Genomic DNA, 72,089 nt, shown 5'->3' with positions numbered 1-72,089 from the left:
GTGATGCTCGAGTCTATCCCAAAATACAACTCTGGTGCGCCCTCTTGGATTCGCGTCAAGGGTCCCTAAGGTCTGCACTACATGATGTCATCAAAGTATGGACTCTGAGGAGGTCCACAAATCCGGAGTGTGCCATTTGCCTCAGTCAGCTGATCTGGGGTCTCATTTATAAAACTGTGCGTAGGATCCTTACTAAAAGTCTGTACGCACAAAAGCCAAAAATGGCATAAGCCAAAAATATTAAGACTTATAAAATAAAGCAATGTTCCCTTTATAAATCACAGATTATATGTCTTGTCATAACTGCACAGACAGAACTGCATGCTCATCTTTATCACTTCTGATTATAAGACTGAAAATAAACATAAAGGGAATCAGGACAGAAGAGCATGTTTAAAGCAGGACAGGTTGCAACTCACTCATTTGTACCTTTACCACTATCTCCCACATGAAAATAATGTAGTATATTTTAGAGTTTTTATTTTTGTTTTTTTATTTTACCTTTATTTAACCAGGAAAAGACTCATTGAGATTAAAAATCTCTTTTTCAAGAGTGTCCTGGCCAAGGGAGGCAGCAGTACAACCACACATACAGTACATGCAAATACAAAATACACAGAAACACAAAAAATATAAAACAACTGTAACCACAAATCCCTCAGAGTCAACCAGAATCCTAACACATCAAATAAAACATCCACAGCCTGTGGCTGCCTCTAAGTCAAACAACATCCTTTTAAAAACGGCCAGTAAACCAAAGCCCTTTTCACACAGATATTCCGTAAGATACCCGGGACTGGAATTTTCCGGGACTGTTTGACATTTTATTCATTCACACTGACATGATTACCTGGTCCCTGAAAGACACGTGACCTGTTGAAAGTCCCGCCCTCTCTTCTACGCAGCGTCTGAAGTTTGCATATTATTTATTATTTCTCTCTCCAGAAACAACTCGCGTGCATTTTTGTTTATGATAAGACTACACATGATCGCGTGAAGGCACAGTTCTATTCTGGTGAATGATCTCAGCTCCAAAGTGGATATTTGACGAGCTCCCTGATTTCTGCTTTGATACAGTTTTCAGACATTTCTCATCGTGATTGTTTATATGCATTTAAAACCCGCATTTTGAGGAGGTGAACGATATATCTTGTTGGGATGACGCGCGGGTATTTTTGTTATTATAGCTCAAATGAGCACGTGACACGATATTCTTTTATGCAGCTGAATGATCTCCGTTTCAACACAGTAAGTAACGTGCTAACTTACCTGATATCTGCTTCAGTCCAGTTTGCTGCCATTTCTCATCGTGAATGTTGTAAATCCCTCATTTTAAAGAGTTGAACCAACTTCATGTTGCCATGACACGCGCGTCCTCACTACGGCACGTGCTTCATTGTTTATGCTTCTCATTTATCATTTCCTAATAACTGCTTCAATCTAGTTTGCAACATTTCTCGTGGTGAATGTTTATATGCATGTTATCTCTTGTTGTAAGGAGCTGAACCATAACTTGTGTTGTGATGATGATGCGCGCGTCCTCACTTCGACACGCCCATTACGGCATTCTTGCGGCTTCTTGTTCACACAGAGGGTTACCCGCGTATCTTACTAGGTCCTCTTTCCGGCAACGATCCCAGAAGATTAACGGAACGAGTTTTTGTTCACACAGACGCTTGTCTGGCAATTTTACGGGTATTTTCTGGGACCAGAATGGGGTTTTATATAGGTCAGGAGGTATAGGATGGAAGAAGACCTAATATTGCTTGTATATAAAAATATGCCAATGTTGAAGTCTCCGTATTGATAAAGATGACCATCCAACACGATTATACAGTTCACAATGATGAGTGAGGGCCTTCGTACCAGTGATAAACCTTAGAGCTCCATGGTAAACCGTGTCCAATGTATGTAAACTATTAGACGAAGCATGCATGTATAAAACATCCCCATAGTCAAGTACAGACATAAAAGTGGCATTAACCAGCCTCTTTCTAGATTCAAACGAAAGGCAGGATTTAATTCTAAAATAAAACCCTAATTTAAGTTTTAATCTTTTTGCCAGCTGCTGAATGTGAAGGCTAAAAGAAAGAGATTCATCAATTAAAATACCGAGATATCTGTACTTAGAGACAAATTCAATTTTTGTACCCTAAGTGGAGAGGATTGAAGGCACATTTGATTTAGGTTTTGTATTTGTAAAAAGCATGACTTTACTTTTATCTGCATTAAGAACAAGTTTTAGCTCATGAAGATTCTGTTGAAGCATATTGAAAGCAAGTTGTAACTGGGAGAGGGCCTGATCTACGGTGGGTTCTGAGCAATACAGTACTGTGTCATCAGCATAAAAATGAAATTTAACATTAGACACATTGTGGTCAATGTTATTAATATAGAGGATAAATAACAATGGCCCTAGGACTGATCCCTGAGGCACACCTTTTTATATTTTCAGATAGCGAGCAGTGCTACCCTCCGCCTGCACACACTGAGTCCTATCTGTAAGGTAGTTAACAAACCAGCCAATAGTTTGCTCACTGAGCCCAGCCCTATACAGTCTCTGTTTAAGTGTATGGTACTTTGAAAGGTCAATAAAAAGGGCTGCACAATGCTGCTTGTTATCCATTGATTCAATAAAATCATTTATAACTTTAAGAGCTGCCGATGTTGTACTATGCCCTTTTCTAAAACCAGATTGGAAATCAGATAAAACATTATAACAGTTAAAATAAATTCTTTAACTGATCACTGACAAGGGATTCTAAAACCTTGACCAGTACTGACAGTTTAGAGATTGGTCTATAGTTATTTAAAATGGAAGGATCGCCACCTTTTAGAATGGGAACCACAAAGGCTGATTTCCAGATGGGAGGAATCACATTTGTGTTTAAACACAAATTAAAAATATTAGTCAGGGGTACGGCAATAAAATTTCCTGCAAGCTTTAAAAAATAGGGATCCAATTTATCAGGGCCTGCGGATTTTGTTGTGTCCAAATGCTTAAGGGCTTTATTTACGTCTGAAACTGTGATAGAACTAAAACTAAAAGGGTGGCTAAAAGGATTTAGACCAACAGTCTCGACCGTAGAAGAACAATCATGCTGAGTACTGAGTGACTCAAATAAAAATCCTGAAGCAGTGAAATGTTCATTAAAACAATCAAGCATTTTGGCCTTGTCAGTAATTTTTTGAGAGTCAGTTACAATGCTTGAGGGAAGCTCAAGGCCTTTACTGTTTATTGATAATGACTTGACAGTTTTCCAAAATTTTGACGGGTTATTAAGATTATGAGTGGTTTGAGAAAGAAAATAGTCAGCTTTAGCTTTTCTAATTTTAAGGGTACATGCGTTGCGCAGCTGTCTGAAGACCAGCCAGTCAGAATTCTTGTTTGAATTCCTGGCTTTTGCCCATGCCAAATTACGCTCGTGGAGAGTGGTCGCTAAATCTGGTGAAAACCAAGCATTTTTTCGGCCTTTGACTCTATATTTCTTTAGTGGGGCGTGCTTATTAATTATGTTGGTAAACCCCTCATAAAATAGGTTCCAGGCAGGTTCAACGTCTGTACTGATGTTAATTTTTTCCCAGTCAAAATTAGACAGATCATTTAGGGATTCTTCTTCTGAGAAATGCTTCATATTACGCTTGACTATAATGTGTGGTTTAATTTTTTGTTACATTCAGAGTAAACTGTAGTAAAATTTCTAGACTACGAGTGTCCAAAATATGCCCTCGTTCCCTATTCCCTACATTAGTTTGAAGTGGTGAAGTGGTAGCTGCTAGCCGTTCAGTGTATATCTGTTGTACACTCATTATAATCTGAATATAACAAAAACTGAAAATAACAACAAAATGTTTAAAAAGAACACATTCAATGAAAAAAAATCAAAAGTACTTAATTGCCAGTTTTTTAATAATAATTTTAATTTTTACAAAAATGATTATTGATAATGCAATGTACACTACAGACACTAGGTGGTGCTGTTAAAACATTTATCAATGCTTCCACTTCAGTTGAGAAAGGGACATAAATGATAACCTGAAAAACTAATTTCATGTAGAATTTTAAACAAAAGCTTTACACTTAACATTTTATACTTTTCATTAACAATTTTAAGTCCCTTCAAAAGAATGTGAACATAAAGACACAGGTTACATGGGTTACATCTCTAACCACACATAAACCTACATAAAATATATAGCTTAAATGCACAGTAAGTCACTTTGAAAAAAGCATTTGGCAAATGAGTAAATGTAAGTGACATTACAGCAAGGGAAACATTTCCCCCAAAGAAATCAAAAGCTTTAATTTGATTTATTGCAGTCTGGTTTGTTAGGTACTGGTTTAATGTTCTTTGTATTTGCTTGAAAATGATCAGGCAGACATTTGTTTTCGATTTTATCACATGCAAGAATAACATGTTGTGTCTTATTTATGACGCTCTTCACTTTTTTTCTCTCACTGATCTCAATAGTAAAAAAGGAGAGAGGCTTTTTGCTAATACAGAGGTTGCCCTTATAAAGCCTTCCTCCTGAATTACACACAGACAGCACACTTTTGAAATCATTATAAGGGAAGAAAGACTGTTTCGTTCTATTCCAGGTGCTGATTTTTGTAATGAACTTCTGCCATTTTTCTTTGTCCAGATCGCCTGGGATGTCGTTGCGTAGATGATGTTTAAGAAAATTGGTGTAACCCTCCTTCTCTCTCCCTCTGGTGCAGGGCTTAGATAGGGACACATTCATGTCCATCTTACTCAGACAGGTTTGGAGTGTGAGAGTCAAGAACACCATAAACGCAAGTGTAATAAAACCCTGAGGATATGAAGTAAAAAGAAAAAGTACTTCATAATGAGAAAAAAATGGTGAGGAAAGACATTTACAGACCATGGTAGACCCTTTTTAACACACCTACCAGTGCCAGGTGGATTGAACATAATAAAAAAAAAATATCATGCATTACATAAGTCACTGCACATTTTTATGAGATGAAAACATTTTACATTTTGGTGAGTATAAATTTGGACCCAGTGTCCCAACCAGCATTAGGCTACAACAAAGTTCCTCATGTGACACATTTATATAAAATGTAATTATATAGACAAAATCATTGGGAATAGTGTATTACCATATTGTGAGAAGTGCCTGTCCAGAGTCTGATCTGCAGTCTGAGGTCTTCGACGGTCCTTTGCTTAGTAATTTTTGTGAGGTGATTCTGCACTTTTATACCTGGTGGTCTTGCATGACAACGGCTATGATAAATACACAAACAGGATGTGGGTAACCACTTTTGTATTAAGAGTCTTCATCTCTTTTATTTCAATCCATTTGAAATGTTACACTCATGTAATTTTTAGCTATATGTGGCCCAATAGCAACATTGCACAGGTTGATCATTTAATACATAAGAGCTTTCAGATTGTAGCCATGAAGGTTAAAACTCTCTACACACCAGAGGTTAGTTAAACAGTCAGTTAAAGGATCATCTTGTTGTAATCATGATGACTAATATGATTGAAGTTTTGACCCCGTAGTGTGTTCACGGCAACAGGCACTGCATTTTTGAGAGGACTTTGTAACAACAGGACCAAAAAGATATAACCTTTGAGATTTAATTCTGTTTTTTGCCATTTTATAAGCTCATTGATAGAGGTACAAAGATCTGATTTATTCTGTAATATTTCGAGAAATCATTATGAAACGCAGGCAGATCTTTCACAGTCCTTTGCTGGTTCAAATGCAGTTAGATGTGAGAATGAGGTAAACACAGGAAGTGGGGAATTATTTTGCATCTATAAAGTATGTAGTCTTTCATTAAACATAAATCAGAATAGACTTAGATCTTATACAAATATGTACATAGGCAATATTATACAGTAAGCAATATGTTTTACATTATCTTTCTTTAAGCCACGATTTGAAAATTAGCACAGATAATAATTAAACATAATAAATATTAATCATAATAAATAAATAAATATTAAATATTATTATATATTTGTGTATTACACTTCGTTGTGAACAGCTTTTTTATACTGTATTAACTGTCTTTGTTACTTGAATATTTTATATGTGTAGTGCTTTTGTTATGTACTTTTAATTCTGTGATGCAATTTTAATTGTGTAGGACTACAGATGGAAAGTAGCATAATGCTAAATCTGGTGCAACCATCTTTTAATGTAACTGCACATTGTCCTGATAAATAAAATAAACAAACAAACAAAACAAACAAACAACTTCATTTAATTATTTTGTATTAATAAAATGTAAATTTGAAAACAATATGCAATATGTTCATTAAAATAAAGAAATTTGCGCTTTATATTTTTTACTCATTTTTCACCTCTATAGATCCTATAGATAGATCTTGTGCAAAATAAAAGTTGCACACTTTCTCCACATTGCTTTTCTATTGAGGATTTTTTACACCTCTTGGCTGCTTTTTTGGTATGTCTTTAATAAATGTAGTCCACTTCTCAACGTCTGTTGTGTTTGGGGTGTCTTTACGCACATAATGCCTGTTCAATTTGTCTGTCCCTGAGTTATCAGAAGTTGCACATGGTCTGTGATTCCATTCCAGCTTAGCTGAGCACAGATGTAGACTCAAGATAATAATGATTGACATTTTACAACTTGGAAATACACCCTTGACGTATAATGATAAAAGTTTAGACATAAATTAATTACAAGTTGCAACAATGCAAATAGTACTTAAAATGAAACAAAATAACAATATGATGCTGAGCATAGTATTTATTTGTAAAATCTATGTGTTAAGTATTTATATGTCGAATTTGTAAGAATAAACAACTTTAAAATGGTCACAATTAGCCTTAAATCTCTGCCAATCACGTGGCTCCTTCAGTCGATCATTTCAGTTCATTCATGGTTGTAGTAAATGTCATTGGCAACAGAATGTGGGTATGGTGAATGATCAGTGTTGTGGGTAACGCATTACAAGTAACGTGCTTTACGTAATAATATTACTTTTCTGAAGTAACGAGTAAAGTAACGCATTACTTTATAAATGTACATTAATATTTGAGTTACTTTTAAAAAAAAGTACTGAATTAAACTGAACATATTAACGTAGAATTACGCACTCTGTGCGCCTGAGCAGGAACAGTTTGAGTCAGAAACGGAGATGGCAGGCCAGAGATTGACATTTTTGCGATCATAAAAACACCTGCAAGGCCTGAAAGAGATCAAGCTTCAGCCAAGTAAGAAAAAGTAACTTAAAAGGAATGTAAGCATTACTTTCCCTGAAAAGTAACTAAGTAATGCAATTAGTTACTTTTTTGGGGATTACCTTAATATTGTAACGCATTACTTTTAAAAGTAACTTTCTCCAACACTGTAAATGAGACATGGCATCTTTCACTTTCAAGTTTCTCCAACCATGGAAAAAATACAACAAGATCAGACCCTCCGATCCGGGAACCTGAACCATTGGCATTTGGAACTAAGTTCCAGGAGAGATGGCTTCATCATCACCCTTGTCCCGGCCTAGGATTAGGGATCGACCGATATGGATTTTTTTGTGCCGATGCCGATACCGATTTTTTTCCATCAGCTTTAGCCGATGACCGATACAGGCTGCCGATTTTCTTTAGCCGATATTTGGAGCCGATACTGCTTTTTCTCATTCAGTTTATATCATAAAAATTACACAATGATAAAACCAAATGTTACAGCTCTTAATTTAAAAAAGGAACATTTATTGAACTACATTTAACAAATAGTAAGGTGAGGTAGAACAAGTAAGAAAATTCAGTGCTGCTTAAAATACATAAATAAAATAATAATTACACCATTGCACACAGTAGCAACAACCAAGCAGCATAACAAGGGTAACACTTTACTTTATCCAGGAAAGTAACCAACTATTTACAACCTATTTAATGCTTAGGTCTAAGTTTTAGTGGACTTAACTTAACCTCTTGTAGAGCAAATGTCTTTAATAAGAAGACAAGGAAAATGTAAACAGCAATACTGATCAAAAAACAACTTAAAAAGAATTCTGAATAACATGCCAATTGCCCCACTTCTGTACCTCACACACCCTCTTGCCCTATAATAAATGCGAGGGATAGATAGTTTGCCTCAGCTCGCTTAAAACGCATAAAACTGAACAAATACATGAGGATTTGTGTACGGACTTCGGTCAGATAGTAGAGCGCGTGCACGTGGGAGAGGTGCAGTGAGACATGGATAAGAGAGTGCATGTATCTTTGCGCTCCCAGTGAACAGAAATGTTGACAAAACTTACAAAAAAACACTTCTCCGGTCACATAAAAGTCATGTGGGAACTGTTTGGAACTAAGTGCTTTGGGTCATATTTCTTATTTTTTTTTCGCTGACGAAAATTCCGCTAAACTCCGTGTTAACAACCATAAACGTATGCAACCATGAACTGCGCTCTCCACAATGACGAGAAACTATCAGCAATGGATATTAATTTTTAGCCTTTTACTACTACATACATTTATGGAGATGAAAATTAAAAACCCAGCATGTCCAGCTATGATCAGCTGTTCGGCTGATGACCTGCGTTCGCTTGCGGCATTATGATCACGCGTCGCGTCCAAACGTCAGACTGGTGGTCGCTGAATAAAACTCCTATAAATACCACGAAATCACGGAACAACGTCAGCATTATTTAATCCTATGATGTTTGTAACAGCTGCCGTATGCATACGGTTAGCCTAAAGGCTATTTGAAGCTCCCTAAATACAATGGCAAGCAGTTTTATAGGCATTCGCGTTTTCCATTATGACCACCAAACTTTCTTAGCTATGATTGCACGCACATATAGAGCAACGTTCTTACACTTTCAAAGTATATGGCAATATTTCAGTCAAACAGTTAAAAGATGCTTTGAAGTTTAAAGCTTACCAGAGCAGGCTTGGAGCGCTCCGCTCTGCTAGTGGGGGGAGGGGCAATGCACGGGCTGCAGGCAGCCTCCAAGAACACAGAGCTGCCTGTGGGCGCCTGTCTGTAATTAATGCCGGGGAAAAGCTATCGGCGAACGCAAGCCGCGAATCGGCAGATGCCGATACACCTAAAACCGGCTAAAATCGGCCCGATGTCTCGGCCGGCCGATATATCTGTCGATCACTACCTAGGATGGACTTGACCTTTGGTTTGTTATCTCTCCTGGTCTTATAACCTTCAGGTCTTGACTCAGGGCTGTTCTTTTTAATCCAAATGTGGGTGGTGTGACCGTCCTTCAGGTCTCTTGATGTCCACTTGTAGTCTACCTGGAGTAGTACCTTTTTTTTGGAGTATACGGTGGAGGTTGATTGGGGCAGGAGTCGAGGTTGTGGTCTACTTCAACCCATCCAAGTCTTTTAATTTGAATGTGGATTTGCTGTCCCCAGACCACATTGTTTCGATCCAATTTACTTTGGGACCATTTGATCTATCCCATTTGGTCTGGAAACACCAAACCTCATACCCTGAATAGTAAATTAACATTTCCAAATCAGTCTCAGTATTTTCCCATCCATTGAGATGGTGACAGTCCAGACTTTCTGACCGCTGTCCAATTCTCCCTTTACCTAAGTGATTAGGATGATCATTGATGCTTTGGGTCCAGACGAATCATACACAGGATCCTGTCCTCAGGGCCAAAGTTCTAGTGGAATACCTATCTCACTGAAGACTGGAGATATACGAGAAGTTGTGGTTAAAAGTGCATACTTTTTATTTTTCTTGTCAAAAATGACAATCACTTCGCTAGATAAGACCCTTATGCCTCGTTTGGGATCGTTTAAATTCCTTTGAAATTCTGTTGAAACTGCATTAAAACTGTTACGTGTTGGTGTCCATTAAAGTCCATTAAAATGAGAATAATCCTGGAATTTTTTCTTCAAAAAACATAATTTCTTCTCGACTGAACAAAGAAAGACATCAACATTTTGGACGACATGGTGGTTAGTAAATTATCTGATTTTTTTTGAAGAAAATGGACTAATCCTTTAAAATCCCTGTGTCATAGAGCTAAATCATAACGTGTCCTCACTACGGCACGGCCCTTATGGCATTATTTCTGCCTCCTGTTCGCACAAAATGCTACAGGTCCTCTTTACAGGAGCGATCCCAGAACATTTACAGGACGTTTGTGTTCACACAGAGGCCTCTATTCCAATTTTACTGAACTTTTCTGGAACCAGTGCTGTGTGAATGTGAAGATAAACCTTGCAGATAAAATAGCTTAACTACAAAACACAAATTAATCTGAAAAACAGCCTTCCTGGTTTAGGTTTACTATAATATTTTCCATCAGTCCTTCACAGGTCTACATAAATTCAGCTTTTTGTGTGCGCATGCATGTGGTTACAAAAGCAAACAGTTTCCACCCTGAAGCTGTTAACCTCAATGCTAACGTGAAAATTATCACCTGGGTCAGAGTAATGTGGTCCTTAGACTGTGAGAAAGACTGCTTCTGCATAACCAGATACATCTCACAAGGAGAGGAATGACAATCTGACATTTAATATGACCTAGCTGATTTAGCAATTTTATTTCAGCAGAAGAGTGAACAGGTTATAGTATCAGAGTCAGCTTGCTAGGCACTGCAGGTTTGCATATTCAATGAATTTGTCTTGATAAACTGGTGCATAACAATGGCAGTAACGCAAAAAAGGAAATATTCAGAAATGTTACAAAAAATTTTTTTGTTTTAAAGAATAAAGGGACATTTGCTATACATTGGCAGTGCCAAATAATGGTAATGAAGGATGTGACTAAAAACTCAGTGATGTAGGTAAAGTGCACCAACATTGTCTTTGGAAAGTTGAACTTCTTCAGCTGCCGCTGGAAATACAATCTCTAATTTGCTTTTTGAAATCAGAGAGCTGATGTTTAGCTTCCACTTTAGGTCCTGGAAGATGATGGTGTCCAGGAAGCGGAAAAGTCCACAATGTCGACTGGATAGTCACAAATGATGATATGGGCAGGTGGGGCTAGGTTCTTTCTGAGGTCAACCACCATCTCCACTGTTTTTACAGTGTTAAGCACTGCAGATCACCAGATGTTCATCGTCCTCTTCAGAGATGAGCCTAATGAGGGTGGTGTCATCTGCAAGCTTTAGTTTGACATATTGGTGACTGGAGGTGCAGCTGTTTGTGTACAGGGAGAAGAGCAGAAAGAACACAGCCTTGGGGGAGCCAGTATTGATGGAGTCCTGGAGTCAGATACATGTTTTCTTAATCTCAGAAGAAACACAAACATGTTCCTTCACTATTATCCTTATAGATGATAGAGGATATGCTAATTTATTACACTAAAAAGTGATGTCCATTAGAAGTCTGAATGGATGGAGTTACAAGCAGAGTTTAACCTTCTAAGACCTGGTGTTTTTGTTGTTTGCACTATAATACTCAATTCTAGGGTGACCATACGTGCCATTGTTCCCGGACGCATCCTGGCCAGGATTTCGGTGCGTCTTCCAGAAGTCTTATTCGCCATTCAGTTAACAAACATAAAAAATAAAATTTTATTTTCATTCTTACCTTAAAATGTAACGGTTGCTTTTCTGTAATAATAATAATAATCCTTTATGGCGTATGCGGTCGACAAATACAACTTTCGGAAATCCTGGCCAGGACGCGTCCATGAAGAATGGCACGTATGGTCAACCTACTCAATTTTGTGTAACTGGAACCTGTTGTACAGAAATGTGGACAATTACACTGTTTCATTTTCAAAGAAAAATATTTGGTTATATTTATTGGTTCTTCCTACCCCCAAATAGCTGGAAGAAATCTAAAATCCAAGCCAAACTAAAGCTCGGGTCTTATGAGGTTAAGGGTCACAGTTGTTTTTAATGCTTTGGTCTGTCTTGTTTATAATGCAATGTTTAAATAATAGTGTTCATCTCACATTGCTCAGTGGAGTCGAGTGGTTTCCCATCTACTTTCAGTTATCATCTTAGTTTAACAAATTCACCTCATCTGCCAAGTGTGACAAAAAGAACGGGTGGGGGTGAGATGTCAGGTTTAAAACTGAAATAAAAACACTTTATATCACATCAGCTAGGAAGTCTTTAAAAATTGTATTAGTCCATACTGGCTTCTTAAACATTTGGGTTTTCACAATATCCTCCAAACTGTGATATAGTGTTTAAACGAGTCTTTTATTAAAAAATGAAACTTTCATTTTAGCTTTTGGAAACTTGATATTTAGTCTTTTGCTTTCAGCAACAATATCTGTTGTTTTTAACCAGAAACAGGCAAAAAAATACTCTGTAATCCTCATTGACACGTACTTATTATGGCATTATTGCTTGTTAAGTCTTTTCAGCATTCCACTTACAAATGAATCTTGACTATAAAAATATATAAAGTTAAGAGTATGTGCAGGTGGCATTTTTAAACACCCACTTAAATTGTTGAAGCACACACTTTAATAAAACCAATTTTAAGCAGTTATATACGGTATCAAGCAATACACACAAACCAGCACAGTATAACAATAACATTGAACATGTTTATTATCATTTATATACAAAACAAACAAAAGACAACAATCAATGGATTTACAAAAGCATGTTTCAATATCAAGTTGCTACTGGTCGTCTGGAGTTATAAACCTTTTTCCCATTTAGCATAGATGAGCGGGCATGTTTGGTCAGGAGTGCTCCAGTGGTCTGCTTTTCTCCACAGAGATCTCTGTAAAAAAATACATAAATTAAAAAAAATAAGATTTGTACAACGGATCGGATTAAAAATGCATTGTGTAAAAGGATCTCTTGACAGAAATGCAATATAATATGCATAAATATTATCACTGATGTATAAACCCTTACATAATGACCTGTATTATTTTTATTACCGAATGAGCCATTTTGTCTACATATACCACGAGTAGGGCTGGGTATCGATTCAGATGTTTCAGATCGATTCGATTATGATTCACAAGCTATCAAATCGATTCAATTTTCGATTCTGGTTCTCTGGTCTGTTTTTATACTCGATTCAACTCAATGAATATAGATTTAATACAAATACTATATTAATAAAAAAGAACAGTGAACAGCAGTTTACAAGTGGGTAATTAATAAAAAGAAATTAAAAGCCACAACACTATCGTCGTCGTCTTGCAAAATCTAAAATGCTTCCATATCTCTGACTTTTTATGTGAAGGTGGCATCAACGTCGATGAAGCACCTGAAACCGCCATTTTAAGCACTGAATGAATGAAGCCCTAACCACAAGTCCCCTTACAAGGAGACATATCTTACCGGCATGTTTCTACAGTAGCCCTAAACGGACAAACGGTTCTATATAGCGCGTTTTGACACTCGATTGTCTCAGATGATGACATGTTTGTCCTGTGAAGGCTACCATAGCTTTACTATGCATTTCGAGGGAGGGGTGAGGTGGACTGAGCCGTTGGTTGCAATTCACAGTCTCACCACTGGATGCCACTTAAAATGTACACAGTGGTCCTTTAACACAGATTATTTTTCAAAGGATGGGTGAATTTCAGACCTTTTCTTCTTTCTTTAAGCCTTTACATTCCCTTCGAAACATAGGCCATTGATGAATCGCCTCCATCCCCGCCTGTCTTGGGCCATCTTTTCAAGCAGTTGCCACGTCAGCCCCTCCTTTTTAATCTCTTGCTCTGTGCTTCTCCTCCAGGTGTTCTTGGGACGACCTCTTCCTCGTTTGCCTTGTGGGTTCCATGTCAGTGCCTGATTGGTTATTGCTATTTTGTTTCTTCTCATTGTATGCCCAATCCAGATCCACTTTTTCTTCTTTTTATCTGTATTTCTATTGGTTCCTGGTTGGTGAGTTCCCAAAGCTTGATGTTGTTTATTGTGTTTGGCCAGAAGATCCCAAGGATGCGTCTTAGTCAGTGGTTCATGAATGTCTGCAGCTTACTAATGATGGTTGTATTGTTCTTCCATGTTTCTGATCCGTACAACAGTACGGATTTAACATTGGAGTTGAAGATTTTTAGCTTTGTCCTGAGAGAGATATTTTTTGTTTTCCAGATCTTGATTTTGAATTCCCAAAAGTGCTATTACGCCATACAATATAGTTCCTCTTTTAAATCTGCTTAGAAAAGCGCTATGTTTTATTTTGTACCAAACTTGCTATAACTACTCGTCTTAAATAAGAAAAACGTTGATGTGTTTGGTCACTTCTAACTTTATCTCTGTTTGATACCATTGAATGAATGGGGCTAAGCTAAATGCTATCGAAGTGTCGCAGCACGCTCCAACGCTTACGTGCACGCACACAGATGATAGAGGGATGTATCAACAATTCTTAGTTAAGGTAATAACATAGTTTAATATTGAAAATGAGTAAACTATTCCTTTAACCTACTGTAGATTTATCTTAATTCACAAATATAAATATGGATTAATGTGTTTGGGTCGGTTTAAGTTTTCACCTAAAGGAACACAACTACAAGCCTGGTGCAACCAGACTCTCGTACATTCATTTCATTTGTACAGAGAGTCTGGCCACGCTCCATTGCAAAGCGTTGCTTCCGTTAAGGAGGGTCCTCTGTTGAAGTTTAAAACGATTGGATATGCCAGAGTCACTCTGAATCTGCCATAACCAATCGCTAACGTTTGGTCGTGACGTATGTCACTCAGTCTGGCGCACGACCTCAACGTCTGCGTTCTTAGCCACTCCCCGCTGTTCGCTGATTGGACCTGCAGATTTTTGCCGGAGAAAACGAAACTCTACAGAGCAGTCCCAGACGTTCTTCTGAAGCGAAAAAAAAATTAAGCGGAAGAACGTAGGAGGGCGGAGCCAGGCTACACAACTACACCCAAACCCGATTATTTACGCACCATCAATCCCTTGTTTTTGCTTGACACATTTACTCTAGCATGCAGGCCCGGATTGGCCATAGGGAGAACCGGGAGGATTCCCGGTGGGCCGGTCTGTTTTTTTTGGCCACGAGGGCCGGTGTTGTCATGCCACCGGGATGACGCGTATTTGCGGGTGAGAGATGTCCCCGCCGCTTTATGCACAAGTTGATTGTGTCCCGAGTCCCGACCACTTATTGGAAGAATTCTTGCATTAGGGTTCATTGACATCTAAAACGCATGGGAAACGCAGGACGTGCCGCTGTCTTCTGGTTTTCAAAGCGCTTACTTGGACACGAGTTTTGTTTCAGACGCATATTGAGTGCGCTTGCCGGCCGCGCGTCTATTTAAAATAAACTTGAGCCCGTCTTTTGAGTGCGCTTGCCGGCCGCGCGTCTATATTTTAAATAAACTTGAGCGCGTCTTTTGAGTGCGCTTGCCGGCCGCGCGTCTATATTTTAAATAAACTTGAGCGCGTCTTTTGAGTGCGCTTGCCGGTGTTGTGTCGAACTCAGTTCCCCCTATGTTTCCCTTTAGTGTAGTGCTTTTATAGCGTTTTCATCACGTTACATTTAGAAAGATTAAAGATTTGAATTGGTTATACTAAAAAGGCATAATATCATGTATTTTATAATAGAATTTATTAAATATTTCATGCATTTGACAGTTTTCTATTAGGGTATTTCTTTTAAAATATAGCCTGTCTTTTTCTTTTTTTTTTCCTTTACTGGTTGTTTTAAAAATGTAATGTTTGCATACATAATTAAATAAATATTATACATATAATATGATTCATACTGTAAAAATAATTGACTTACCATTAAGAACAATACAGATACATTACAGAAATGCACACATATACATCTCAGTAGCCATTAAAACTTTAAATATATAAATAATAAAACCTATAACGTGATAAAAACGCCATAAAAACACTACACTGAAGGGAAAAATAGGGGGAACATAGGGGGAACAGACTTCGGCACAACACCGGCCGCGCGTCTATTATATTTTAAATAAACTTGAGCGCGTCTTTTGAGTGCGCTTGCCGGCCGCGCGTCTATTATATTTTAAATAAATTGAGCGCGTCTTTTGAGTGCGCTTTCCGGCCGCGCGTCTATTATATTTTAAATAAACTTATGCGAGTCTTTTGAGTGCGCTTGCCGGACGCGCGTCTATTATATTTTAAATAACTTGAGCGCGTCTTTTGAGTGCGCTTGCCGGCCGCGCGTCTATTATATTTTAAATAAACTTGAGCGGGTCTTAATACAAACGGGCTGGCCTCTTAAAGGAAAATAATTTACAAAACGTATTTTTTTATCCAAGTCAGATGAATTCTCTATGAATAGTCTATGAATTATTGCAAGAGGAACAAACATCTATTTGATGCAAAACTCATTAGTTTATTTGAAAAAAGTAGTTTTAAAAAGTATATCCATGATGTTTTCTTTTTTTTACCACAATGTAGGCCTACCTTAGCCTACGTTATTTAGCAATAGACATGATCTAAGTACTAAAATACTTTTTTTCCATTTGTTTCCAATGCATACTTGATAAATCTTGCTTGTGTATTGTATATCGGGGTTTCCAAACGTTATCAACCCAACAGTTAATCTCAAGACTCACCATTTTTTAGAAATAGAAATATAGAGGAAAACACAAACACATTTGTTTCCTTTAGTTTTTGAATAAGTTTACTTTAGTAATATTATGGTCTTATGGTAGGGCTGCATGATTATGGCAAAAATTATAATTGTTTACTGCATTTGCACGGAATATGAAATTATATATTTGAAAAATACAGTGAATTGCAAGGCTGCAGAGAACAGTGCACTACTGCAGACTTATACTAGTACTGAGGGTTTAAAGATATTATTTTAATAGTCAGTCGTGAACTAAAGTGGGCCGGTCTAAGGCATGAAACTCCAGGGCTGAAAATGAGTCCCACTCCGGCCCTGCTAGCATGACACAACAAACAAGTGGTATTAAAAAAAGTTTAAGTGTAAATATGCTTACTGTATATACGGCTCAATATCATCTTGTGTCCATTTCTCTCTCAGGCTAAAGAGACTGTTGAATCGCTCCAATGTGTCCTCGGGCAGATCTTCTACACGTAGCAGTGAGATGGTCTCTGGTTTAGAGCTTTGATCTAACAGCGCTAAACCCTGAATGACACACACAAAAAAGAAAAGACTGTGCTACTATGTGAACATAAACAGATTCCTGACACTTCAAATGTGTACCATCTACTGTACAGTTAATCTAAGAGTAAAATGTCTCGTTTGGCATTGTGCAGATCTTCGGTTTGTATAAAACTGGAGTCCTCACCCTGAGCTGATCCAGTCTAGTGGTCATTCCCTCAGGAACGCTCTGCTGCCAAACCTCCTGGAATTCTGACAGGTTAAACTTCACAGCATTCTGCAGCAGCAGCTGAGCTGTGGCCCTGCATACTTTGTCCTCATCCAATGCGTACATCACCTGACCATCTAAAGAAAATGCACATATAGCTAGTTTAAAAAAAAAATGCATGCATCAAATTTATAAGGCACGGATGATAAAATAAAAATAAACAGACCTTCATTATTGTAGCGTTTTCCATAGCAGTTGAGACAATGTTCTATCATGGCTCTGTTTACAAATAGAAGTATTAATGTTCAGGATATTTAGGGAATTTATACTGCAAGTCACATGACATGACCTTTCATTTTACTCACTTTGGTTCAAGGGGTCCCAGCTCTTCCAAACAGACATTAAGAGAAACTTTGCTGAAGGACCAAGACTCTGAGTCTACCAGCTGGGTCACGTGACCCAGGAGCTTCATCTCATAATCAAAATCCAGAAGCCTCCAAAAACCTATCAACACAAGTCTGAATTTATCAATTCACAATATAAAGCAAGCTGCTGTCTTATTTCTTATGCTGAATATATTATGTGACGTTTAGAGTCAAGATCCAAGCCACACAGTCGATAAAGATACTGTCTCAGCTTACCATCAATCTCACACGCATGAATGACCTTGAGATGTGCCTCAATTTCATCTTTACTTGCTTGGATTCTCTCAAGAAGGTCATCCATAGTGTACTTACAAAAAAGAAAATTGTTAATGAATATCAATAGTCAGTTAACTAGGGGGCACTAGTTAAAAAGAAAAGGTAATGTAGATGACAACAACATACACTGCAATAATACTGTAATGCACTTTATGTGGCTAGGCTAGGCCTTGGCTCTGTGTTCTTTTATGTGGCACCATGTTATATATGGTTGACACGACAATAATACTTCTTGACTTGACAATGAACTCATCAACTCACCATCTGTCCTGGCTCCTCCTCTTGCATACCAACCGGTGGACCATTATATGGATTCTCCATAAGAATTTTTTTCAGTTTCTTTAACTTTGGTCTCTGCCTTCTCAACTCCCAGTAACAATTTGAAAAACCCCAAATCTGAAAAACAAGTTTTTAATGTTAATGCAGGGCTCAACATAAAGGACTGCCCGATGGCCTGGGGCCAGCATGAGAGACGCTCTGGCCAATAAACAGTATTGTCACGATCGAGCCAGTGCTTTGCTAAAGTATATTTCTGCCTGTGGCTTTTTGTCTGTATGTATTCTTATGCACTGTTACCATCGAAACACATTTTAATCTGATCATGAACTTAACTTCTCAGCAATGTCATGAGGTTTCTCCTACCGTATTGGTTGTTGTTAACAATGTTGTGGACGTTTAGATGGCGGAGGTGCCAGCGCCCTCTAATTATGAGGCCAAATCATAGACTGTAAAAAAAGATGGACAACAAAACGCCACTTTCTTCCATTGTACTGAACTGAAAGTAAAAGGCCCAGACGATGGGCGCTGACATGTTACGCAAAAATGTCAGCCAGGGCATGCGCAGAAGCAATCGTCCGCGGAGCCGTGATATCAAACTTCCGCCCAAATGATTGCGTGCCCAATTCAAGCACTCACACTGTACTTTTATCTATCTGTGCCCGGGCATCATTATAATGCGATTGTTTTGGACAAAGCAGGAAGTAAAGTGCTCTTTTAACACTGGAACCCATTGTAATCTTAAGTCTGTGCTTTTTATTTAGAGTAGTTTGGTGCGCCATGACAAACAGCCCTCTCAAGCCTATCATATTGTTTAGTTGACCTGTTGCATGCTGTGCACATCAGAAGGTTTTAACGAAGGCATATAAAGGTGGCTGGTCGCACACTTGACGTCTCTCCTTTTGAAACGCACTCTGGATAAAACCACTCAGTGTGATTTGGATAGTGCGAGTACACCCTAAAAGGGTTGCTGATAATCCCCGTTTTACATTTAAAATTGCCAATTGTCTTAACAAATATTTGACTTTTGAAATATTATTGTAAATATGTGACAATGGAATCTTTTTTTTGCTGGGGCCAGTGAAAATTTTGGCAGGGCAAGTGAAAAACCGGGCCAGTATTATTATTAATAATTGTGTTGAGCCTTGTAATGTTTGCGTTGAGCCTTGTAATGTTAAACCATCACAACATTGATCACCAACAAAAAATTATCTTTAGAATCGAAAAAACAAGTCACCTGGGCGTGTGTGAGTTGAGGAGATGCTAGATTGTCAGTCAGCTGATCTGGAGTTTTACATCCGGGAACGAACAGCAGCAGGTTTGACGTGTCCGCAATTTTTAGGTCATACGTCTTGTCATCACTGCACAGAACTGCATGCTCATCTTTGTCACCTCTGATTATGAGACTGAAAATAAACATAAAAGGGCATCAGGACAGACGAACAAGTATAAAGCAGGACAGGTTGCAACTCACTCATTTGTACATTTCCCACCATCTCCCACATGAAAAAAAATGTTGCACAATTCCTAGACACTTCGGCTGTGTCCGAAATATCACTCTATGCTCTCGTTACCTATTCCCTACATTAGTTTGCTAATATAGTCCACTCAAATCAAATGTCTGAATAAAAAAGAATGAATTCGGACACATTTTTTAACATGGGCAAAAATAGAGATTTTGAAAAATGTGCAATATCTTTTTGGGTGCAATATGTCTGTAAACACTATATATATACACTTCTTTTGCTTATAATGTTTATTATATTATTATGTCTTCTTTTGTTTTTGCTGTTGTAACACTGAAATTTCCCCATTGTGGGACGAATAAAGGAATATCTAATCTAATCTAATTTTATCTAATCTAATCTAAGCGGGGGAAGTGCTGCGGGCGCCATCTTGTGGCGAGACGCGGGAGTTCATTTGGCACGCGCCTGTAGCGGCTAGCAGATATCGGTTATTGCATTTTTGGATTAAACCAACACTATGTAGTTTTTTTACCTTTAAATAATGTCTCTAAAATTATTTCAGTGATAGAACAACTTTTAACTGGACAAATTGTACTGTTGCTGCAACCTGAGCAGCCTCCTAGCTGCTACAAGCACACTCTGAAAGTGGCGGTGGAGGGTAGGAAACACAGCCCCGCTCTCCCTCTGCCTGCAGAAGAGTGTCTGATACCAGGCACTGTTGCGCTTTTCAACCACATGGGGGTGCTGTTAGTCATTTTTACATGGAAACTACATAGTGTTGCTTTAAATAAGTGCACTCGATAATGTCCTCTATAATTTCGGACACCACTACAAATAGCAGTCCCTTCAAACAGTGCACTAACTTGTTGTAGTTAATAAATAACACTATACATGAACAAAGTAATTGTTATAATATGCCTGTAACGTTAGTTAAATTTATAGAGCTTAATGTGTGAGCAATGCAACTACACTAGTGTAACTTATATTACATTTTTACTAAATACTAAAGTATGACGTATGCTGAGACGATTATATGTTGGTAAAGACAGCAAATTGTGTGAATTAATCTTATGATGTATTTGATGTACCTCTTGCCTGCTTCAATGTGTTTGCAGAGTGTGTCGTCCAACTCCATCAGACAGTAATCACCGGACGACACATTTTCTCCAAAACCTAGACAATAAGAGACGGGCTGCAGGTCCTCTTCTTTTACTTTCGCTATCTGCAGTGTGGCCTGAACCTCTTCTAAAGTTCTCATGTTGGCACTGTTTTGATTTAGCCACCTCGATTGGCGATAACGCGAATGTAATGTTGTCAACACTCAACTTTCCCGCAATATTTCCCGGAAGTTACCGTTCCGTTGATTGACAGCAGTAAGAACCAATGAACGTGTTCAGGCCTGCACTGTATGGTACTTCGTTCATTGTCCACTAGATGGCGCCATACTACACACATTTCGTTTACTGATAGTTTCTTTAAAAATATGAGAGTCGTTTAGGCTCACGCATGAGTTTTTTAAAGTGTTGCGTAATGACACGCAAATATAACAATCTTTATTTTACTAAAATATACCAGAAGCACTGCATTTGACATTCAGAACAACACAATACAGTAGACACAGCAGAACTACATACAACATAACACTATTCCACAATGGTCACAGTTACACAAATAGGCGTTTGATTGACATTTCACATTACGTGACATGAAAAGATATTGCAACATTCATAAAATTACAGTTTTGGACAGATTCAAAGTTTTTTTCTGGGAAAACAAGCGTTTTTGCTTTTAAAGTGGAAGGTCTCCAGGTTCCGCCCCTGATGGTGAACTCCCCCAATGAGTGTGTTCAAGTTGGCTTGCACCGCAACATACTTAATAATAACGTGTTAGTACAGTAAACAGTCCACAATGTCATGAATGAATTCATCGATAGGCGTCTGATTTGAATAACCAGCGGTTGTGAAGATTTGTTGTGATTTATTAAAAGGATATATTGCATTTCAACACATGACTGGATGTAGTGTTGACCGAAGGCACTTGATGGAGCACAAAAGACAAGTTATTTCGCGTGGTCTACACGTTCAGTGACATTTCTGCTGTCCCTTTAAACACACAATTTCGGATTATTTTGTAAGCCTCTGCATTTAAGGTAAACATCAGTGTTGTCTTTTGCTGTGACGTGATTTTTTACATTCGTTACATTCATCCAGCTGCACATGTATGTCGAGCTCAACTATTTATTCTGTCATTCATCACTCCTCTCCCAATGTGATCTAAAGAGAGGCGTGTTCGGTACACCCAATACAAACTCAAGCTGCGTTTGTCATACAGTATCATTTCACAAAGAGCCTTTGTGTCTCACATGCATGTATCATTTCATGTTCAGCCCAGCTGTCAGAGATGGACGGCATTGGGAACAGCATGCAGAAGAAAGCTGCCGAGCTGGAGCGCTTGGCCGAAGTCCTCATTACCGGAGAGCAGTTACGTTAGGAGTGGCACAACATGATATAGACCTCAAGCGAGTTGACGCGAAAGGCTAAAATGCAACCGCTAGTTTGTCGCGGCGCTGTAATTCTTGGGTGTCCAGCAGGCCCGGGGTGGGTAATCGGGAGAACCAGGAGAATTCCCGGTGGGCCGCTTCACTTTTGGGCCGGTCGAGTTTTTTTTTTTTTTACATTTGTCACGTTAGTGAGTCTATCTTCTCTTAAATGACACTTCACACGTTTCGCATTGACACTGCAGCGCGCAGCCTCTGCATGGGTTGTACCATGTGAGGGAGTTTTCCCCTCCCCTCCCATAGAGTTGGTTCGGTCCATAGCACGTCCAAAAAACTTTTCTCCGGTAGGCTGGGCCGGCCCTACCGTAACAATACGCGTCTGAGAGGAGGAGGGCGTAAAAAACAGGTTGAAGAAAAAATCCAGTGGAGGATGATGCTGCCAAATGTACCAAACTTACAGATTTATTTTCAAGAGGACAACAACAGGTAACTTAAAGAGAAATAAGCCTAGTAATGATTAGCATTAGCAACGTAATTATTCGGCTAATAAGTTACAGTTGTCAAACTATTTACAAGCCAACATTTTTTTTAGTTAAAATATTAGCCTTTTGTGTATACATGGCGATTCATAGACTTTGCAAATATTATGCAAGCAGCTTCTGAGCAGCAGATAAGCCAATCCCCGCTGAAAACGAGGAGGCAATGAGTAAACAATATGAATTAAAGTTATTTAACCCTCAGGTTGTGTTCAGAACCCTATAACACCTTTTGTGTTCCCAGTCAAAAATGACCAGCCGAAAAAAAGCTTATAAATCACTTGTTATACTATATGGATTCAATATTTTTGTCAAATTGTTTTCTATTTTTATTTGTTTTCTGGTTTTATATTTCTATTTGCATCTGATTAATCATAGCCCTCATAGCATTAGCAATGCTAATAATTTATCAACCTTTTCTTGTGGAATGGACTCCAAAAAGGGCTGGATTATTTTTGACCCATAATGGGTAAATATTGGACAGAACACGCTGGGTTAAAATTGACCCAATGCTGGGTTGTTTTAACCCAACTGTTAGGTTATTATAATCCATGGTTGCATAACAACAATCCAACATTTGGTTATTTTTAACCCAGCGTGTTCTGTCCAATATTTACCCATTATGGGTCAAAAATAACACAGCCTGTTTTAGAGTGTAGAGGAATATTTTTGTTAACTTCTCATCTTAAGTGAAATATTATTTAACTTTTACCTTATTTGTTTAACCATGATATTAATAGAAACTATAGTAAGAGCTGAACTGTTGCTTTATTTATCCAGTTTTAAAAAAGTGCTAATTTGGAATAACACTATGGAAAAAGTGGGCCGGTCTTGGGCCTGAAACTCCCGGGCTGAAAAGTGGCCCCACTCCGGCCCTGGTGTCCAGGTGTTTGAATACTACTGCATTTTTAGTGATTTTCTTCTTATTATGATTTTTAAGAACGGAGCTACGTATTTAACAGAGTAGCGCCATCTACGTTTTAAGAGCGTAATTAGCTTTCACCAGAAATAATTTACGTCATACTTTGTGATACGTTACATAAGGGTACAGTAAAATAAGCATTATAAAACACTTGTGTAATACAATTGTTTGTAGTTATCCGTTTCATTATGCAAATTATTTCCCGTTTATGATGTTAAAAAATGCTGGAAGCTGGAAAATGCTTTGTATAAAATATACTTTAATCACAATTAAAATAAACATTTATTTTAAAGCCAAGGACATTTGCTCCATGCATTTTCTATAAGTAAACTAAAACATTTCAATAGAAATATAAAAGAAAGATTTTAAAAGAAACAACCAAAAGTTGCACAACAAATAATTTAATGGAAATGTATCAATCAAACAATACACTCAGGCCAATGATGATCCTTAATAAAGTAAATAATCCCAGGTAACAACTGTCTGAAACTAATAACACGGCATCATCTGGGTGAGTCATCTTAAACACTCACAAATAAATTAAGATTAAATAGGGATAATTAGTAACATATTTACTTATGTGGCAAGAAGCCGTGTAATAAGTGAGATAATGTACATCCAGCCAGTCTGTATCACAAATCAATCTCTTTAGGATGTTACAAGACAGTCCCTTCGGTCTGCTGCCTGTGCATTATCACAACCATCTGGCTGTACATTATTCCTCACCTATAGCAAGGTTCAAAACAATATTTTACAACAATTTCCTATGATAAATCCCATAGTATATAGTATTACCTGGGATATTTTTATATTTTGGGAATCTTTCATATTCTTTACTCGTGTGGTAGGCAGTAGTGTAATAAGTACAGAAATGTACATCAGCTTTTTGTCCTGATTACCCTGCTTCACAGGGTTTATTTTTGCGATAACAAACATCTGAATATACACTCACCTAAAGGATTATTAGGAACACCATACTAATACTGTGTTTGACCCCCTTTCGCCTTCAAAACTGCCTTAATTCTACATGGCATTGATTCAACAAGGTGCTAAAAGCATTCTTTAGAAATGCTGGCCCATATTGATTGGACAACATCTTGCAGTTGATGGAGATTTGTGGGATGCACATCCAGGGCACGAAGCTCCCGTTCCACCACATCCCAAAGATGCTCTATTGGGTTGAGATCTGGTGACTGTGGGGGCCATTTTAGTTTAGTGATCTCATTGTCATGTTCAAGACACCAATTTGAAACGATTCGAGCTTTGTGACATGGTGCATTATCCTGGTATATTTTCCAGTCTTCAACTGTCCAATTTTGGTGAGCTCGTGCAAATTGTAGCCTCTTTTTCCTATTTGTAGTGTAGATGAGTGATGAGTGGTCTTCTGCTATAGTAGCCCATCCGCCTCAAGGTTGTGCGTGTTGTGGCTTCACAAATGCTTTGCTGCATACCTCGGTTGTAATGAGTGGTTATTTCAGTCAAAGTTGCTCTTCTATCAGCTTGAATCAGTCGGCCCATTATTCTCTGACCTCTAGCATCAACAAGGCATTTACACCCACAGGACTGACGCATACTGGATGTTTATTGGTTGTGTGTGAAAATCCCAGTAACTGAGCAGATTGTGAAATACTCAGACCGGCCCGTCTTGCACCAACAAGCATGCCACGCTCAACATTGCTTAAATCATCTTTCTTTCCCATTCTGACATTCAGTTTGGAGTTCAGGAGATTGTCTTGACCAGGACCACACCCCTAAATGTATTGAAGCAACTGCCATGTGATTGGTTGATTAGACAATTGCATTAATGAGATTTTGAACAGGTGTTCCTAATAATCCTTTAGGTGAGTGTACATTATCAAACAAATGTATTTGTTAGGTACTTTGTTTTTGGGGCACTTAATAGATATAAACCTGTTTGTTTGTGTGGACCTCATGGTTTATTATTATGCAATAAAGCTTTAATAATGTTTAAAGATGTGAACTTGGATGTTTTATGTCACTTTTCCGCTTCAGAGAACTGCTTTGTTTGCAGTAGATAGTTAATGGAGCAAAAAAGTGTTTGGTCGATGCAGCTGATTAATGATTACTAAATCACAGTACAGCAGATGTCCTTGTTTTACAATATTTAGCAACGTTGATTATAACATTTAAAAAAAACTACTACCTTGAAAACCAAACAAATATTGACATATTAGGTTTCTTAAAATTATTTACGTAAAAATTAAACCTTATAAGTTAAAGACAGTGTAGCTACTTTCACACATAAAACATACTAAATTGATGTAAAAAATTCTGGTTTACATTTTCTGCAAAAAGTTCTTGTGTTGTTTTGTTCTTGAAGGTGACTAGTTATTTTATTACAAGAAAGAGAATGTTTAACTCTATCAGCAATCTATCAAACAGGGGTGTAGATTTGTTTTGATGGTTGAAGGGTTGAGGTGTCTAGTACTGTACACATGTGTTTATTATTCATTGTATAACTTTTGGAAGGTTGTTATTTCTGTCTGCTGATTATTGGGGGGGGGGGGGTTTAAGCCCCCCCAAACTACACTCTTGCTGTCAAATAATTTCTTAATTATTAACCGGTTAGATTCAGCATAGAAAATCAAAATGTTTGTCTTCTGCCCATGGGCTTACAACTAAACACCATGGCATAATCTCCTTCACACCGTTTTGATTGCTTATTGTTTTTTATGATTATCATACATTTCTGTACAATTCACCTGTTTCTGTATGAAGTTAGCCAACGTATAAAATATTAATTCTTGTGAGATCAGGCTGCTGGTACAATGCAGAGTAAACCAGTTTTATCTGGCCATTGCAGATATCACTTTTACCTTTACATGCTACAGCTGACTCAGGTTTGTATAATCAGTAATAATCAGACAGAGAGAGAAGTGTTAAGTGTACCTGATGCAGGTAATGGGCCGTTTGGTTGACTTTACCCAGTCTATGTTAAAGGACATAGTTCACCCAAAAATAAAAATCTGTTATTTCCTAATCCTCTTGTTGTTTTAAAGTTTCTTTATTCTGTTGAATGCAAAAGACGATATTTGGATAAATGATGGTATGCATACAATTGACTTTCATAGTATTTGTTTTTCTTACTATAAAAAGTCAATTAGTAGCACCAACTATGTGTTTATCATTTATCCAACACTCTCAGAAATAAAGGTACAAAGTGTCACCAGGACAGAACCTTTTCAAAAAGGTACACCTTTGTACCCCAAAAGTAGGGATCGACCGATATGGATTTTTTAGTGCCGATGCCGATACCGATTTTTGTTTCATCAGCCTTAGCCGATGACCGATACAGGCTGCCGATTTATTGAGCCGATATTTGGAGCCGATACTGCTTTTGCTCACTCAATTTACATCATAAAAATGGCACGATGACACCATATGTCTCAATTTAAAAAATTTTTTTGAACTTAATAAAAAACTATATTTAAAAAATAGTAAAAACGGGTGAGGGTGCTATGAAACCATGAACTGCACTCTCCACAATGACGCGGAACTATCATCAAAGGATACTGATTTCTAGCACTTTACTACTACAAATATATATATAGAGATGAGAAACAAAAACCCGCTTTGTGTAGCTATGATCAGCTGTTAGGCCGAGCTTTCGATGTTGTCATGGAAAGGTTGGTTGTTTTTAGTCACATGACCTGCAATTCCTTGCGGCTTCCAGCACTCTGTCTATAAATAATGCTGGAAAAAATCGGCAAACACAGCAGCCACATATCGGCCGATGCCGATACACATAAAACTCGCAAATATCGGCCGATATATCGGCCGACCGATATATCGGTCTATCACTACCCAAAAGTGCATATTAGTACTTCATAGGTACTTATTGGCAGTTCAAAGATACATATTTGTGCCTAAATGGTACATATTAGGACGTTTTTTAAAGGGTACTGCCTCAGTGACAGCTTTGTATCTTTATTTTTGACAGTGAAAGATCTTCTTTTATATTCAGTAGAATAATAAAATCTCATATGGATTTAGAACATAAGGGTGTGTAAATGATGATATAATTTTCATTTTTGGGTGAACTATTCATTTAGTGTTGGACACTAATAACAGACAGTTTAGTCCTCTTTATGAGCCTATTTGAATGAGAAGCCACCAGGCCTAGCTGACATTTCGTTCAGGCTTTTGTAAACTAATGCAGTGCTACAAGTCTCACATTGCTTTGTTGTTTAGTGACAGAAAGTGCTAAAGTGCACTTTAATGGTGTGACCCACTGGCTCCATACTGCCTAAAGTCACGGTCAGTCATGTGAGTCTAGTTTAACACCACATACCAGTGTGTCAACCGCTATATTACTGCTTGTTGCTGATAATCCACTTTGAGATGTATAGCCATGAGTGTTCGGACCAGATATGATGGAGACTTCTGCTGGCAGTTTTGGGGAGGGGGTAATTTTGCCAGAGCATGCTGTGTACTTTCAATGTTTTGTACTGTAGTTTTTGTGTTGCTGTTGTTGTTGTTTTTGCTTGGGTATTAACAGCTAAGAGATTTCTAGTAAAGTTTTACAGTGAGAAAGGAATATAAGAAACCAAGTTTGACCCAATTGATCAAATGTCTTGAATGTAAAATTGAGGATTACGTGTAGGGTGCAGCAAAACTACTGCATAATATCAAATGAAGACATTGTGAAGAGTACAAGATGTTTACAATTCAGTAATGGCAATAATTTACATTTACATTTAGTCGTTTAGCAGACGCTTTTATCCAAAGCGACTTACAAATGAGGTAATCAATACAAGCAGTTAGAACTAGGGCTGTTAAAAGATTAATCGTGATTAATCGCATACAAAATAAAAGTTTGTTTTGCATAATATATGTGTGCACTGTGTAATAATTTTGTATATATAAATACACACATACATGTATACATTTAAGAAAAATGTTATGTATGTATATATTTTTAGATCTATATATAATCAAAAACTAAATATAATATATACAGGTAGAAGTTTCTTAAATACATACATGCATGTGTGTGTATTTATATATACAAAATAATTACACACAGTGCACACACACATATATTATGCAAAAACAAACTTTTATTTTGTATGCGATTAATTGTGATTAATCTTTTGGCAGCCCTAGTTAGAACAACAATAATAATTTCAAGATGTAACAAAAATGATTGTCACATGTTGACACTTGAATCTTACACGTTATATTGGTTGAAGTAATTCTAAACTCATTACAGATTTGGGGGCTGAAACATAAAGCTTCATGAACTACAAGGTACAAAAAAATCCAAATACGACTGCTGGCTTCTGCTTCTGTTTATTTTTACTTAATTATTAAGAAAATTAATCAGTGTGTTGTTAATCTAGTTTAGAACGACTCTTCATAGGATGACCCAAAAAGTTATAGCTGTAGAAATATACCGGAGGTCAGTTTTAAAAAAGTATGTTGTGATGTTTTGTGTTAAAGTGTAAGTTAAGAGGTTACTAGATGGAGGTTGCAGTATTGTCAGAATTCAGTCCAGCACCAGTGAGATCGGTGGCTGATGTATGTCCTGTTTTCCAGGTTGCGACTCCATGAAGCTAAGGTGATTAAAGACAGGAGGCATCATCTCCGCACCTACCCAAACTGCTTTGTGGCCAAGGAAATTATTGATTGGTTAATTGAGCACAAAGAAGCATCTGAAAGAGAAACCGCAATCAAGATCATGCAGAAACTTCTTGACCAGAGCATTATTCATCATGGTGGGTTTATCCATCACTCACACGGCCAGCAGCTTATACCACCTGTAGTTACGTTTTAATGTTTTTTTGCCTTATAGTTGCATTTCATTTTCAGCATTTGTAAATGTCTTAAACATGATTTAAATATAAATGTGCTTTTAAAGATATTTTGGAGCATCTAACCCCACCCTTACCCTAAACCCAACCAGTTCTCAACCATATAAAACAAAACACACAAGTAAAAGAAAGTACAGTTTTTTGTTGCATAAATTCACCAAAAAAAAAAAAAAAACAGTATAAATGTATTACAAGCAATTTGCAAACCTGGCAAACGCCATACGATCACTTTATATAAAAAATCCATAAATGCAACGCACACAGTCAGGTCTTATTCAAACATAAACCGGAACATCTGCCAGTTTTTGAACAAGTCTACACCGGATCTGATATTTACATTGGATTGTTATCACGTTTGCATCTTTTCTTCATATAATTTGATTGTTTGACCTCGGTACACCAAGAATATTTTAAATACTTAAAAAAAGACTGTTTTGTATGCTGTGTTTTCATATAATATGTAAATGGGTACGTTATTTGCCCTAAATCCTGAATAGTGTAATATGTAATAAAATACAATTAATCTTAGCAGTATAAATTGAAAATCATATCTCAATACATGTCATCATTGCAAAATTAAACCATAATATATAATTTCATACCCCAATATATTAAAGGCGGGGTGCATGATCTCTTAAAGCCAATGTTGACATTTGAAATCACCTAAACAAACATGCGCCTACCCCAATAGAATCTGGACCTTCTTTTGATAGACCCGCCCCACACATACGCAACCCAGGCAACGATCTCGCATAGTAGACACCTCCCTTCCTGCTGATTGGCTACAAGTGTGTTTTGGTAAAAGTTTTTTTTTTCAAAAATCATGCACCCCGACTTTTAGTTTTACCTGCTTCCGGTAGAGGAGCTAATTTAGTAAACGCATCTGTTAGTTGTATTTGGGGGAATGGCCAAACGACCAAAACAATCGTATGGGTTAGGATAGGTTTTTATATTTAATAGAAGTGAATGGGGCTGGAGCTGTCAAAAAACAACAACAACTAAATCACCGTGAAAGTATTATAAACATATTTTAATAACTTTGTGTGGGCCACTTTTTGGAACTTTGGTGCAAGAGAAGACCATTATTGAAAACTTAAGTTTCAGTACATTCCTCACACAAAGCACTTGAGAGGATTTGGGATATGCCGCATATTTATGATGCTTTTTTATGTTTTTTAAGTCATTTTGTCAAATTTATTTTTAAAAGAACTTTTATGTTTTATGGAAGAGTGAAAGTCATGTTTTGGAACAACTGATTGGATTGCGAGTAAACAATAGCATAGTATTTATTTTTGAGCGAATTATTTGTTTAGTATTTTGTGTGAAAAAAGCTGCACTTAATCTACAACATGCCTCTTTTGAATTTGTTTGTCCTCACAGTTTGTGATGAGCACAAGGAGTTCAAAGATATGAAGCTGTTCTACCGTTTTAGGGTAGATGATGGGACCTTTCCACTGGATAATGAAGCCAAAGTTTTCATGAGAGGCCAACGCATATATGAGAAGTAAGATCTTTCTCATAACAGAAATGGAAAGATTTTTTTGGTTGTTTACTTTTTGTTTTGTTGTCTTTATTTGCCCAATCAGAAGCGTCGCTAGTGTAAATCTGCAGTTCCCCAGAATAAATCTCAAGTGTAAAATTTAAACAATTTACTTTAATTGTCAGTGTATTTATTTATGTTTATAATAACGAACACTGAAGTTTATGTGACGACATGTGAAACTACAGTAAGTTTCTAAATGAATATGTAATTCACTACCTCTAGTTTAGTACGTAAACATGGGTTAAGCAAGATATATGTATATGTGTAATTGTATTGCACACTTGCACACATCTTTTAAGAAATAAAGAAATAGAAAAAGAAATGGGGGCCTGTGCCCTAGCGTTATCTCTAGCAACGCCCGTGTGCCCAACGTTTTTTTTAGCTAAAAGTTTTTCCTACAGAAGTGCCCCCCCCCCCCCCCTCCCACTGACACACACTATGAAAACAGGATGTTATTGTGTGATCATGTGTGACACAAGTCTGTACATATTGATTCTGAACATGTGGAAGCTGCCTGGTAAATGAACAGTATCCATAGAAACAGAGATTTTAAGTAGATTGAGCGTGCTTTGTTCCAGCTGGATCCATTTAGAAGTGGATCTTTACCTGCAAGTGCCTGTTAAAGAAGAACCACGTTCTGTCTGAATAAACTCCTGTTTCAGAAGTTTAGTAAAATTGTTAAGTCAAAACATTTTAAGTGAAGGAAATGTTTTGTTTTCCTGTAGTAGATTTTCGTCAACCCTGGTTTACTCGCCCCTATGTTCCTCCATTTCAGCCTAAACTAAAACAGGTTGCTGCAGGTACATATCGCTGCACCTGTTGACTGGAATGTCCACTGGATACATTTGTTTTTTCTCTGTTTTGATGCAGGTCTATTATTTTGGATTAAATGAAGAGTTTGGTTCCAAAACGAGATAACTCTGTTTGTCAAAACATGTTTATTATTATGTTATGGGACGATATTGCAGAGGCTGATATATCGGCCGGTATATGGATTTTTTTCCCTCGGCATCAGATGATAAATCTTTTTAATCTGCCAGTAAATTTCTCTATTACTTATATTTGATGTTTGTAATAGAAAAGACACTCATTGTCACTCAATGTAAAGCCAAAGTCTGACAGACAGTAAAATGACCAATCATTATTCACTTTTTAACATGACATTATGTTGTGTCACACACAACACCACACTAGTTTAACACACTTATACACACTGAAAAAAACAACTTGTAAAATTTACTTTAAAAAATCCTCGTAACAATTTGCACGAACTTTTTTTAAGTAAAATTTACTGCTTTTTTATAAGTAAAACTTACCTACTAAAATCAAATAAAATTTACTCAAAATTGCATGATAAAACATATGTTAAATAATTAATTAAATGTTACTTAATTATTTTATTTAGAAGTTAGATTTATTTTAATCGTTTAGGTAAAGTCTATGAGGGTTTTTTTTGAAAATTGAAGCATTACTGTCCTAATAATATTAAATAAATTGTATTTTCTGTTTGTTATTTTCTTTAACATATTCCTATGGACCTAGTTATTTTTAGTGTTATAAATGGCATTATAACGCAAAATTCATGACTGACAACAAGTCAGACATTGAATAAACTTGATTCTGAACAGAAACTCACACAAACTGTGTTTCTGAAAAGCAATATCAGCACTTAGGAGAGAATTACAATACCAAGTTCTGAACAGGGTTCATGTAAAGAAACACTGATCACCTGAAAGGTGACTTAACAAAATTATTATTTACAACAAAACATCATCAATAATATAAGAGCTTAAACCTTTATGACATTTTGCTAACAAATATTTAAGTAGTTAAAGTTGTTATCAGTTCTTATTCTGTGATAAAGCTTAAAAAATAAAAATTTTCAGGCGCAAAGAATTGTGGGTATTCCTTACAACATGTGCAAATAAATGTTAGTAAATTTTACTTAAATAATACAAGAAAATATCTAATAAGACTTACTATTCCCACAGAGTTCATTTTTTACATGAATTAATTGTGTATTTATCATCATTTTACTTAGGAAAATCTAGTTCTCAATAAATGTTAATATTATTATGTAGAAATTATGAGAGTTAATCTAATAAATATTACTACACCAAAAAGTTCGTTTTTTCAGTGCAAACAGTACCGTGAGATATCAGATCCACATTCATTGTGTCTTTATGTTTTAAATACCTTAAAAGGGTTTATTTATAAATGTTATGAATAACTAATGTTGTTTAAGTTTCACCAACTTTCAGTTTGTTTCTTATTTACTGTGATGACATTTGTGTTATATCAGCCATACTGCTTTCCCATATCGGTCGACCTCTAGTTATCATGTTTTTATTGTGTTACTTAGCTGTATTTTTTTTTTAGTTATGAAGCCTTAAATCAAAACAAACCAACTGATTGATATTAATTGGAATGTACATTTAAAAAAAGAGATTTTTGTAAAATGTAATAAATGGAGTTGTCTTGGAACCAAACTCTTCAATCAAACCCAGAAAATGTTTATATTTGACCCAATAATGGGTTAAAACAACCCAGCATAGGTTAAATTACAACCCAGCAGGCTCGGTTTGTCCCTTTTTGACCCAATGCTGTGTTGAAACAAAATAAAAAGTGTACGCAATTTAAAACCTGCTCATCTTTGTTACTGTAAGTAGATTTGTGTAGTTTGGTACTAATTTACAGCTATGTGTGCAAACACGCGACATGCCTAAGTTGACATCCCTTCTGTAAACAACAAGTTCTTGACATACCTTGGCCGACCACAGTTAATCCTGAAAGTAACGGCATCAGATGTTTATTCCCTACAGTCACACAAGACGAATATATTGACGAATATATGACTTAAAAATCTGACTTTATCCATGTTTAAGTGCTATAATTGTGTCCCCAATGCTTCTATCAATCTAGAAAATGTAAAAATAAAAACCCAGTAACTTAGTTTTGGTAAACCATTCTCTACAAGCATGTGAAAAATGAGGTCATTGAAATTTAGCTCCCCTTGTGATGTCAGAAGGGGATAATACCACCCCTTAGGGGCCAGTCACACCAAAAGCGCTTTAAACGCTTGCAAACGCAAGGCGCGACACACTGCCTTTTTTAAAAAAAAGAGCAGTGCGACGCGGCTTTTCATATTGCTAAGCAACCACCGAGTCAGCTGCCTTGTCAATCAAAACTGAAGCGTGAGCTCTCTTTTGCTGTTAACTGTCATATTAGCAGAAACTTTAAAAAGAGGGGGCTTGCTCTGACCTTGTTCGAGGGTGAGAGGTGCACAAACACGCAGGAGAGAGTGAGCGAGTGGAGTCCGTTTCTTCAAAGCAACTGTAAACTTCCCTCACCACAACGTAAGGCCCGCCTCTCCCCTCATTCGATTGGACAATGGAAAGACGCGAATGACGTCGAGCGCTTCTCCGCTCTCAGCGTTCCTTCAAAAACGCGTGTGCGGCAGACGGCAAAAAACCGCAAGGCGCTCGGCGCACATAAACAGCGCGCAAACGCGCCCTGCCCATAGAATATCATTCAAAAAAGGCACCTGCAACTGCCATAAGCGCTTTTGGTGTGACTGGCCCCTAAATCTGCACTATCCAACCAATGCACTTTAGTGCAGAGATCAGCTTATTTGCATTTTAAAAGACACACCCAAAAACGGCACATTTTTGCTCACACCTACAAAGTGGCAATTTTAACATGCTATAATAAATTAGCTGTATGATATTTTGAGCTAGAACTTCACATACAGACTCTGGGGACACTTAAAATAAGTCTTGTGAAATTTAAGTATATACTGTAGTTCTCCTTATATTTTCTCTTGGTTGCAGACTGAATTTTTTTGTCTTTTTTTAAAGAGTAACTTCCTAATTTGTAACCACTTTTTCTTGCAGTGTAACAACCTAACAGTTCAAAGCAGTTAATCGTTTTAATTAATATAATAAGAAGAGTAAGGAACAGACCTACATTTGTAATTTAGTCATTAATGACCGCTGATAATTCTGAATCTTGTTTTGTCAGTTAAGGAGAAACTTTTAAAGATTTTTTGTTTAGTTTTCTTGTTTGTCCAAGCCTGCATTTCATACAATTCTGAGTTTTTATTTTTATTTAAAACAGGGCGCTTTCATGGGGTTCAGCAAAGCGATAGTGACTGACAATTGATATTGACATTAAACGTATATTAGAGTTGTCCAGGACAGTCCTGCCAGTTTGTGTACTTTTTTTTTTTTCAAATTTACCTATTACCTTTGCCTTTCTTAAACCTCTTTTTAACATCTCTTTGCAAAATGCGCCTTAATTAAAAAAATCTTTCATAAAGAATATACTTTTGAAAATAACATGAAAGCAAGGACGTGAATAGCCATGTTTACCCATCACGTTTTGCTTCAAGTCCAGAGCAGTTATATCCAACATTTTAAGACCAGAATGAAACAGAGAGATCAGCATGTGGCTCTCTGTCCCACTGCGCTGTAGACGTCTCTCTGCACCCTACTGAAAAATCCAGCTAAAACCAGCATAAGCTGGTAGCTGGTTTTAGTTGGTTTTAGCTGGTTTAAGGTGGTTTATGCTGGTCCTCCCAGCCTGACAAAGCTGGTCATGCTGGTGGGCCAGCTGGTATTCCAGCATGACCAGCTAAGTCCAGCTAGACCAGCTTAAAATGTGACCAAAACACACCTAGACCAGCTTGCTACACCAGCAAAACCAGCTTCCTACACCAGCAAAACCAGCTAAAACCAAGCTGGGGACCAGCTTAAACCAGTTCACCAGCTTATGCTGGTCTTAGCTGGATTTTTCAGTAGGGCAGGCCGCCCTGCTCTTGCATAACAGGAAGATGAAGTCCAGTGGGACATCTGTCACATAAACCACAAGTGTGTGTTTATGCAATCACCATAGGCGCAGTTATGTTTGTGGTCGGTATTTGCGGATTTGCACGTGTTGAGTTTGCTTTCCATTATCTGCTGACTTAGCATAAAGACATAAAATGTTTCAAAGACTATGTGAAATATCATTCAGACGATGGATGAGGAACTTAAAGGGATTATTCACCAAACAAAATACTTTCGGTCATCATTTACTTCCCCTCGTGTTGTTCCAAACCTGTATACATTTCTTTGTTCTGTTGAATTTTGAGCACTGTTTGTAAACAAACCGTTTTGGGGCACCATTGACTTCCATGTTTTTTTCCCTAATATGAAAGTTAGTGGTGCTCCTGCTTCCTGCTTGATTACAGATACATTTCTTTGTGTTCAGCAGAACAAAAACATTTGTGCAGGTTTGGAACAACACGACGGGGAGTAAATCATTTTTGGGTGAACTGTCTCTTTAAACAGGAATGCTTTATGGTCGGTCACTAAGCAACCTTGATTAGCCATTGTGCACTGCAGTATACTTTGCTATTACCTCTCTGTATTTTACACAGCTGTCCTGGTTACTAAGAGTAGTGGACATTTATAAACAAAACCTCTGCGCCCTTTCGTTCTCAGTTTATTGTTTCGTAAGAAACAACATTAAGCAAACAAAGGTTTTCTCCGGGGAAAAAATGTTTTCCTGTTTTGAAGCATAGCAGTTCTAATGAAGCTCTTTGAGATCTAAACCACCCTATTAGACTTGCGTGCACAACCATTATAGTCAATTTACGAGATTTGCGCATGTATTGCAAGAGATGCATGCGTGCTGCTGCAGAGAGCAACGTAATAGATGCAAATAACATCTGTATTTACTAGCATTTTTACTTAGAATATAACTTTAAAGGCGGAGTGCACAATGTTTGAAAAACGCTTTGTAAAAGGGAGTCGGGCCGATTATCAAAACACACTTGTAGCCAATCAGCAGTAAGGGGCGTGTCTACTAACCGACATCCTTGCCTGGGTTGCATATGTGTGGGGCGGGTCTATCAAAAGAAGGTCCAGATTCTATTGGGGTAGGGGCGTGTTTGTTTAGGTGATTTCAAATATCAACATTGGCTTTCAAACATTGTGCACTCCGCCTTTAAGCAAATCACATTGTGCCACATGACTTGAAAAGGATGCAGTCCTAAGAGAAAATAAGACACAATGGATTGTTTAATGTCACAATTTGATTATGTAACCAGACCTGTCTATGGAGCATTAGTGATGTGGTTACAATAGTGACTAGCAAACAGAAAAGCCACATGTTAGAATGGTGACCAAAAATAGTAAGGTCTTGAAACTAGGACAGTGTTGCTTAAGCTCGGTCATTTTATATGGTTGTTCAACTACTTGCAGTTTGATATCACGGTTTGCACAAGAATAGACTCTGTGTGTACATGGCAAACATCTATTTTTGGGGCTTGTGTTCTTTTCATTGGACATTGACTGATAGTGAGTCAATTGTACTCTTGTTTGCCCCACAAAGCTGTATCTTTTGCATCATACCTTCTTTGTCTTTCTGATCTGTTGTTAAGACAGGCATATGATGAAAATTTCCACAGTACATACGTGCTTCCATCACAAACCAAAGCATTTTTTCATGGAAACTCATACCTTATGACGTCTTATCTCGTAAGATAACCTGAATTTAGCTGACCCTTTTGTCTTTGTAGACGTGTCGCAGCACGTGAAAGCGTTTTGATTTTCACCTGTCAGCACCTGACGCCTTTGAACGATGGAGAATGTTGAATTTCTGGAAGTTCTGCTGATCTTTTGTTAAAGCTGAGATGTTTTGACCTTTGACTTTGTTTCGATGATGTGCGCACATCTCTTTGCCGCCATGCTGTTTTTGAGGTGAATGATGTAATGGTCATTTTACATTTATCCATGTGCTTTTATCGAAACCGACTTAAAATGCATTCAAAGTATACATTTTGGTGACATGTGTGATCCCTGGGATTTGAACCAGTGACCTTTTCGTTGCTAATGCAGTGCTCTACCGATTATTGGCCACTTTGGATAGGTCGCTTTGGGTAAATGAATAAATGTAAATGGTCCTATTTGCATTATTTATGAGATGGGTTTCACATTTTAATGGATGTATTCTGTCCTATCTCAGGTTGATAAACACTGAAAACTCTCTGTTACAAGTACGTGATGAGGAGGAGGTGCCATATGAGCGGACGCTAGTGGCATCAGAGTTTATAGACTGGCTGCTGCAGGACGGTGAAACGGCCACCAGAGAGGAGGCTGAGCAGTTAGGACGCAGACTCCTGGAGCACGGCATCATTCAACACGGTGAGCACATAGGCACGATCCAAGCCTAAAGTACCCTGTCAGAAAAAAAGGTCCAAAATGCTTCCAAGCTGTCAATTGGACAGTACCTTCCTAATATGTACCATTTCGGTACAGATATGTATATTTTGTACCAATATGTACCTCTGAGGTACTAAGCAGCGACTAGCAGTAGGAGAGTGACGCGATCTTATTGATTTCATTGGAAGATTGTCGACTTCCGGCGACATGAGCGACAGTGACCATTGGCGACTGGATGGGGCGTGTCCAGTCGCGAGACAAAGTTGAGAAATGTTTAACCTGATAAGGATCACTGTGCCATACACGGCACACCCCCCACCCCATGTGAGGCTGAATAAACGTCATTGTAACTTTGAAGCATTAAATCTTCAAAATATACGGCATGCGGTACATCGTTTGAAAGCTTAGACTCTCAGGATTCCATTAAGTGCACATAAAGCATAATATGATTTATAGCCGTCATAAAACTGTTATCTAGTTATTAGTTACCTGAACCGGGCGGCGCCGATTAAAGATATTTACCTACCTTCAAAATCTTCCTTTTATCCGCTTCAGTGAAATTGTCCAAAACAAATTGTTCATAAATCCCCAAAAGTCCAAGGAAATCGAATATCCAAGCCTTTTAATCCTAAACGATTTGTTCGCCTCACAATCTTGACGTTTCTGACTGAATTACGATATAAATACTGTAAACAATTAGTTCATTACCGGACATTCTTGTGAATCTAACTTTTCATTCACAATTTATAATGAAATATTCGGATGTCATGTTTATTGTGCAACATCAAAGGAACAAATACGCCCCCCTTGTGGAATTTCAGTCGTTTCATAAGAGGCTACCTTTTTGCAAATTATGAGCAACTTTCGGGTACCAATGAGAATGAAGCAGTGGAGTTCACGTCATCGGTCTCTCATCAGTTACTGGAGTACACAGTACACAGTTGTTTATCACAACCAGATTTAGAAACCCCTTTTTTGAAAGAGACAAGCGACACACAACGACAAAGTCGCTTATAATGTGAATGTACCTCTAGGTGCAAAGGTGCAGTGTAGTAATTTTCTTAGTTTATTTTAACAGCAGTTATTATTACACTTAATTATGCATTTTAACATATGCTTTTGTCTATTAAAGGGGCGTGTACACCAAAGCGGTTAAACATGACTGAAAACGGCAGGCGAACGGCGACTGTAGGCAGCTTTTTTTCAGCTACGCTATGGCTGATATGATACTTCTGCTTTGTTTATCAGTCGTTGAGCGATGTGTCAGTTGGTTGTATTTTTCTGACTCATCATTCACTATGATTGGATGGCCAAGTGAGAAGTGACATTGATGTGCGGAGTGTTTTACCCAAAGTTAAACATTTTTCAACTCACTGCGCTCAGCGCTGGAAAACTGCCGAGTACCGGCGCTCAGCGCGGACAAAACCCCTCAGCTGCTGCCTTTTTAAAAAGCATGACGCTATCATTTGAAACAATTGAAACCATACGCCGGCTGCTGGTGTAAATGCCTTGTTGTACATGCCCCCTTAGGCTATGCATTTTATCACTCCATGCATTCCCTAGATATTGAACCGTTGACCTTAAATTTGCTAGCAACGATACCTTACCAATTGTGCTACATGTACATAATACAGGAATGCTACTCTGGATTACTATAAAAGTCTGTGTAAAGTCATTTTAGAGAGTTGTTTCTAAACACATTATAAATTTTAGAAATGTATTGCTGAAGCACGTCATAAATACGTGAACTATGTAGTACTGAATTGTGTAGTTACACCATTAAACATTTTTCCAAATTGGGCGTGGCTAAAACGGTGGCTCGATGCCACACTGGAGCCTCCGAGCATGGCCCCGCCCCTAACACATTCATGAGCATCTATTCAGGTTGTAGCAGTACTTGAAAGTTGCGTGAGATGGTAGCTTTCGGCATGGTTTCAGTGGCGTTTAAGAACAAAGAGTGCTGCTTATTTTTCCCAGATTTTGTTAACTTTCAGATTTTTTTATCATTCAAAATTAGTTGGGTGCTTAATAACACAAACACATTTTAATATCACTTCACACAGACTTTAACAATGTCAGAACTGTGATTAATTAAAGTGAAAGAAAAGTCTTTTTGATGGACAGCAACAGATGGACGTGCCTCCAGCCAAGCAACAGCAAACTTGATCACCTCTGTGTCTGGCCAAATCGTAGCGCCTTACTAGAACACATACACAAAAGGCTACACATACATACAGTAATGCAAACCAATAGAGGCCTTTTATACAGATTCATGTGACTACTATTGAACATGGTTGTACCCTTCAGTCACAACCAAAAGGTCACATGCACACCAACACAATGCTGAATCTGTTAAAGCATACAGTGTAGTGTCTCTGCTTCACTGCACCTTTCCTGCCTGATTTCTGCTTATTGCACGTAATCTGCAGATCTCATTGGCTGATACTCTCACTGCTTCCATTGAGTCAGCCTGCCACACATTGATGCCTGGAGATGTTGATGTAATATTTGTACTGTGATATCATTTATTTTTTACATACAAAGGAGTATGTCTCTTGCACAAAAACAATGGTAGCTTGTTAACCTGTGCACAATGTAAACTTTCAAACAATAATAAAGATTAATACTATGCGGCAAGAAAAATTTTAAATGCATCACTAACACAACTAGACAGGGCCTCATATGGATTGGTGGTGCATTTCAGTGGATTTACTTTGCTTAGTTACTGATAAATATACAGGTACTACATAAAACCACACCATAACTGATTGAAGCTTGTGCCCCAACTTGAATTTGGTTGCTGTATTTTGATCCAGTCAATCAACAAGTAACACACATGTGCAGATCTGTCGTCATAGAGCATGCTGGGAAATCTCGTGCTTTAAACCAACAGAACAATGACAAAACTTGAAGGGTGAATTTCTTTGGTTCTGCCTACAGGCAAAGAATAGTAAAAGATGAGAGCAGGAGAAATTAGCAAATTGCTACACCCAGGCTCCGCCCCACAGCATTTAGCTGCCTGCAAAGTTGTGTAACAGTCTGACTTAATAGTAAATGTGGAGTAAAGTGTATACATCTGTTGTCCTTGTTTTACAGCCAAAGTTGCTCCGCACACTTGATAAATAAGTGTGATAAAGGGCAAGCGTGCTGCTCACGCATGCCTTATCATGGTGGTAACAGAGCTCTCCAGAACCAGAAAGCTGCTTCTCTGCTGTGTCTGCTTTTGCTTTGGCTTGTGGATTGAATGTTCCCGTATGTGCATAGCTCAGGTTGTGTGTTGGTAGGGGGGCCATAGGGGTTGTTTGGTTCACCAAAGGTACACAGTATTGCAAATGCACAGTGGACTGTGTTTGTGGGAGATTTGGGTTTTTCTTCATTTATGTTGACAGTTTTATTTGAATGCCAAGATGGCTCCAAGTGACTTGTAGACTTTGTTAGTAGTCCACCCAAAATTGTAAACTTAAATCAGATTGGCTTGCTTGTATTTATCAGCTAATAGGTTGGGGTTTTTGTGGGGTGCTAGTTAATGGACTATATGTGATGCCCATGCTATTTAGTACGGTAGCCGAGAGAGGCCATGTTATTATTATGAATGCCTTCTTTCTCTCGTTATCCTGACATAATCCAAATCTCATAAAGTAAATATTTTCTCTTATCAATATAAGTTTACGTTTGATTAATAAAATAGTCGAAAAGATTCATAATTTAGTAAGTAATGATCACAGGTGTAAGGGAGGGACACAGTAGGCAGAATCCCGACAGGGTGATATCACTGAAGGGATTCATTTGCGATAACAACCCGGTTGGCTGTATTATTCCACTTATATTACATGGCTATTTGCTAAACGAGTAAATATATAGACACAACATTTTTAATTGATAACTTTTATTAGCACATTTGTAAGAAAAGTAAACCTATTGCAAGGGAAAACCTATATCCTAATGTCTGTAAGCAAAGACGATTAAAACAAGTTCAAAGTCCATACAAGATGAACATTCAGTTTATTAATGTCATGCTATTAAGTATGAATATTTATGCTGCACTGAAAAAAATGATTCATTGAATTTAATCAATTTTTTTAAGGTAAGTGGTTGCAAACAATTTATTTAAGCTACATTTACACAAAAGTTTTATATTTTGTTTTACGTTACTAATTTTTTTGGTTTAAATGTAGCTTAAATAAATTGATTGCAACCACTTACCTTAAAAAAATTGATTAAATTCAATGAATCATTTTTTTCAGTGTGTATACATTCATAGGTATTATATGGTGCATGGTAAGATTACTCATAGTAGCCCAAAAGATCTTTATTGTTTGCTTTTACGCCAAAAAAACTTACATTTCACCTTGAAGGCACTACTTTTATTATTGTCATAAGTATAAATAAATAAAGTTGGACTGTTGCCGTTTGTGCATTTAGGGATCATCTCTAAAGTTATAATGTACACATTTTTATCTTTAGTAGCATTTAACAGTTTATTAAAATAAATATCATAAAGATTGACTCTTTGTTGGCTGTAAGTCATTCTATTTAAATGCTGTTAACTCTTTCCCCGCCATTGATGAGTTATCTCGTCAATTAAAAGAAAACGCCGGTATTATGGACTAGATGGCGCTCTTACCCACCTTATAAAAACACCATGGCATATACGGATCCAAAAGCAGTAAATATTCTGTGTTTAAACCTACCCATATTTGAGAAGTGATAAAAAGAAAACAAATGAAGATAGGATAAAACAGGGTTTTTTGTTTAAAAGCAAAGGGTCGGTTCTTTCATTTAAAATATTGTTTGTTTATATATTAAAATAAGATAATTTTCTGGAAGGCAATTAAACTCATAAAAAATGCTGGCGCTAGCTGGCAACTTTAAAAATAAAGGCTGGCAGGAAAGGAGTTAAAAGTAGAAACGTGTATATTAATGTGTAACTTTATAGACGCTCCCTTAAAGCAACACTATGTTGTTTTTTTACCTTTAAATAATGTCTCTAAAATTATTTCAGTGATAGAACAACTTTTAACTGGACAAATTGTACTGTTGCTGCAACCTGAGCAGCCTCCTAGCTGCTACAAGCACACTCTGAAAGTGGCGGTGGAGGATAGAGCACACAGCCCCGCTCCTCCCCCTGCCTGCAGAAGAGTGTCTGATACCAGGCACTGTTGCGCTTTTCAACCACATGGGGGAGCTGTAAGTCATTTTTACATGGAAACTACATAGTGTTGCTTTAATTCACGACTATCAAATTGTCCATTGCTGACAAATCTATTTCAACTTGAGTGAATCCCTGATCCAAGTAAAATTTTCTTTGTTAGTTTATGCTAATTTGGCTAAATATGTTTCTGCTGTCTCCAAACAAAACATCACTTTCTAAGCCCTAAATGCATCACTTGAAAAAAACTTTTGTTATATCAAAATCACGAGAAAGTTAAGTTGTGATCAAAATAATAATATTACATGGCCCTTTTTTGGCTTCCATAATTTATTATACTTTGAAGCACTTACTGTACATAGTAGCTATAAACACAGGATTTGCTTGACCATAGCTGTATATTTTACTTTTCAGAGTTATGCACATGTAATAATAAATGTTTCTTTCTTTTTAAACCTTGAAATCTAAATATTTTACAATAATTTCACTGTACCACATTTCTCTGTTATGCTGTCCCATTATGTAAATAAAGGCCTGGTAGCATCGGTTTACCCACCCTGTGTCACATAAGAAAATAACAAATTGTACTTTACACTTTTTGTAATGGTCAGATGGCCCCTTGTCCAATTGTGTGTTTTTGCCTTAAAATTGGACAAGACTGTGTGCAGAAAGTTAAATGTCTGCCTCAGGATGAGCTGTGTTGTGGTAGGAAAATGGGCAAGTGTCAGCGCACAGAGGAATCCACGAGACAGCCCAACTCTCCCACACACATCTGCAGTGTCTGCATTCTTTCACACAACAAAACATACAAATGAACTTTACTTTCCATACACTATCCCTTGTTACATTTATCCTTTTTTTTATGTGCAACTGCAACCCTATTTTAAAGTTTGAATGGCTGGTCTGGAAATTTCAGTCTGATAGTGTTGATGGCAAAAGCAGATGAATGTGCACATTGAGCCCCGGGCAGTATTTGCATTGGTGGAAGAATAATGACTTATTGAATTTTTCTTGCCATGTACTGTATCATTGAAATGTTGCTGAAACTATAAGAGCCCTGTTATTAGTGGCATGGCAGAGTAATAACATGGTAGAGCACTAAACACTGAAATAAACATGGCAAGTGAATGTTGAATGTTAAACTAAATCTTTAATAATACTGTGTTTGAATGAATCAGGGGATATTACACAAGCAGCATGAGTTGCTTTGATCTATGACTCCCGTGGAAGATTATGGGATGGGATTTTGTGATGGTATGCGCACTCCCTACACAATCATTCCTAGTTTCAATTAAACTGTTAAACAGGTTTTCCTGTTTTCAGCATAAGCAAAGGCTTTGAATGTTTAACTTTGTTTTAAATTTTCAATACATTTTACATTTATATATTTTGCAGACGCTTTTATTCAAAGCATCTTACAGTGCATTCCAGGCCAGCTATACATTTTATACATGTTTTCCCTGGGAACCACTTTCATTGCATTATGATCAGAATTTTTGTTTAATTTGTGTGCTTCAATAGAACCAAACTCACATATTTGCCTGTTTGATTAGTTGAAATTAAATATTTAACTTAAAGGTGCAGTGTGTAATTTTTAGCAGGATCTCTTGACAGAAATGCAAAATAATATACAAAACTATATTATCAGGGTTGTATAAAGACCTTTTTATAATGAACTGTTATGTGCTTATTACCTTAGAATGAGACGTTTTATCTACATACACAGAGGGTCCCCTTATGTGGAAGTCGCCATTTTGTGCCGCCACGTTTCTACAGAAGCCCGTAACGGACAAACTTTTTTACTAAGTTGTCTCCGACGATATGTTTTTCCGGTGGCGGCTACCGTAGCTTCTCTATGCGTTTTAAAAGCAAGGGGTAAGCAGTGGAATGAGCCGTTGGTTGCAATTCGCAACCTGACCACTATACTTCGCTAAAATGTACACACTGCACCTTTAAATAAAAACCTTTTAAAGTAGCTTCTGACTTTTGGACCCACCCCTGTACCTTCCCCTCCTTATGTGTCCCTTTTACATCTTTCCAGTTTCCAACAAGCATCACTTCATGGATGGTGGGCTGCTTTACCAATTCAGGATGAATTTCCGCCGACGGCGACGATTGATGGAGCTGTTAAACGATCGTTGCCGAAGCATCCCGGAGAACCACGACAGCCCGTTCTGTCTGCGCAAGCAGGCCTCCGAAGGGGGAAACACCAGCTTCCTCTCAGGTTAGTCTACAGTCATGGAGGAAATCCAGAGAATGAATACACAAATGCTTTTAGTACACTCAAGGTGTGTGATACTGAGTTAGTACCAGGATATTGATTTTTAGATGCAGTGGATAAATTAAAGTGTCAGACAATAAATGTAAAGACCTGGTCTCCTGGACTTTATTTCGTTGCTGATGTTGTGCACATAGAGTTGATGGAGTTAGGACAACCATGAAACTGCCAAATTAAATTGATTTTTGGTGAGGAAGTTGCTGAAAATGCAGTTAGCACACATAGATTGTAAAAAAGTGCAGTATAGAAAGCCTTTCTTTTTATTTCCTTCTTCTGTGCTTACCAACGCTCTCACGTTAGAGTTCGCAGTGTTTGGAAAGTACTAAAGTTAAAGTTTAAATAGGTAAGGTTGGTTTTTCTCATCTACACAGATCTTTCCAGAATGCTTTATGAACATTTTATCGATCACATAATCTCTATTATTTGATAAGCGAGAAAGGTAAACAAAAAATGTAATCTTTATGGTATTGTTAGGTTGTTTTGGCGTGCGTTTTTTTGTTAATGTGTTTTTATCATGTTACATATAGTGTACTGTAAAAGTAAACCTGCTTTAGATCAAGTATCAGTGCCAGACTGTTGAATCAGTATCACACTGTCATGACTCCATAAAGGAAATGAGCTCATAGTCTTGGGACTCATGTTGCTTGGTTCCTCTTGTTAGAGCTGAATAAAATATGAAGTCTCATCTTCCATGTGTTTTGCGCTTGTTTCACATGTAACATGTAAAAACTGTCAGGAAAAACAACTATGAATCAGCAGAGTAAAAGAGAATAATTGAAAATAATGATATAATTGTTGATATAAGCAATAATTGACGGCGGGCTGTTGAATTATTCGAAAATAATGCACACCACCCAAGTTTGAATTGCGGCACAAAGCAGAGTGCCGGTGTCATGAGCAATTCGGTCCCCCCTAGGACCCCCGCGTGATTCCATTGGCTGAAAAACTCCTCATGGGTAGTTTTCTTAGCGCCTTATTACAATTCCTACAAACTCGCGTTATGATTTATGGTGTTAGAATGTTGTTAAAATTACAATTGATGTCTTTTAAATGATATGTTTCATATAGTAGTATATAAATAAGGCTATAGGTGGGAGATCTACACATTGCTTGTGTCATTTTATTATTTATTTTGATTATTATACTGTACCCTTTTCACTTTTGTACTGTGTAAAGTTAATAAATTACTTTTACAAAACACGATTACTACATAGCTGAATCACGCTTTAAAATTATAATTTATAAGCCATGATTACTACACTTTAAAAAAAAAAAGAATTTTGTAAGGTATGTTAATAATTTACAAAAAAAGTATTGTTTTTGGAAAGCAGATGATGACACAAAAGTACTGACGTGTCTGCAACATGAATATTAGTTTATTATATAATTTTTTGGTTAACTTTTATTTAAAAAAAAAATTGTATGGTTCTATTTTGTCCAACATAATTAGCTTGCTAGTCCGCAAACGCAGCAAGATATCGCAATGACAAATTTTTGAACAGGCATTAGTGCGAGACCCCGGGGAAAATACTTTTTCAGGAATTGATTTTTTTTGCACCGTCACTTAAAGACATTACACCCCAAACACGCTGATAAGCCGCTTGAGTTTTTTAAGAATAACTCTATGTTAATAAAGTTATTCTTTGTTGTAGTTGATTGATATTTCTTTTTTTTGTGTTTTCTTTAATGTTAATAAGGATACAATGTTTTGCAGATGTGTAATTTTATAGACAAATTATACTATTTACAGTCGCGGCGGAGAGTTGGGGGGGGGGCGCGAAATGTTTACTTCTTCCTAGGGGGGGCGTGACAGAAAATAATTGAGAAGCACTGGCCTAGCCCAATTCATTTGTTAGGATCCAAACAGGGATGAATTTAGAAGCCATCAAACACTTCCATGTTTTCCCTATTTAAAGACTGTTACATGAGTAGTTACACGAGTAAGTATGGTGGCACATAATAAAATAGGGAGATTTTTAAGCAGATAAAAAATGAGAACTATATTGTATGGAGGAAGAGCACTTAGTTTGCATCATCACTCCTGACTTTGGAAGTTTGAGCAAGAGAGAGGAGTTTTCAGGGGAAATCATGGAAGTGTTTTGTGTGCAGGAATAGCATCTTTTACATCTGAGCTTCTCATACAACATTAACATTAAAATACATTTTAAATTATTAATTATTATTAGGAAAACACCACCGTTTTACAATATTTTACAATGTTCTTACCTCAACTTAGACGGATTAATACATCCCTATCTTTTTTCAATGTATGCAATTAATTTTTGTACAGCGCATTGTAAATGTGTTGGCATTTGGCCTGGCCCCATTCATTCCTTGTATGATGCAGACAGGGATGAATTTAGAAGCCACCAAACACTTCCATGCTTTCCCTATTTAAAGACTGTTACATGAGTAGTTACACGAGTAAGTATGGTGGCACAAAGTAAAACTTGGCAATTTTTTAAACAGAAAAAATGAGAACTATATTGTATGGCGAAAAAGCACTTAGTTTGCAGCACTTCGATCTCGCCGCGCAGTAACATCATCACTCCTGACTTTGGAAGTTTAAGCGAGAGAGAGGAGTTTTCAGGGGAAATCATGGAAGTGTTTTGTGGCTTCTGGGTTCATCCCTGTTTGTAACCTAGGGAATGGATGCGGTTGGGCTAAATGCTAACACGTTCACGACGTGCTGTACAGGGATTAAGTGCATGCATTGGAAAAAGATAGGGATGTATTCATTTGTCTAAGTTGAGGTAAGAACATAGTAAAATATTGAAAAACGGTTGTGTTTGCCTTAAAGACATTTGACAGGTCAGGTGTGCGTGTTTTTGAAAAGTAATGCAGGATTAGCCTATAACATTAAATACATTTTAAATGATTAATTATTATTATTTGATATAATTGTTTTATTATAAAACAACTGTTGTAGTCTAGTCTGTGAAATGTCCTTGTGTAGCTATAGTAAGCGTTTATTTCTGAAATAGCGCCGTTTTCCAATGGCTGCAAAAGCAGAACTGAAACCCTATAGGCCTCTCAGGACTGTTATGTCAGTTATTAGATGCACCAGAGCAATGTTTACATCTCATAACACAATTTACACTATAGATCTGATGTGTCGTCTTTCTTTCACTTCCTCTCTGTCTCTTGCTGGACCCCCTCTCCTCTCAGTGAGCCCCACTAAAGAGATCAAGGTGGTTTCGGCAGTGAGGCGAAGCAGTTTGAGCAACAGCTGTGGCAGCAGCGGTTACTATAGCAGCAGCCCCACCCTTAGCAGCAGCCCACCTGTCCTCTGCAACCCCAAATCAGGTAAGAAAAGCCCGCCCCCACACAATGAATCCCCTTGCTTGTGCTAACACAGGTGATCAGAGAAGCCTTGCATTCCCATTTGTGTTTTTAAAAATGACAGCACATGTATTTTCCAAAATGTGATGTGTTCCACTTGCTTAATTGGTAGAGAATTGGGTTAGGAGCACAAAGCTCATGGGTTTAATTCCCGGGGAATACACATATTGATTAAAATTTGTACCTTGTAAGTTACTTTGGATTTCTGAAATATTGGGTTTCTGAAATATTTTTTGGCATATAATATACTGTAGGACAGGCATCATGATGTCAAATCACACAAAAGATCTACAGACACGTTATGCTGTTACTTGCTTATTTCTAAATCTCAGGGAGAAAATCTAGTCACTCTTTTGAGCAAAAAATGACCACTGATTTAAGAGATATGTCATAAACCAGACACTGGTCTTGCTGAACTCTTTAGTATTGCACAATAACACATTTCTGGTGAGAGAGTTATCTCTTTTTTGAAGTTTGTTTACAGCATATTACTTTTTCTTGAACAGAACATGCTGTGCAGCTGTTAAGACGTCTACTATGTTTCTCAAAATCTCCATGGGTGGGTCAGGAGGTTGTGTGTTTGTGTGCTTTCAGATCATAAAACCCACATGGTCTAGCACTCCCTGCGTTCTACTTGGCCTTGCTCCAGTAATTGTGCCTGTTGACAGTAATCCTATCAGGCGTGAACTATGCGTTTCTCATGAACTTTTTCAGACCCTCACAGATTCTCCTAGTTACCTTAAAGTGCTGATCTCAGATTTTGGGTGAATTCCAAATGGCATTTGTTCACCCTTGAAGGGCACTGCGGCATGCGGGCGCTACATAAAGAGCTGTTCAAGACTAAATTAAACTAAATCCCTTCATTTAAATTTTACAACATTTGTCATTTTTTTCACCAGTAGTGACTTTAAGGAAGTCATTTTGCAGTTTATGACTATATGATCCTGGGTGGTGGATTCATGCAAATTATTTTACTGTATAACCTTCAGATGCAAAACCCTCTAAGTGCAACTAGTTTTCTTGGAAATTAGCATTTTTTATCAGGCTCTTATGTTTGGGTTCAGTAATTTAATTTTAATGGCAAGAAAAAGGTTAGTAGTCAGTAACTGAAATGCCTTATTTTCACAAATGTCACTTTAGTCATTTTATTGGTATTTAAAGGGACACTCCACTTTTTTTGAAAATATGCTCGTTTTCCAGCTCCCCTAGAGTTAAACATTTGGGCCCGGTTCCCCAAAACGTTCTTATCGCTAAGTAGTTCTTAACCTATTCCTTACCCTCTCTCTTAACTCTATGGCACGGTTCCCAACACGTTCGTACACTAAGTATATCTTCTGTAAGTCACACTTTCGTAAGGTTGGTCTGGACCATTCGTAAGCTCTCTCTTAGCGTTGTTTGAGCGCAAAACGCTATCGCCGCAGTCTTTAGAAATCAGTGCAGCGCAGCACAAGTCAAACTATGGTATGCTGACAATGATTTTATGTTATGGACATTTTTAAGACTTATAATAAAATATTTTGCAATGGATACAGGGCTATTTATGCAGTTGACTTTATTTGGTATCAGAACTAATGAATCAAAGACGGCACCGGTGTTTGTTCCTCATTGAAGTCTGTTCCCTCTATGTTTATAGCGTTTTCATCACGTTATATTTATAATTTATTTAGAAAGATCAAAGATTTCAATTGGTTATACTAAAAAGCAATAATATCATGTATTCTATTACACAATTTATTAAATATTTTATATTTGACAGTTGTATGTCTTTTAACATATAGCCTGTCATTTTCTTTTCTTTTTTCTCTACTGTTTGTTTTAAAACTGTTATGTTTCCAAACATAATAAATATATATTATACATATAATATGATTCATACTGTAAAAATAACTGACTTACAATCAAGAACAGTCAAGATACATTACATAAATGCACACATATACATCTCAGTAGCCATTAAAACTTTCAATGTATATAAAGAATAAACATATAATGTGATAAAAACGCGATAAAAAGACTAAACTAAAGTGAAACACAGGGGGAACAGACTTCTACACCGGCCGTGTAACTGTTTAGTCCATGACAATTTTATTATTCGGCAACACTTGTGACATTTTGCCTGACGTGGCTAAATAAAAAAAAAATGCCTCCCAAGACAACCCCTTATGGAGCTGCTGGATCTTCTCAGACCATAATTCTGTATCTAATTCTCTCTCTCTCTCTCTCTCTCTCTCTCTCTCTCTCTGTTCATTGTAGATATTGCTTTTTATTGAAAACATTAAACAATGGCCAGCAATACCGCATTAAACAGAAGTAACTGCAGCTGTTTGCCAATCAATTCTGATCGTAGTACATTACCATTAGTATAAAAGGGTATTAAATATATTTTTTAAAGTCGTTAAACCCATGTTTAACGTGGATGATTAGCGAGGAATACCCGGTTCGTCTACCCGTATTACTGACAATTTTATAATTTAATTAATAGTCTATATTTGACGGATAACTTAAACTATGTTAAAATAAATGTTACTGGAATAATTTGAGTAATGTTCCATTTGTATAGAGCGTGTTGTCTTTCTTAACACCGTAATGCACCTTCGCGTGAAGTGGAGAATCGATCCCTGAGCGATCGATCGCAAATAATTCAGCACCTTCACTCGGGACAGCGACATTGTTACGTCGTACTTAGAGGCAGCGTGTAAAGAAGCTTCCTAAGAGACTCTTCGGGGAACACAAACAACTTTGCTAAGATATATCTTTTTGAGCCTTCTTAGTGTGCTAAGAGTGAGCGTTATCGGGGAACCGGGCCCAGATTCTTACCATTTTGGAATCCATTCAACTAATCTCTGGTTCTGGATACCACTTTTAGCATAGCTTAGCATAATCCATTGAATCTGATTAGACCATTAGCATTGCGCTCAAAAATAACCAAAGAGTTTAGATATTTTTTTAAATGATATTATGCAGCAGCCAAAAATAGTCCCCTTAGTATCTTTCAATAGCAGGGGACTATTACGTAATATCATTGCGTCTCCTGCAGCCATGTTACGGCAGCAAAGTCTTTGGTCATTACGCCAGAATGAGAGTATAGTTCCTAGCCATATCTGCCTAGACAATTGCAACCTTTAATTTTCCGTCGGTCTACAGAAGAGTCAAGTTTTAAATAGGAAAAATATTGAAACTAAAAGTCCGTAAGAATCAAATGTTTAACTCTAGAGGAGCCTGGAAAATGGGCATATTTCGTGCGCGTTTTATATATTATGTAATGTTCTTATATATATATATATATATCACGTTACCTTCGAAATTCGGTCGATGATGTGAGCAACTCCGACACCTTCATAAACCTCCACAGCCTCGATGCATCTTCTTTGTGTGTTTACCTGTTTCACGTGCTCCGCAAGACCATTTTGTGCTTGAGCGCCACCAAGTCGTGTTTTACTGGAACTTCAGCAGCGCCAGGCACATGAACAAAAGCACCAATCTCATTGGTCGGCCAACTTTTAACGCGCCGCGTCAAACGAAAAAACATGTCCGAGGGGGTTTTCTGAAAATTACGCTTTTGCGCCTCGCGTTTTACGCGTGGGTGTGCGCACTCACATTGGCGCTCGTTCTTGAGTCACGAGACGTTAAACGTTGACGATAAAAAATTTCAAAAAAGTGGAGTGTCCCTTTAACCAATTTTACTGTCTACCTTTGCAAAACCCTCTAAGTGCATGCAAGTTTTTTTTTTTGCAAAAACCTCCACTTAAAAAATCCACTTCTTTGGACAAGACACAGTAAACAGTTGCAAAATCACTAAAGATGCAACTAGAACCATTGCAAAATGATAAACGACAGAATGTTGAATGTCAAATGTCAAGAAACTGCGTGCTGTGATCCATGTAACTGCCACGTGTGGGTTGTATTCAGGTCCAAAGACTCACAACGGACCCAAGTTTAAATGTAAAACAGGGTTGTTTTGCACACCATTGTCATCAAGTACATTTTCTCTGCACTTTATGATGCACAAAATGTTAAAGCCCCCCTAACCTAAAAAAAATCACATTTAAATGTTTTTCTATCATGTGTTGCCAGTGTGTGTGCAAAAACATCCTGTAATTATACATATACCATCAAAAATAACCAAAGTTTCGATATTTTTTTAAATGATATTACGCAGCAGCGGGAAATAGTCCCCTTAGTATCTTTCAATAGCAGGGGACTTTTTTATATTGTTGGAGATCCCCATCAATGTGATGTCACATTGATTACGACCCGCCTATGACCACTCACAGACTCCGCTTTATGAGTGCATAGTTCAACTTCTGCCAGAGAAACGTGTTTTAAGGTAGTCCAAACCTCATGTTTAAGCGCTCTACCCCCTACTTTGCATACAGGGGGAGCTTTTTTGCATTTAAAGAGACACACAGCCACAAATTGCCATGTTCAACATCGTATAATGAAAGATCTGTGGTGTATTTTGAGCTGAAACTTTACAGACATAATCTAGGGATACCAGAGACTATTTTTATATTGCTGAAGAAACCTATGTTAGGGGCCCTTTAAATAAATGTACACTTACACAAAAGTTTATTTGATAATCATTGATTATCAAGGTAACATTTTAGTTAATGGTGGCTGTGTAGGGCGTTCCAGATCTGTACATATTAAACAGTAATGTCTTGTAGCCTACTGAGTGCTCACTTCAAGTGTTCTGCCTTTTATTTACACTGTGATTTGTCTACATGAGGATATTATGACTAATTTTGTAAACACCAAAAAGAAAATAATCGGCATAGGTTATGCTTCACTAAATATGCACATTTTCTGTCTTGTCTCCATCTCTGTTTTACTCTGTCTCACTTCTCAGTGTGTGCATGTGTGTGTAGAAACAGTAAACTCTGACTCATAAAACTTTGAGAACCTTGAACGGTGAGTGTACACGCGGAGTTTGTATGAGAGGCGGCCTGGCAGGAACACACAGTCCTCTTAAGGAAAGGCAAGTAGCACAGCCAGCAGGCAAAGGAACAGAAGAACATTTTTATACGCAACCACACATGCACAGCACCGAATGAGAACATTGGCCTCCATGGTGAAACGAGGCAAGCCCCAAGCATGCCTGCAATAAAGCAATCCCCACCTACCATATGACTCAGCCCTTGACTTCACTTAATGCACTGATCTTTATGCAGTTTCAGTACAGTAAGGCTCACTGTATAAACCAGACTTCATGCTTGTCCAAGAGCATTCACAATCCTATGCAATCTGGCATCAGAGCATTTATTTGCAATATTATTATTTTGCAAGGAAAAAGGTTGCTTTTCCAGAAAAGATGTGGTTTCTTACACTGTAAAAAATGCCTGTGAAATCTACAGTACTTAACTGTGTTCGTGCACAGCAAATAACTGTAATAAAATTCACAGTGGATTACAGTGCATTCAGTGTGAAATCACAGTAGTGTTTTAAAACTGTAAAAATCACAGTAAAAAGGTATGTGCTGTAGAAAGTCACAGTGAATAAAATATCCTGCAAAGATTCACAGTAACCAGCAATGTACTGTAGAGACTCACAGTAACCAACATTGTACTGTAGAGACTCACAGTAACCAACATTGTACTGTAGAGACTCACAGGAGGGGTGAGCAGGGGCGAAAATGTACAAATTTTTTTGAAAAAAACGTTTTATTTTAAAAGATATATTTTAGACAGATATATTTTTGCTGTGATCGGTACTCAAGTGTGGACTATGAATTCCAGGTGAAATTTTGGCATTGTGGGCTTAGACTCTGTCAGCAGGGACGAAAGTAACACAGGTGGCTCAAAAGTAACAAAACAGAACAAGATAGATTTTTGTGTTACGCTTGTTTTTAGTAAATAAACATGACTATGATCTTGTTTATATGTATTTTTGGTAAAATTTTGGTTTCATCAAATGTTTCTAAAGCAACCTGACAGTAGAAACTTGAATTGTTGAAAAAAACAAAAAAATCTAACAGTTTGAACACAATAAAATTAAATCAAATTAAAAAATATACATTTTCAATATAATGCAACAGTATTGGCAGTGGGAGAAGAGTAACAAGTGTTCATCCCGACAGGAACTCCTGACATTTAAACCCAATTGACTTTTATTTTGAAAAACTCTGAGAAATCAAACTTCATGATGTGTTACAGCACATTTTACATTCTGCAAACTCATAAATGTATTTAAGTCCAGTCAACAACAATTTTTGTTAGCAACATGGTGATGTCTAATCTTATTCAGGATACACAAAATAAATTGAAGAAAATAATTTCTTCAATAATCTTTGTTGGGAAAACATTTTAAAGTATATTTGATTTTGTATTATTTTAAGTATTATGCTAGTAATGACAAATTAGATTAATTTTCTATTTCTTTAAAGGAGAAAGTTCACTATGATTATTGTTTTGTCTACAGTATGGTACACACAACATTCCATTTAATATGCTACCACACTGAAATAAATTGTAGGTTACACTTAATACTTATACAACTATAAATAACTTTTCAACTATGTCAACCAACTTTCACTAATTTGCAACTATATTTCAACTAACTGTCCTTAGAGTATTAGTAGACTGTTAGGGTTAGGGAAGAGGTTAGGGTTAGTGGAATAAGTTGACATGCACCTGCAAAGATACTTATAGTCAGTTGAATGTCTGTTGAGGGATCATCACAATAAAGTGTTAGTAGATATTAAGCAGACAGTCTACTAATACTGTAAAGATTGGTAGGATAAGTAGTTGCAAAGTTACTTATAATTTGTAAAATGTCTAAAGTGGACTATCGAAATAAAGTGTTACCAAATTGTATAGGCTGACTCGTCATGTTGCTTTGAGTATGATTGGTTAATATGACTATGCGACAAGATATCCAGAGGCCTTCCCTCTTCGTTCCATCACAACCCCAAAGATCATCAATGCACTCGTCCAGTTGTTCTCCAGGGTTGGGATACCTGAGGAGATCCTCACAGATCAAGGGACTAATTTCACGTCAAGGCTGATGAAGTTGCTGCACCGGCAATTAGGCATTACTGCCTTAAAGACAACCCCATACCACCCGAAGACTGATGGACTAGTGGAGCGTTTTAACCAAACATTAAAGAACATGCTTCGTAAGTTTGTGTCGGACACTGGAAAGGACTGGGATAAATGGTTACCATTCTTGCTGTTTGCCTACCGGGAGGTGCCTCAAGCTTCGACGGGCTTTTCTCCATTCGAGCTTTTGTATGGCTGGCGGGTACAAGGACCTCTGGATCTCCTACGGAAAGGATGGGAGGCCGCTACGTCTGGAGATGGGACGAAGTCTGAAAAGGGTATAGTCCAGTACGTCCTTGAAATGAGGGACCGCCTAGAAAGCTACAGAGAGAAGGCCCAAGAGAACCTCCGACAGGCGCAGAAAGCACAAAAGACATGGTACGACCAGAATGCCAGATCCCGAGAACTGCAACCTGGACAGAAGGTACTGTTACTGCTGCCCACATCTGCAAACAAGCTGTTAATGAAGTGGCAAGGCCCATACAGTGTCGTCCGTAGAATGGGACCCGTAACGTACGAAGTGCGTCATCCAGACAAGGGTAAGATGGTACAGACTTACCACATCAACCTACTTAAGGAGTGGAAGGAGGCACCCAGCAAACCAGAGACTGTATTGTTTATTCGTGAGGTGGAGGATGATCTGGAGGATGAACAACCTGAGCCGAAGGTGAGAGAGCCAGTAGAAGTTAATCTCCGTCATCTGGGAGAGGGCAAACAGGCTGAGCTGTACCTCCTTCTGAGCCGATATCCCTCGTTGTTCCGTCAGAGGCCTGGACGGACCAGCTTGGTGCAACACCAGATCCACCTGCTCAACCAGACACCTTCACGACAGCGACCATACCGTGTTCCTGAGAGGCTGGTGGCACCGCTGCAAGCAGAGATTGGGACGATGCTAGATTTGGGAGTCATTGAACCCTCGAAGAGCGAGTGGAGCAGCCCTATTGTGATCGTCCCAAAGAAAGATGGTACGTTACGAATCTGTATTGACTTTCGGAAGCTGAACGCCCAGTCAAGGTTTGATGCCTACCCCATGCCACGCATCGACGACCTGCTGGAGAAGATTGGTCAAGCAAGGTATATCACCACGCTGGATCTGTGTAAAGGTTACTGGCAAGTCCCTTTGGAGGAGACGTCCAGACCCTATACGGCGTTTCGGACCCCACAGGGCCTATACCATTTTACGGTCCTACCTTTTGGGCTGCATGGGGCACCGGCAACATTCCAGCGACTCATGGATCAAGTCCTTAGAGGATGTGAAGAGTGGTCAGCGGCATACCTGGATGATGTGGTCATTTACAGTGCAACTTGGGAGGATCACCTTCGGCACCTCAGAGACACTCTGACCAAGATCCAAGAGGCTGGCTTATCCCTGAATGTGGCAAAGTGCGAGTGGGCGAAGGCGGAGACCAACTACCTGGGGTACCATCTGGGAAACGGTGAGCTGAGGCCACAGGTGGACAAGGTAGAGGCCGTTCGAAGAAGCCCAAGACCACGGACAAAGAAGGAGGTTCGATCCTTCTTGGGACTGGTGGGATGGTATCGACGATTCATACCAAACTTCTCGACCACTGCCGTCCCTTTAACCAACCTGCTCTGTAAGAGTATGACAAACCCAATTATCTGGACTGAGGATTGTGAGCTGGCCCTCACCACCTTGAAGAAGCAAATGTGTTCGGATCCCGTCCTCTTAAGTCCAGATTTCAAGAAGGAGTTCACAGTTCAGGTAGATGCTTCGGATGTGGGGATTGGAGCAGTCCTGGCCCAGGGCGAGATGGGTGAAGAAAGGCCCATAGCATTCCTGAGCAGGAAACTGTTACCCCGTGAGAGGCGATACTCTACCGTGGAGAAAGAGGGGCTCGCGATTAAGTGGGCATTGGAGAGCCTCCGGTACTACCTGCTGGGAAGGGAATTCACACTAGAGACTGACCACCGAGCTCTGACCTGGATCCATACCATGAAGGATCACAACGCTCGGGTGACTAGGTGGTACCTTTCCCTGCAACCCTTCAAGTTCAAAGTCAGACATCGACCTGGAGTTCAGAACAGGATTGCCGACTACCTTTCCCGGAATCCGGTCAGTTCGCGGCCTGGAGAGGAGGGAGGTGATGTGACAGAGTGACCTGTCCCTATGCTCGTTGGTCCGTGCAGCACACACACACACACACACACACACACAGTCATCCCCTGCATACCTCATCCTCTCCGTTCCTGCTGAGGCGGCGGGTGCACACGCACGCCGATAGCACGCTGGTCTGGTCTGCATACACGCATACATATCTATTCTGTTTCCATCCTCAACCGTATTCACACTGGCTTTGATACACACACATTAGCGTTGTCTTTTGTTTGATGTTTGTCCTGTTGTCATGTCTATACTTCCTTGTTATGAGCGTTTGTTAGCGTCTGTGTTGCCGGTCTTCCGCGTTGCTTCTCCATTATGGGCCGGTCGAACCCGAGCGCCACCAGCGGCCTGGATAAATAGCGCCAGGTTCGCTGTGAGTGGGCGTGTCGGCGTGAAGCAGCCGGAAGCCGGCTCGTCCATTATCCTGTCTGTTGTAGGGGGGAAATAATTAAACTAGATATTTTTATTATGTGGTTATTATTTTTGTTTATCTTTTGTGTTTGTTATTTTGATCCCCTTTTGATGTCTATAAATATTTTATTGATACATATAAATATATATATATATATGTGGGTTGTGTAAAAGTACATAACTACCTGTTTACTTACCTCTCTTTCACATTATGGTCTCAACTAAAAGGGGCGGGGCTTGGCCTATAAGAAGGTGCCCCAGAGAACAATCTGGGTCAGTTTACCTGGCTAGTTAACGTGCAAGTGTGGTGCCGTGAGAAAATCCTTTATTTGTCTTAAAGTAGTGGGCTTGTATTTACATTTACATTTATATTTTCTTTTGGTTTTCCACAGTTTTGTTTTTTTGTTAATTTTGTACATAGTGTTGGGTCGGTATTCACCTCTGGAGCACTGTAAAATAAACATCACTTTTACACTTTAACATCTTTGCGAGTATTGCCATCATTTTTTTTATTTTTTTATTTTTGGGAAAAACCCAGTTGCGCCTGACAGCGGGTCTGCGAAGACCTGTTGTCTGACACTGTCATTCAGTAAACTGGCCAATGACTGCTGTGTGAGCATTGGTTTAGTTTGAACAAAATGAGGGTGCATCCCAATTCAGGGTCTGGATCCTTTTAAGGCCGCGGACTTTGAAGGCAAGGCTCAATATTTAAAGGCAGCAGCCTCTAAATGCCACGAAGTGAACTGAAATGAGACGGTCTAGCCTACGGGGGCATCACTTGCTTTTCCCGCCCACTACGATTGTCACCGGGACACAAAAGCTGAGACCTATCAGACTTTTAAAAATAAATATGATGGCAGATTTTTTTATTTTAGAAAATATAACACATTGATGCAGTTTAAACTATCCAACAGTTTGTAAAATTCACCAACCTTAGAAATATACAAAAGCAAAATGCAACACACAACATTGCAGCAATAATATTAATTTACATCACTAAAACATCATTTATAATAGTAAAACAGACACAAGGACCTTTAATTAGCAAAATATACACTTCATATTGAATTTTGGGATAGCCAAGGCTGTGAAGGATACATCTATGGATCCTCGGTAGGGCTGTAACGATTTATCGTGCAAATGCGTGTTTTCTCAATTAATTAATTTGCATGAATTATGGTGAAATGCCGCCACATCCAAAAGCCAGCGGGCGCTCTCGTGCAGAAACCTCCTTTGTGCCACAGAAGAAGTAGGCTAGCATAGCAAACGCTATTCCAGGAAATGTCTACAGGAATATTTATATTGCTGTTCTTCAAATTGTTTCAGGTATTTTCATGATAATAAAGAATATTTTCAATGATTTTGTTTAACGAGCATTGCTTTTTAAAATGCACGTTATAAACGACTCCGATTCATAATGATTTTAGATTGATAAGGACTTCTGACTGACCAAAACGCCATAGTAAACACACAAGCTGTGCATGAAACACAGAATCACGATGCAGCAATGCATAATCAGGCAGGTCTTTTTAATGGAACAAGCTATATATCGTTACAGCCCTAACTCGGTTTCAGAGGGGGAAAAGGCCACAGCAAGAGCTTCGAATTGTGACAGCCTTTGATGTCATTTGCCTTCAGATACGGCCTTGGAAGGCCACAGGCCCTGAATTGGGATGCACCCAGTATGTCTGTTTAAGTGCCACACACAAGTAGCCTACAGTTTTAATAGTGTTGATTGTAGCTGTTTTTTTATCTGTCTTTTTCTTGTACGAACCTAACATAAGTGTTTATGTTCTTAATTATGAAAAACAATCTTAAATATTTAATTTTAGAGAAAATACACATGGTAGGCTAATAGATACTTTAAACAGTATTACACTGAAATCATCTTACTGGCCATATGCTGGTGAGACATGAAAACACATAAGCCCTCTGAATGGAGAGCAGTCATGCCCATTAGAGTTTTACCAGTGGCTAAACCTGCATACAGAAAATAAAATTGCACAGTTTCATCAAAGTGAAGTATGTATAAATAACGTAATAAATAACTTTGTTCACATATATGATACATATGATATAGGAAAAGGTCCATTGTTTGGATAACTAGTCCACTCAAAGCTGATATTGTTTCGTACTTAAAAGTCAATACAGGCACGTTTAATGTAAATTAAACAATAATGTGTTTAAGCATGTTGAATAGAATTAAAACATAAATTCTAACTTTTAGTAAATCTTGTAAATATGTTTATTCATACTGTAGGATCCAGTAGATTACTAGCAATTTAAATGAAAATAACTTTTCAATCTCTTAACATTGTCTGTTGTGGTATGGTTTCACTGACCTTTTTGGGCATGTTTTAATGTTACTTATACACTGTAAAATTAGGATTCTGAATTTAAGAATCAATGGTTGTGTTGTGCACTGTCTAGAACTATTCATTTTGGAGTGAAAATATTGTAGACATAAATTTGTTTTGCATTTCAGTTATTATACTTCACAGTAATATTGTGTTTAATAAGAATTGGAGGAAACTTACAGTTTACTTGCAGTGTACTTTTGATTGATAATTAATTATTTTGTTTTATTTACAGATTGTCCTGTATATCTACAAACTGAATTATATTTAGTTATTTTTAGATTGTAACAAAAGTTTAAGATGTTTTAAGATGCATTTCTTGGGAATTCATCCTTTTTCATCCAAATTAAAATGTTATTTTACAAATGTTAGCATGCATTTATTGAATGTATTTGACTGTAAAAAAAATAAATTTAGTAAATATCTGTGAAACAGTAGCATTTTCCCTCAAATCAGAAAAGTATTGTATTGTTTTGTAATTTAGCATATTTAAATTAGATTATTAACATTGTGACGTGATCACACAAGATACATGTTTTACCACCCATTATATTGTGACTTATGTATATTTCAGTTTAAATTAGTTTGATATGTTTTCTTAGCCATTTTATCCTTTTGCTATTTTATGTGTGTATGTCTTTTATTTTGCCTCGTCTGCCTGTCATGTGAGGGGTCACATGACATGGAACTTTGTATAAAAGAAAGGAGCAGGAGCACATGGTTAGCTGACGCTATAGCTAAAACAAGCGGTTGCTGGTGTGTGGAGTTTGTGTATTTGGGCTTACCTTTCCAGTTATGTTTTATGGACTTTGGATATCACTTTCTTGGATTTTATATACACCGTGGAAACTTTGCACATTTGGACTTTTAACACGCTTGGACTTTTATATTGTTTTAGATTTGTTTTTTGTATTTCCTTCATTTAACAGTCTGGAGTTTTTAAATAATTGTAACTAAACCTTTAAGGCTGACCATTACAACTTTATTTTAACATTGATGAATATTTACAGAAAATAACTAACCAATCAAATGAGGTAGGGAAAACCACAATGAACTACATATTAAAAATATATAATCTCTGCTTAGTTACTTGTCAATGACTGCCAGTAAATTACTGTGGAGAAAAACCACAGTAGTACCTGGCAGCCATTGACAATAGTAACTTACTGTAGAAAATAAATCACAGTAGTTAACTGTCAGCAATTGGCAAGTAACTTACTGTGGAAAAGAAATCACAGTAGTTAACTGGCAGCCATTGACAAGTAACTTACAGTACGGCAAAATCACAGTATTTAACTGGCAGCAATTGACAAGTAACTTACTATAGAAAAAAAACACAGTAGTTAACTGGCAGCAATTGACAAGTAACTTACTATAGAAAAAAACACAGTATTTAACTGGCAGCAATTGACAAGTAACTTACTATAGAAAAAAAACACAGTAGTTAACTGGCAGCAATTGACAAGTAACTTACTATAGAAAAAAACACAGTAGATAACTAGCAGCAATTGACAAGTAACTTACTGTGCTTTTTCTAAAGTAAGTTACTTGTCAATTGCTGCCAGTTAATTACTGTGAATTTCACAATATGTTTTTTACAGTGTAGGTGATAGTTGTGAGTTGAGCATGCTCGTGGTTTGGCAGTGCTGTTCTGATTGGTTGCTTTGCTTATCCAATCATGCGATGTCTCAGCTGGCCTCCCATTTTTGGTGACAACAAAGTAAACACAAGTAAAAAAGAGAACGAGAGAAACAATGTGCACACATGCACACTACTAAGTTTTGGGTGTGACAACCGCATACAGAAATAAATCCCTTAAAATGTTAGCATGACAGGAATATACAGTAAATGTTACGCCTGCTTTTGCTATAGCTGACAAAGTGACGTCCGTTGCCTCTCACGGCTGTAAAAAAAACACGGGTGCTAAATGTATGAATGTTAGGAAAAGGATGTGTTATTGTGTGGAAGCGTTTAGTAAAGTATGAGTGACTTTAAAAAGAAAGGGATGGAGAAGCCCTCCATCTTCAGGAAATGCTCCATATATGTACGTTCTTGAAACACAAAAATAAACAAAATGATCTGTTTTAGCACAGCAATAGTCATAATGTCTGTTAAGCACCCAAAAAGCAAGTTATTGAGAAAATAGTGCTTGTGACTTATGTACTGTATGCTATAGAATTTAAACAGGCACATTTGATTACCATATATGCAAGATTAAATGCCTTTTGGCCTTTTAATAACATTCAGTGCATTATTTTTAAATCTGTCACCGAATATTAAGTTTTGTTTCACATTACTGATGAAGAGATCAGGCTTACTACCGGTAAATGCTCTTCTGTATTTAATGAACCTCAGCCGTGCCACAACCTCATTGCTTCATTAAAGTGAACCTTCAGCACCCCATTACTGCCTAATTACAGCTCTCTCGCTCACTCTTCCTGTCTCTCTCTCTCTCTCTCTCTCTCTCTCTCTCTCTCTCTCTTTCTCTCTTAAAGCACAAGCTTTGTTTCAGGATTAATGTCCTTGACTTGGAAATATTGTCTCAGTGTTGATGTAACTTTCATTTACATTGTTATCTTTTTAAATTGTGTTAAATATTAAAATGATGTTTTACTGATTAGATTAATTTATGTATCGAATAATTTATCTGTATATTAGCCGGTTCTTGTCATAAATATAGTCATCAATACTGGAATGGTGTTAAGAAATAAATAAATAGTAATATTTCTTGACCCTGTATTTGCAGTGTTGAAGAGACAAGTGAGCCCAGATGAACTTCAGGCTCCTGGAGGACTTTACATAAAGAAGACATTCACAGTAAGTTACACACACACATGCAGTTTTTAGTGTTTACAGTTCATTATAATTACAAATAGACTAACCATAACCCTAACAGAAAGATAAAATATATATTTTTTTTTACAATATAATGACTACTTTGGAATTAGGGATGTTCATTTCAGTTAATTTTCCCAACCGACAACCACTGCTTGTTAACCGAACATTAACTGTTAAGATTGTAATATTAAAGATTTTAATATTTAAATAATCAGTATGTAGGATTGTGGCCAATACTGATATTGCAATTATAAAACTTGTGGCTAAAACTGGTATTGCAATCACACAACTGGTGGCCGATACACAACATGACAACATAGACATCAGTTGAGGGCTGTAACTCCACTTTTTAAATGACAATATCCTGGCCGGACCACTATTGTCAGTGATATAAGATATTTTAAATGAAAATGATTTCTTAATGTCTACTGACATATCAGGGCCATTTTATAATTAATTGATCTAAATTTCTTACTTGGGCTGGGTATTGGCAAGGGCCTCACGATACGATACATATCACGGTACGATACATTGCAATACTTTTTACTGTTTTTAAATTTTCTGCCATTTTCTCACTCACGCTAACTTCTGAGACATTGGCCCAATGGCCGTATATGACAGACCACTGGACAGCGACAACCACAGCAGTGGCGGAGAAAGTTGTTTGACGCACACAGAGTTTTTTTTTTTTAAACTCCTTTAAATTGTCATTAAGTAATTGTCTGTGACCCGGTAAAACAATAGAAACATTTTATTAAATATACAACAGATCCAGAGCCAGGATTCATACATCAGGGTTTCCCGCAGCACATTTCAGTTCAGGCGGCCCACCTAAGCTTGGAAACCCTACCACCTTAACTACGTCATCCCCAAAAAAAAAAAAAACATTCGCTGCACAAAAGGCCGTCAAGTGCATCTCAGAGAATAGCGCATACGCCCTTCACAGCGCGAGCGTGCACGCGCGCCACACGGCCAAAATGAGATAAAGAAGTGGACTTACGTTTTTGGGTTATTTAAGCCTGTTATTGTATTAGTCTTAGTCTATAGTTCTTGCAAATTTAAAGTAAGTTAGCTGGTGATTTTGTTGTTTGAGCAACCTGCTAGGTAGGTTTCACGTGCCTGTTGATTAGATATAATTGTTGAGCGCTCTTGCTCAAGTTATTTATATGCATTACAGGAATTACACTTAATTAATAGTGGGAAATAATCAGTTTTTACAATTTTTGCGCCATATATCATCATTCGCCTGACGTTCTACAACATCTGCTTTAGTTTGTGTTTATTAACCCTTTAGTTTCACTTCATCACGCAGCTATTAGAGGTATCTGTTAAAAACATTTAATTAATTAATAATCTAGTATGTGTTCAGTTTCTTAAAAATTAGGTTTTATTTGAGTGTTTTAAATAAAAATATTAACATTTTCATCATGACGCATACGCCCCGCCCCTTTGATTGTCACGCCCTCTGCCCCGCCCACTCGCCCAACCCTACCACCTTAACTAACAAATTTTCTGCGGCAAACCCTGTACATTATCATACTTTCAAGCAACATTACATTATTAAAGAGCACGTGATGTGTTTGGTCAGGGTCTAAGACAGAGACCATCAATGAAGGTATGTCGGGACACGCACGAGACTGAGACGAACTGCGTCATCTTGGGTACACACACGCATCTTCAGCTTACTGCACCATACTGAAGCACGGCCACATATGCAGTACAACTGATTTCTATACAAATTATAACTTTACCAGATCGTCAGGGCAGAAATAATCTGTGCCATTTACAGGCCATTCACAAATTAAGGATAGAAAAGTGTCGAAATATCTCTGGAGCAATTTTTTTTCTTTTACTGACAATATTAATCAGTCATAAATTCCTAACTCCGGTTAACTGATCAATATGAACATCCCTAGTTGGAACATTTTTGTAAATGAGGACATCCCAAATTTAGCTCACCTCTGGGGATGGATCTGTCCCCAAATGATCGATGTAGGTTCATGCACACAAACACACATTTGTTTTTATACAGACACACACGCGCGCGCGCGCACACACACACACACACACACACACACACACACACACACACACACACACACACACACACACACACAAGGATCTACAGGAAATCTTTATAGACTCCAAGCTCTAATTGCATAATTTACTGAACTAAAAATAGTGAGAGAAAGTTTTCCTTCACAAGTCTGTGGAGATCCAATCCTCAACAGAATTAACAGGAACAGCCAAGAGCAGATTAAAATCCAGATCAAGAAATCAGATATTTGATACTTTGTGTTGTTTAGCTTACATGAGACAAGACCGTTTTGTTCCCTAAAGAAATAAAAAGTTCCAAAAACAACATAATAAGTGTACATAAGTGTTTGCATAGTTTAAGCTGAACTGAAACTATAGCTCTTAATGAGTTCATGTACTGTATGTGTATGTTTGCAGATTGTGGGTGATGCAGTGGGCTGGGGGTTTGTGGTGAGAGGAAGTAAACCCTGCTACATTCAGGCTGTGGACCCCGGGGGCCCAGCTGCAGCTGCGGGAATGAAGGTACAGTACATTATTTGTCCTGCAAGAAAAAAATGCTGTAGAAAGTAAATAGCATGGCAGTAATATTTGTATAGCGGTTAAAGATTTATACTGATAACTACACAGTTATCAAGCCCACAAGGGTTGATTCATGAGTGTCTTAAACATGCACTAGACAACTGCCAAATGTGAAAAAATTGCACGGTTGAAATCAGATGTGAGATTTGACCTTTGATATACTTTTAGCACAAAAAAATATATGACTGTATGGCAATAGGTTCTATTCTGTGTATGAATTCACTGCAATAATAAACTATTAAGGTTATGTGTCATTAAAGAAACACCCCTGGATACTCATTACATCAGATCTTGTTTGCATAGTCTGTTTCTGAGGTAAAAGCTATTTAAAGATGACCTCTGCGCATATCCAACGTTCTGCACCTGTTAAAATACACATTTGACCCCTATCTGATTTAACTGAATACTAAGGTTGGTATTCTTTTGATAAACATTTAAAGTCTCATCTATATAAAGTGCTTTTTAAACTTACAGTAGATCTAGGAACTATACTCTCATTCTGGCATAATAATCAAAGACTTTGCTGCTGTGGCATGTCTGCGGGAGGTGTAGTGATATTGCGCTGCAGCTGAAAAACCTTTCAATAGCAGGGTACTATTTTCGGGCACTGTGTAATATCATTGCGCCTCCTGCAGCCATGTTACAGCAGCAAAGTCCTTGATTATTACGCCAGAATGAGAGCATAGTCCCAGCCATATCAGCCTAGAAAATCACAACTTTCAATTTTCTGTTGGTCTTAGTACACGACAGTATCTAAACTCTTTGGTTATTATTGATCTAATCAGATTCAATGTATTGCGCTAAGCTATGCTAAAAGTGCTGAATGGATTCCAAAATGGTAAAAATCAAATGTTTAACTCAAGGGGAGCTGGAAAATGAGCATTTTTTTTTTTTAAGTGAAGTGTCCCTTTAAATGTGTTTGTTATGTTTAAAGATTAATCCTAATATTGCTATTATCATATCAGTCAAGGTCAAGGCTACCTCAAATCACAGAGATTAAGGCTGTTGGAGTTACATTCACCAGAGTGTGAGGAATGTGCAATATCTGATATAATGCCAGATGAAATGGGCATGTTGACATGTTTAAGGACATGTTGAAAGTTGAGCTTACAAAATGGTGAGCGTGTAAAAGTTGCTTTGTGGTAGGGATTAGGGTGGGTGTAAAGGACAATCACACGATGACATTCACAAGTTATATAAACATTACTGGTGTTTCAAAAGGTTGTTTAATAGATTTAAATTAAGATCATTGATTTAAAAGATGAATTTAAAAACTGAGGATTAATAAATAAAGCAACAATTGGAACTGCTAAAAGCGTCTTTAAAATTTAAATAATCTCCTTTATGAGTCAATAAAAATCATTAAGAACAAAATTACAATAAATACAATAAATAAAACAGATAAAAACATTTAAATGTTAAAAGGTATTGTTTTTAGGCATAGTATAGTATAGCTGACCTGCGAGCCATGTAGTGTGTGATTTGCATTTAGTTTTTTTGATAAAAATTTTGAACGTTTTAAAAAAAGAGTTTGAAAGAAAACTATGTGAACTTAAAAAATGTGCAGTATTTATTATGTCCCCTTAACTTTAAAGTTATAGTTCATCCAAAAATGTAAATTCTGTCGTCATTTACTTGCTCTAAACCTGAGTTTTATTTCTGTTCTGTTGAACACATGAAGATATTTTGATAATGGATGGTAACCACCCATTGACTTTCATAGGATAAACAAATACAATGGAAGTCAATGGATACCGTCAACTGTGTGCTTAAAATCATTTATCAAAATATCTTCTTTAGTGTTCGACAGAAAACAACAACAGCATGACGGTGAGTAAATAATAACAGAATTTCGACAGAAACGAGCTATGACGATTGCTTATATGTGATTACTGAACTATAAATAGCGACTATCACAGTATGTGGTCCATTATGTGCTTTATCAGTACCTTGATATCTTTATGGATATTTTTTCCTGCTGTCTCAACAGGTGCGTCAGTTTGTGGTGTCAGTTAATGGACTGAGCGTGCTCAATCTGGACTACAGGTCTGTCAGTAATCTTATCCTCACTGGTCCTAGAACAGTGGTAATGGAAGTTATGGAAGAAGCGGAATGCTGAAGACAAGATCTCTCTCTCTCTCTCTCTCTCTCTCTCTCTCTCTCTCTCTCTCTCTCTCTCTCTCTTTTAATCCAAACCATTATTTTTGACACTAATCTATGCTTTGACATTCGTGCCTCACACTGGCTCCTCATCGACTGTTACTTGACTGCTGTAACTGGACATATTCTCTGAGATCATGTGAGAAAGCAACTGCCAAATATTATTTTGTAGCAGATATTATTTAGAATTGTAGCGAGTAAAACACTTGTGGTGATTGAAACATGTCAGTTCACACATACTGTATACTAAAAAGTAATATATTTGTGCCATTCAGGTAAGGGCAGAGCATATTGCTCTTTTTAACTCTGTTTTTCTTTATTTAAAGGGTACCTGACTATACACTAACATTATATAGATTAATACTGGTATTGGCTATATGAATGTGAAATTAAAAAGTACAAATGTCAACTTTAAAAAAATCTATTGACTCAGAGGCCGGCGTTTTGTTTACATGCAATACTTAATCAAAATCCGTTGTATTAAAGTCCACCTATTTTATTGCTAAAATATGTTATTTTGTGTATTTGGTATAATACAATGTGTTCGCATGGTTTATAGTTAAAAAACATTATTTTCCACATACCGTACATTTTTGTAGCTCCAGATTTACCTGTCTTCCTCAAACGCTCTGATTTTGTACAAAACTCATCGATTTGAAAAGTCTCTGATTTGCCGGTTAATCTGTACGTTGTGATTGGCCTGAAGACCTCAGACGTCAGCCGGAAATGTGACGCTTCTTACCATGTTTGAAAGATTCGTGCACAATGCAATGCTAACAGGAGTTAACTTACAGGCTGAGTCAAAAGCAGGAGGAATTATGATAATGTTGGTTTTCTGTACATCACCAATCCCAGGAAGTAAACTGTTGCCTACAATCCGTGTGTTTGTTGTAGTCCAAGAAAAAAGATTTACATTGGATACGATAACTTGCGTCATCGTTTACTTTGGGGTTTGTACCTTTTGTATATCGTTAACATGTACTAATAAACACTTACACACCAAAGAAAATGTAAAATCGTGAATCAGACGATAGTTACAAGTCTTTAAGTAGATTGTTAAATGATGTGAAACAGAAGATGAGAGTTATAAATGCACACAGTCATTAAAAATACATCAACGTTTTCTGTTCACCTCTTTCAATATGAAACTGAGAGTAACATAAATGATAAACAATAACATACAAATGAAAGGGAGTGAGGAGTAAAACACATGAAAAACTATATTATAGATACCATAGTATTTAATATAGCCTAGTAAACTGTAGTAATATTTTGTGAACTAGTAATGAAAATATTTAATGTTTTCTATACAAAATATGAAGTATTAAAGCACACAAGTCTTCATAGTCAAGGTACCCTTTAATGTTTTAGAGAGGCTGTGATCTATGTACAGTAAATGTGTCTGCTATTTTTTTAAAGTTTGAATAATTGATCACATGATCTTAGTATGATTAGTTTGAAATAACTACCTTATATATCTGCCAGGCCTATTGACACATAAACTAATATACAGAATTGACACATTCATTTATATGCAGGAGACGACCAACAACAGCACTTACAGACTTTCTTTTAGCTGAAACTTGAATGTTTAAATCTTAACGCACATCTAAAAGATGCTCTTGTATTGTGTCTTAGTTTCTGTTTTTCAAGTGTGTTGTATAACTAGCTAGTTTTTATTTTCTGTTTGCCCATTAGGCAACAAGAAGGCAATCAATGTATAATGTTCCTATAACTACACAAAATAATATGGTTTTGTGTATGTGTTACTGTTCTAACATGATAAATAACATTTTAGAATAGTCACATATTGTGTTTATACAGATGTTATAGAGTAAAGATCAATAAATAAATCAACACAATCATCATACTTGCTTACTAAAAGTATGTAGTTAAAGAAATATAGAGGAATTATTGACTAAACTAGTAGTCCTGTACTGTGTGTGTTAAGAACGTCTAGACATGTGTATTGTGTACAAATACATTACAAATATTGTGCAGGAATCAAGAAAGTGTTCATCTTCTATAATCTATAGTGTGTATTATACATTATGATACAACTTAAAATGTTAAGTAAACATTTTAGGCGAGATGGTGGTTTTGCAAGATGCTATGTACTCATTTGTATTGAGGATAATAACACAACTACACTCTAATGATCTTTTAATTATACAATATGTTTTGTGCATAGATAAGTACAACAATAAGCTTGAATCTTCTGCCTTAATGACTCACATCATGCTGCTAAATCTCACAGCGGTCACAACTTTACTGATCATACAGAACATACTGTACCGTGGCCTCTTTTAAAGGCTGTTTGTTGGTGAAGATTTCTGGGTGATCTTGACAATCAGCATCCTTTTGTCAGAGTAGTCTGTTAAATACGGATGTAAACGTGCCACATGTACCCTACCGGCAGGATATAAGCTAATCGGATGGTTCTTACAGTCTGTTTTTTTATCGCTTTTTGTTTTAGATTGAATAAGAGAGAATTTCATCCGAAACTCACTTCGATGCAACTGAGTTCAATGCATGTGTATTTGTTTGTTTGTTTTTGTGAAAGGAGGAGACTCCCGGTACCGTATCTGTATTCCTCTGTGCAGCTCTAGATGAAAATTAATGTCAGTTTGATTAATGTTTCATTAAAGATCTTGATTTCATTTCAGAACTGTTGTCTGACTTTTAATTAATACATTACATAAACCAGGTGCCTAATTGGTTGAAATTGAACCATTTTAGTTTCTCAAAGAACCATTTCTTTCATACATTTTCATAATCTAAAGAAGCTTTTATTTACTACAAAGATTCTTTTGTAAAACAGAAAGTTATTTTGATGTTAAAGGTTCTTTATGGAACCATACAGCCAAAAATAAGAGTGAGGGTCATGGGTTTAAGTCCCAGGGAAGACACAAACTCATAAATTGTATACTTTATAGTGTTCACTTTACATATATGTACCTCTGAGTAGCTTTAAGTAAAAGCATCTGCCAAATGCGTAAATGTACACTCTTAAAACGGTGTAAAATTTTGTGTTATTATTGGAACAACACATTTTGTGTTGTTTTAACACATCTTGTGTTGTCCCTTTTATTTATTTAAACACCAGAGACCCGGGGCCTGTTTATTTGCTTACAGGTTATAATGAATATTGAAACTTGTAGGCTCTTGTTTGTTTTTCTTAAAGATATTTAGTTATATGCAATTCTTAGATAATCCATGTGTTTGTGTAAGCAAATCTAATCATTAATCACTATCTATTATTCTGTACTATATGTTCATAACCAGGGTCAAGAACCAGAATCTATTAAGATAAACTATATTTACAAAGATGATGTTATGCTGTTAACTTAATGAATATCTATAAGCATTACTGTAGTGCCACCTGTTGGTTACAGAGATCTTATGCACATTTAGAAAAATGGTCAAGAACAAGAAGTGGTCTGTAGCTGTTACTGGGGCAGTATACCCTTTCAAGAAGTACACCTTTAGACTTAAAGAGTTCGTATTAGTACCTCAAAGGTACATTTTGGTACCAAAGAGTGCACATTAGTAGCTCAAGGTACCAAATGTATACATACCCTGAAAAAGACCAGCTAAAACCAACCTAGGCTTGTTAGTT

General features: G+C 37.4%; 2 protein-coding genes across 3 annotated transcripts; one reads left to right on the top strand and one right to left on the bottom strand.

Moving 5' to 3' along the window:
- Positions 1-12,476: 12,476 nt before the first annotated feature.
- On the bottom strand, positions 12,477-20,984 carry dscc1 (DNA replication and sister chromatid cohesion 1). The gene is made up of 9 exons (XM_055209721.2): positions 20,712-20,984; positions 19,395-19,563; positions 18,143-18,277; positions 17,822-17,912; positions 17,546-17,684; positions 17,407-17,459; positions 17,160-17,317; positions 16,848-16,996; positions 12,477-12,672 (listed from the first exon to the last, which is right to left on the bottom strand). Exons 1-9 carry the CDS (start codon positions 20,879-20,881, stop codon positions 12,561-12,563), a joined length of 1,176 nt encoding a protein of 391 aa, XP_055065696.2. The 5' UTR covers positions 20,882-20,984; the 3' UTR covers positions 12,477-12,560.
- Positions 20,985-21,510: 526 nt separating this feature from the next.
- Positions 21,511-71,138, top strand: deptor (DEP domain containing MTOR-interacting protein). Of its 2 annotated transcripts, none has more exons than XM_055209720.2 (10): positions 21,511-21,772; positions 22,015-22,109; positions 29,138-29,316; positions 30,793-30,916; positions 37,964-38,142; positions 45,351-45,533; positions 48,756-48,893; positions 63,603-63,673; positions 66,149-66,253; positions 68,301-71,138. In XM_055209720.2, exons 2-10 carry the CDS (start codon positions 22,024-22,026, stop codon positions 68,427-68,429), a joined length of 1,194 nt encoding a protein of 397 aa, XP_055065695.1. In that variant the 5' UTR covers positions 21,511-21,772; positions 22,015-22,023; the 3' UTR covers positions 68,430-71,138. The 2 variants fall into 2 exon arrangements, with proteins under 2 accessions (XP_055065695.1, XP_055065694.1); XM_055209719.2 differs by having other exon boundaries at positions 22,010-22,109.
- Positions 71,139-72,089: the final 951 nt, after the last annotated feature.

This window comes from Misgurnus anguillicaudatus, chromosome 10, assembly GCF_027580225.2.
Source record: "Misgurnus anguillicaudatus chromosome 10, ASM2758022v2, whole genome shotgun sequence".
NCBI lineage: Eukaryota > Metazoa > Chordata > Actinopteri > Cypriniformes > Cobitidae > Misgurnus > Misgurnus anguillicaudatus.
The sequence above is the reverse complement of the archived record's forward strand: the minus strand, read 5'-3'. Positions and strand labels throughout refer to the sequence as shown.

Bases quoted from the DNA above. Each gene is read 5' to 3' on its own strand.
- dscc1 (XM_055209721.2), bottom strand. From the start codon at position 20,881: ATGAGAACTTTAGAAGAGGTTCAGGCCACACTGCAGATAGCGAAAGTA. The intron at 19,564-20,711 runs GTACATCAAATA...GTTTATTTTCAG, and splicing joins CACATTGAAGCAGGCAAGAG to TCTCATAATCAGAGGTGACA. The intron at 16,997-17,159 runs GTGAGGACTCCA...TGTGTCATTCAG, and splicing joins CTAGACTGGATCAGCTCAGG to GGTTTAGCGCTGTTAGATCA.
- deptor (XM_055209720.2), top strand. From the start codon at position 22,024: ATGGACGGCATTGGGAACAGCATGCAGAAGAAAGCTGCCGAGCTGGAG. The intron at 30,917-37,963 runs GTAAGATCTTTC...GTCCTATCTCAG, and splicing joins GGCCAACGCATATATGAGAA to GTTGATAAACACTGAAAACT. The intron at 48,894-63,602 runs GTAAGAAAAGCC...CTGTATTTGCAG, and splicing joins CCTCTGCAACCCCAAATCAG to TGTTGAAGAGACAAGTGAGC.